Raw genomic sequence first — 72,089 nt, forward strand, 5'->3', positions numbered from 1 at the left:
GATGTGTGATATTTTCTCTAAAAATCCTCTTAAAATAAAGGTGGTTAGAGGTGGCCTTTCACCCCACATGTTGAGTAAAAGGCCAAGGGGCTATAGTGGTACATTACCATTCAAAAGTTTGGGATCACCGAGACAGTTTTGCTCTTATACTGTGTATGTGTGTGCCTTTTTTCCACCAAGGATGCATTCAATTGCTCGAAACTACTACTAAAATCATTAGCAATGTTGACAATTCAATAACATTTAAAATAGCTGTTTTATATTAGTATCCATTTGATTTATTTATTTTGCCCATGATGGCAAATCCCCATTTCCAGCAGTTACTACTCTAGTCGACTATAAGTTATAAATCCTGTCACCTTATCCTAGAAAAATCATTCATATGTGCTAATTTAGTACCCAGGAAACTTATTATTAGATCAGTTGAAAACAGTTGTGCTCTTAAATGACATTTGTACATCACAGTGTAGTATGTCACTTTTTTTATTTACTGCAAGCCACTTTGCGTACCCAGGACATTGGTTTGAAAACTGGCTAAAAAGAAACACATTATTTTTCTTTTGGAAAATGAAAGCTATTCCATTCACCACTACTTTAAAGAATAAAACAATCTGGATTAACAGAGAAATGGACAAACCAGATGCACACCAACTAGTAGACAAGTCCATCAGACTCTCTAGATGACTCCGCACAAATCCTAGACCTGTACATGCAAATACCAGTTTTATTCTGCAACATTTAAAAGAGAAGACTCTGGGATGTTGGAATTTTAGGTAGACTTTAAAGAAAAGAGGGCCTGACACTGGCAAATAGAAAAAGATAGAACATGCAATTTAAATAATTAACTGATAAATGATTCATCCATTCAAATATGTCTATTCTATACAAAGTTTGAGATGTTGAGCTGTTTGACGATAAGGTCAGTGGTGTTCACTTGACGAATAAATTGACTGCTAGAATGCCTGAGGTGTCATTGCTGCAAGTGTAGGATTCTTGAACACAGCATTAATTTAAATTAAATGTCATTTTTAACATTATAAATGAATTTATTGCATTTCTTGATCAATTTAAAGCATCTTTGATGAATAAAAGTATACATTTCTTACAAAAACATACAAAGTTCATAGTGATCCCAAACTTTTGAATAGTAGTTTGTGTATACTTGTATCTAGTAATATGTAAGTATACACATGTATCTATACTTAAACAGTATACTTATATCTAGTGATATTGCACAATTGGTCACTGTACTCAAGTACTTATAAAAAAATTAATAATTTATTAAAATAAAATGTATTACTTTATTTTTTCCCGCATTAAATATTCAAAATAACCACTCCAGCAAAGGGTGCAACATTTCCTGTTAATTTCCACATCTGAAGTATTCTATTAAAACTCTTAATAATTTCTGCTTTTTGTAACAACACATTGTACATCTTTAATCTAAAATGTTGCCACAGGCATTTCACAAATGATTTGAACATTGATTATGATTTGAACAGTCAATATGACTGTTGCACACCATTCAGAATTACCTCTTAGTTATGAAAAGCAATTAATTGCCAATCAGGCAGTCTGCACCTTCTCCTCTGCCAACAGTTTTGGTGACTTTTAGCTCCTGCAACAAGGGGACTTTTTACCCCCAATACTATCCTTTCCCATATTCAATGTTTATTGAAATACTTTTGATTTAATCACCTTCAACAAAACGGAAGATCTAGAAGTCTTTTGTCTCACAATACATAGAATAATATCAAGTATTCTTATTTTCTACATCAATTTGCAGCATTTTGTAAACATTATATTTATTGATTTTTTACACATTTTCACTAAATTAAATTAGCTACATTACAAAAATAAAAAAAAAAAATTACAAAAATATATATATAAAATAACCCAGCCAAGTATAACAACAGGAACAACAGGGAAATAAACTATTAAATAAGAATTGTGCTTAAAGTTAAGGTTCTCCTTGTAATATAAATAGGGTTGGCCCATGGTAGTTGTTTTCTTTCTTTCTTTTTTTGGAAGTAAAAGTTAATATGCTGAATCATTTCCTTTTGTCAGATGTCTGTTATGGGTCTGGAAGGCACAGAACTAATGACACTGGGTCTAACTGTAGTTAGATATCAAGTTTCTTTTCTGTTCACACAAGCATTTTAAACCAGTGTTTTTGTAACTTATAACATGACCACACACAATGTGTTTTAGCTACATTGGTGAAAATGAAGGATTACAATAATGACTACAACAGTGTGATATACTAACAAATGGATGAATTTCTAATTGCTGTTGCTGGTATACACAATACATATTTTTATGGCAGGGTTTCAAATGTCCTCAAATGTCTCAATATCAACTACAGTCACTCCTCTACAGATTTAATCCTCTATGTGATATTAAACACAGCACCATAAAATAAACTAATAGTCATCCGTCCTGGTGTTGAAAACAACATGTTCTAGTTAATAACGGTTGTATGCTGTATAGTAAAGTGCCTTTGATAGGAAACAAAAAAGACATAATTTGGCTGCTGGTTATTCTGCATCATCAAATTATTTTAATTTATTACTTAGGACTACATTTCCCAGCTTAATCACATTACTTTGTCACATGAAAAGCAGCATCTACACTCCCTTGCAATAAATAAATAAATAAAAATAAATAAATAAAATCTAGTTTTAAGGATTAGGGAAGAAATCAATTGAGATTTGTTTTCAAGACAGTAAATTGATCTCCATGTCTTTTAATATAATTATAGTGTATATATATAATAAAGTGTCAATGAAAAATATAATAAAGTGTTGTGCTGTTCATTGCTCATCACTGTACTGCTCTCATTGAGGCGGGGGAGGGGTGCGGTGCTACCGCGCTGCTGAAAGTTACCAAAATAATCAAAATGGTGAAAACAATGTTTAAAAAGATCACTAATAAAATCAAGCGATTTTGAATTTTAACACGTCCTTTATATGCATATTTTCATTGAATAAATCCAGGTGCATACACATACTTTTAAAAACATTAATACATTTAAATATTTGTCCCCCTCTCTGGGAAGACAATGATTGCTTTGCAAAAACCTGCCTTTATATGCCGATCACCTTCCCTATTTCAAATAGTTTTTATTCACATATCCTTAATAAACTAATATCTAAATTACAGTACTATCCAATTGACCGTGCTGCATCGTTCGTGCCGCCTGTATATTTATATTGTAAAATGTATATCTTATTGTATAATACTTACTGTTATATTTACACAATTGTAAATGTTACTTTTTACTTTTTACAAAAAAAAAAAAAACAACTTAAAATTGTTCACGCCGCCTCCGTCTCGGTAACTCTCGGTAAGCGGGGGAGGGGACAGCGCCGGTAGTGAAGCGACAGAAAAGGTTCGGGATTAGAAAAACATTTTGGACATAAGATTTTAAATCTCCCAGTGCTTAACCCCAATCACTATTTTTATTCACACATTAATTATTGACAATTTAATATAAAATATAATGTGATTTATCCTCATATTCTTTCATGTAAATAAGATCTCTCCTTCCGCCATCTTTAAGGATGATGTGATTGGCTTCTGATTGGTTGGACAGACAAGGTATTAAGTAAGTGTAGTTTCCATAAGGGCCACTGAGGGCGCTGTGTCGAAAAATTCTTCCTGGCGTCTGATTGGTCAGATTCCCCAAAAAGTGTGTATCAAATCAGAAGTGCAGTTCTCCTAGGGGGCGCTGTGTTATACACAAATTGTGGGGGAGGCATACACACTTCAGGTATACAAATCACTTAAAAGTGTTTTTTTGGGACAAGTGAGATTTTAATGCTGGAGACCATTTTAAAGCATGCTGAATACGATTATATGGTCAAACAAATGAGGACATACACAAAGTCCTAAATTGTCAAGGTGGTCCTCAGTTTACTGGTGTGTACTCTGGTGAATGTACCCAAAAGTGACATAAGCGCGCACACACACACACTTACTTACTTATCAAAATCTGGAACACCCCCACGCCGGTTATCCCTAAATTTGTGTCTTTTAATCCATCCTTTATTTTTGAGTACTTGAAATAAAAGAGGCCCTAAGCGACTGCTTTTACCTAGAAATGGCCCTGTACCCTGCTGTATCCTGTGTCAGCACAGTCTTTCATCTTTTACTTTGATCAGCACCTGCTTCAGCTCAAAAGATCAGTGTGTTTTTTTGTCACCTGTAATCAGAATAATTACAGCCATTCATACATCAGCAGCTGCAGAGCTCAGATCTTTGTAGATAAGATGGTGAACGGGAACAGATCTAGAAAATAATTTATGACATGAGTACTATGAGGGGTAAGCATCTTTAGTTCTTCTACATCAAGATACCAAGTTTCATTGCAACAAGTACGGTACTATTTTATAAATTATATATATACAGGTGCATCTCAATAAATTAGAATGTCGTGGAAAAGTTCATTTATTTCAGTAATTCAACTCAAATTGTGAAACTCGTGTATTAAATAAATTCAATGCACACAGACTGAAGTAGTTTAAGTCTTTGGTTCTTTTAATTGTGATGATTTTGGCTCACATTTAACAAAAACCCACCAATTCACTATCTCAACAAATTAGAATACATCATAAGACCAATAAAAAAAACATTTTTAGTGAATTGTTGGCCTTCTGGAAAGTATGTTCATTTACTGTATATGTACTCAATACTTGGTAGTGGGTCCTTTTGCTTTAATTACTGCCTCAATTCGGCGTGGCATGGAGGTGATCAGTTTGTGGCAGTGCTGAGGTGGTATGGAAGCCCAGGTTTCTTTGACAGTGGCCTTCAGCTCATCTGCATTTTTTGGTCTCTTGTTTCTCATTTTCCTCTTGACAATACCCCATAGATTCTCTATGGGGTTCAGGTCTGGGGAGTTTGCTGGCCAGTCAAGCACACCAACACCATGGTCATTTAACCAACTTTTGGTGCTTTTGGCAGTGTGGGCAGGTGCCAAATCCTGCTGGAAAATGAAATCAGCATCTTTAAAAAGCTGGTCAGCAGAAGGAAGCATGAAGTGCTCCAAAATTTCTTGGTAAACGGGTGCAGTGACTTTGGTTTTCAAAAAACACAATGGACCAACACCAGCAGATGACATTGCACCTCAAATCATCACAGACTGTGGAAACTTAACACTGGACTTCAAGCAACTTGGGCTATGAGCTTCTCCACCCTTCCTCCAGACTCTAGGACCTTGGTTTCCAAATGAAGTACAAAACTTGCTCTCATCTGAAAAGAGGACTTTGGACCACTGGGCAACAGCCCAGGTAAGATGCATCTGACGTTGTCTGTGGTTCAGGAGTGGCTTAAAAAGAGGAATACGACAACTGTAGCCAAATTCCTTGACATGTCTGTGTGTGGTGGCTCTTGATGCCTTGACCCCAGCCTCAGTCCATTCCTTGTGAAGTTCACCCAAATTCTTGAATCGATTTTGCTTGACAATCATAAGGCTGCGGTTCTCTCGGTTGGTTGTGCATCTTTTTCTTCCACACTTTTTCCTTCCACTCAACTTTCTGTTAACATGTTTGGATACAGCACTCTGTGAACAGCCAGCTTCTTTGGCAATGAATGTTTGTGGCTTACCCTCCTTATGAAGGGTGTCAATGATTGTCTTCTGGACAACTGTCAGATCAGCAGTCTTCCCCATGATTGTGTAGCCTAGTGAACCAAACTGAGAGACCATTTTGAAGGCTCAGGAAACCTTTGCAGGTGTTTTGAGTTGATTAGCTGATTGACATGTCACCATATTCTAATTTTTTGAGATAGTGAATTGGTGGGTTTTTGTTAAATGTGAGCCAAAATCATCACAATTAAAAGAACCAAAGACTTAAACTACTTCAGTCTGTGTGCATTGAATTTATTTAATACACGAGTTTCACAATTTGAGTTGAATTACTGAAATAAATGAACTTTTCCACGACATTCTAATTTATTGATATGCACCTGTATACACACACACACACATATATATATATATATATATATATATATATATATATATATACATATACATATACATATATATATATATATATATATATATATATATATATATATACATATATATATATATATACATATATATATACATATATATATATATATACATATATATATATATATACATATATATATACATATATATATATATATATATATATATATATATATATATATATATACACGCGCACACACACACACACACACACACACCCGTTCAGAAGTTTGGGGTCACTTGCCTGAAATGTTTCTCATGATCTTAAAAACATTATTTACACTAATTTTTTTTTTATAGAAATTAACTTTGTAGACAAAAATATAATTGTGCCAACATATTAAATTACAAAACTAAAATTATTTAAAAATAAAATATCAATCTCAAGAACACCAAGACATTATCTATTAAACATCATCAGTTCCCAAATGTTTCTCATCCTGTGCTAGTTGTCACATTTATTTCAGTTAATATTTTTCAAAAGGTTTATAGGTTAAAGGTTTATATTTTAGAGTTATGCATCTGTATAGCCACATACACTTAAGTCTTGGCTACAAAAAAGCAATTAATTACTACTGAATTCTCAAAAAATATATTGTAATTTAAGAGGGTTTTGAACTAGATAGTGGGAAAAACCCTCTGGTATGATGAATCCAGGCTTGACATTGCTCTGCAGTTGTGCGATATGCTCATGGGGATGGTGATCATACACCTTCCACCTCCATGTAGAGAAGAATTCCTCAATTGAATTGAGGAGAGGGGAGTATGGTGGGAGATACAGGGTCATGAACCAAGGATGAGCATGAAACCATTCCCAAACCAGCTCTGCTTGGTGGAAACTGACATTGAACACCTGATAGCTTTTGTAAATGAACTTGAGCAGGCCTCTCAAGGTGAAGATATCAGCCATGTTATTGTGTGGGACAGTGTTGTATGAACCAAGAACTGGTCTATGGCCTACCACACCATCTTCACATACAGCCGCATACATTGAGATGTTTCCCCCACGTTGTTCAGGCACTTGGATGGTTGCCCGCTGGTCAATAGGTTACGTCCACAGCATCTGGTTTTTGCCAGATTGAAACCCGCCTCGTTAACAAAAATATACTTGTGATGATTCACAGCAGCATCCAGCTCCATCACCCTCTAAAAAGATAATTTGGTTAGCTCTTTTACAAAGAGTAGTTGACATTGTTAGCCTGTAGTACAGTGCTGTAAATAGCATGAGTATCACAAACATAAAAACTGAACATACAGTACACCACATGGCGCTGTACCTGGACATATTCTGCATGCAGTCATTTCACCCTGGCATGGTTTCTCTCAAAAGGCACCAGGTAAATTAGTTTCATAGAAACCATGTGCTTCTTCAAAAGGCGGGTAATTTTGGAAGGCTGATTGATGCTTGCCACATTGGCAAAGGTGTTATTGATCTCCTCGATAAGCTGCTTTATTTCAGACAGCCGTATGTCATTCCTTGCCCTGACCATTTCCACCACAGCCAACTCCTAATGGTCAGTCAGTACACATGTGCAACCACCACCAGGTTGTCCCCTGTCAGTTATGAGTGTAAGACAGAGTATGCTGTCAATATTTTACAGAACTACTGTATATGACAAAAAAAGTGACAATTACATTTTGTTCACTAAAGTAATGCCATTTACTGTACTGTTAAAGTGAATAAATAGCAGAGTTACCAATTTTCTTGCTGAAATATTCTGATGATGGAGCTGACGGTTGACCTTTGTAGGTTAGGGTGAACTAATCTGGCAGCCTCTGATATGGTAAGGCCTCTGTTAAAAAAAATAAAAGTAGATGTCCACACTCTGAAATTAAAGCTCCAAACTTTTACTATAAAAATAAAGCAATGTTTCAACCAGTTAGGTCTTCATCAGGCAAAATCCTTATGTTGAATGAGGCACAGCTTTTATAAACACTGGTGTTGACAATCTCGACTGATTAGCTGCCCACAGGAGATCATGTGACAAACAACATTTTAAAAGAATCAATGCATTAAAAAAATTATCAACATATTCAACACACAAAACACCTGTAAAGGCATATCCATATTCCAGACACATTTGACAAATTACTAACTTCATAAACCACACATATATCTTTCAAAATGTGTGATAACAGTCAAAAATGTAATATATACACTACCGTTCAAATGTTTGGGGTCACTTGCCTGAAATGTTTCTCATGATCTTTTGATCTGAAGGCATATGCTTAAAAGTTTGAAATGAGTTTTGTACACAAAAATATAATTGTGCCAAAATGTTATTTATTTATTTTTTTTTAAATGGTTTTGAAATTGATGACTTGGACCGAATAATTAAGAAAAGCAACCACTAAGTGCACAGCATAGATGGGAACTCCTTCAATACTGTTTAAAAAGCAGAAGAGTACATTTCTGCTAAATCTAGGCAAAGTGTGGCCACTTTGAAGATGCTAAAATATAATATAGATTTGATTTATTTTAGATTTTTTTTAGTCACAACATAATTCCCATATTTCCATTTCTATTATTCCATAGTTGTGATGACTTTACTATTATTCTAAAATGTGGAAAAAAAGATTAAGAAAGAATGAGTAAGTGACCCTACACTTTTGATCGGTAGTGTGTATGTGTGTGTGTGTATATATATATATATATATATATATATATATATATATATATATATATATATATATATATTATAAGCCCACACCTACGCTCTTACAACAATAGGGGTATGTGTACAAAATGTATACACTTATTTTATTTTTTTATTTTAATTAATTAATTCATTAATTAATTACATTTCTTATGATATATATAAAAACTTCAAAGATGAAGGCATGAACATGATATACTACAAAAAAGGCTTTATTTCAAAATCCTCATTCAGCCCTAGTGGTGACATTGTGTTTAAAGTATAAATCCAATAACATTCCCTTTGCAATAATTTCCTTTCTAAATCCCCTCCCCGCCTTTCCATACCAAAACACTAACACTTCCAGAACACTAACATTGTGTCCAGCTTGTTTAAAATGTAACGCTATGGGGCTGCGCTCATCTCTGTTCCTGATATTACTATGGTGCTCACTAATGTGGGTGCATAAGGCTCTAGATGTTTTTCCTACATATGCAAGACCACACGGGCAACGGATGAGATAAACCATGTAAGTAGAAGAACAAGTAATAGTGCCCCATATGGGAATATAACAACCCGTATGTGGGTGGCAAGAAGATTTACATTTGTGCGTAAAAGCGCTTTGAGCACAGTTACCACATCGGTAATTTCTCGCAGGAAGAGTCAGAATATTTCGCGATATATGGTGGGAAGGAATTTCGGATTTTACCATCATGGTTTGATGCCTAAAAACAAGATTAGGACATTCTTTAAAAACACGATCTAATTTGGAGTCACTGGAAATTATATGCCAATGTCTATTTATAACCTTATGAAATTCAGCACCTAATACAGAGTATTTAACACTACATAGCTGGGTATCATTAAATAGTTTTTTATTGGTCTGAGTTTTTAAACACTGTGTCTGGGATATACCATCAAATGTATTCCTAGCAGTTACAATCTATTCACTGCGGTAACCCCTGCTCAAGAATCTGTGTGTTAAATCAGTAGCTTGCCTAGTGTAAGCCTCTTCTGTGCTACAAAGTCTATGCACTCTCTTGCATTGGCTAATAGGCAAAATTTTTACAAGAGGTCTGGGGTGGAAACTATCTCCTCTTAATATGATATTCCTATCTGTAGGTTTTCTGTACAAATCGGTGTGCAATTTCCCATCCTGTATGTGTACCTTAACATCAAGGAAATTAATGCACACATTGTCATATTCCATTGTAAATTTCAAATGCTCAGTCCTTGAATTAATAAAGATTAGAAACTTGGACATTTCAACAGGTGTAGACTTAGCTATAATGAATATTTCATCAATATAGCATTTGTAAAGTAATATCTTAGAGAAAAAAGTTTGTTTGACATATTCAAAACATACTCATTTTCAAAACAACCCATGTACAGACAAGCAACATTCGGTGCCATTTCACATGCCGTACTGGGCTTAGAGCCAACTTAACGTAGTTTCAAAAACTGTTCTAAGCCATCAGTATGGGTAAGGTTAGTATACAAGCTCTGGACATCAGAAGTAGCAAGCAAGACATCATCATTGGAAAACTCTACACTATGTAAAACTTCAATAAAATCCATGGAATCTCTTACATAAGATGGTAAGGTTGACACAAACATTTTTATAAAAAAGTCCACATAAGAGGAAATATTCTCAGTGAGGTTCCCAATACCACTCACTATAGGTCTGCATTTTAGTGGAGTATCAAGACCTTTATGAACTTCTGGCAAAGTATATATAATAGGAGTGATAGGGAAGTCAACTTTGAGAAATTCATACTCAAGTCGCATGGCGCCATGCAAGGGTCGGACGTGTGAATGGCGAGCTCTGCACACTTTGCTAGTTTTGAATACTTTTTGTCATTAACTTGTGAGATACGATATACCCTGTTCCATAACTGTTCTATGAAGACAATATTTCAAAGAATTCAAAATCCTCAGGCTCTGGAGACATTAAAAGACATTTACATGCTCAGGCGGATACCCCTGACAGGGGCGCAGACCGGGGACTCAGTTTGGACGGTGTAGTGGGAGAGATTCAGCATCAACTGTTGAGCATGTTGGCAATGCTGGCGAAGGTCGTTGCTGACTTGGAGAATCTTGCTGTAATATGCTGATCGATCATTGCCATGGAGACGAAGTTCTCTGAGTTTATTTACAAGAGTGGGGGACGTCAAGAAATGGATTGATTATCTGGAGTAATTGGATAGGGAATTAGCTGCTAACATGCTAGCGACCAAGATGGACTTGAAGCACATTTGGGAAAAGTTGGAAGACTTAGAGAATTGTAACCAGCGAAACAACGTCCGACCTGTTGGAATTCCTGAGAACGAAGAAGGCCGAGATATGGTGAAATTCCCAAGCCTCCTCGATATAACAGGCCATATGCTGGAAATCAAGCGAGCTCACAGAGTTCCAACTCAGAGAATTGATCAATTCTGTCCAAATTTCTGAGATCATTTGATAAAGATCGTGTGTTACGCAAGGCGAGGAGTAAAGGAAGGCTATCTTGGAAGAACCACAGCATTTTCTTTTTCCCAGACTTTGCAAATTCGACAAGAGAGAAACATGATCGATTCAAGGAATGCAAGAAACTCTTATATCAATGGAAGGTCGCTTTTGCAATGATGTTCCTGGCCAAATTGAGAATAGATACTAAGGATGGCTGCAAAATATTTACATGCCCACAGCAAGCGATGTCCTTCATAAAGTCAATGGAATCATTAAGTCATTGTGGGATGCTCTTGATGCAACCGAGTGGGCCTGACTCACTGAACATTCACTTGACAGTCCGAGGAAACTGGGCACCTCTGTTTCTTTTTGTGTTGGTTCTGCCTAGCAGCTGGAGTTTGTTTTATGGAATAACACTCCTTCGGGACAGTACGTGGATGAATTTGCATGTTCTTTGTGCTTATGCCTCCTATTGGATGGAGTTTGTTTTGTGTAATATTTCTTGCAAATCATTAGAGTGATTAGGGCATGTGTTACACTCATGTAACAGCCAAATTGGCCGGCTCACTGAACATTCGTTTGACTGCCCAAGAAAACTGAACGGCTTTTTATTTGTGCTGGTTCTGCTAGTGGCTGGAGCTTGTTTTATGGAACACCTTCAGGACAGTTATGTGGATGGATCTACATGCTCTTTGTGCTTATGCCTCATATTGGCTGGAGTTTGTTTTATAGATTATTTTCTGTTTTGTAATTCTGTCTCACAAAATTTGTATAGAAACACTGGACTTGAGCAATCCAATGGCAAAAGTGTCGTGGGGGCTCTCGTAGGTGTACATGGACTGTTTGAGTTTATTTTTGTTCTGGGGGAAGTTCGGGGTTTGTTTGTTACAAACATATTAAAACAGGGCCTTAATTACCTCGTCAAGTTCCTCCAAGGTTATCTCAGAATTAAAATATTTTTTTTGCTCAGTCATGAATTTAAGGAGTTCTAATGATTCCACAAAGTTTCTAGTATCTTCATCAGTAGACGAAGACATGGGACTATAAAGATCAAGATAGAAATCTTTAAAAGCATTATTAATATCAATGGTTGAGGTAAATATTTCACCATCAACAGATTTCACTGAGGGAATGGTAGAAAAAGACTCTCTCTGCTTTATATATCTAGCCAAAAGTTTTCCTACTTTGTCCCCCGACTTAAAGTATGACTGTCTTGCCCTGAATAACCAAAACTCCACCTTCCATGACAAAATAGTATTACATCTGTATTTCAATCAAGTCAATTCTCTGAGGCCATTAGACGACATTCTGCACTTCAGCTCTGCTTCGGTACTTTTAATATTCACCAAAAAATCCAAAGCATGAGAACTCGTGGAGTTGGAAAGGAATGAGACATACTCTATGATCCGGCCCCTAAGAACTGCCTTAAGTGCCTCAAAAGCCATGCCCACAGAAGATACTGAGGACCAGTTCGTCTCCATATAAACACTGATTTCAGCCTTTAACATTTGTTGGAAATCAGGATTTTGCAAAAGGGATACATTAAAGCACCAACTATATGATTTATTTTTCTCCATATGTGGCAACACCTCTAAACTCACCAGGGCATGATCTGAGACTGAGCAATAAACAACCGATGAAATGGGGGACTTAGATATAAAAAAAATCTATTCTAGAATAAATCTTATGGACTGATGAAAAAAATGTATAGTCCCTACCAGATGGGTTCAAAAGTCTCCAAATATTTGTTAGACCAAGACTTTTACACATCCTGTGAAGTTTCAATGTTGCTCTAGGGGTGGGGGGTCACGTGACACCATGTGAGCAGCAGACGTGTGAGCGATGAGCTCTGTGCACTTCGCTAGTTTTTTAATTATTTTCATGTTATAATCCGGTGTGATTCGATACACCCAGTTACATATTTGTTTTTTGAGGTAAACATGGCAAATAAGTCAAAATTCTCAGGCTCTGGAGACATTAAAAGACACTTACTTGCTCAAGATGAAAGCTCTGATGGGCCTGCTGACCAGGGACTCGATTTAGATGGCATGGCGGGAGAAGAAATCCAGCGTCAACTGTCCAACATGTTTGTGATGCTGACGAAGGATGTTGCCCGACTTGGAGGATCTTGCTGTAATACATCGATCGATTACGGTGATGGAAACAAAAATTCTCTAAGTTGGTTACAAGAGTGCCAGATGTTGAGAAAAGGATTGATTATCTGGAGTCATCGTAAAGGGAATTATTTGCTAATCCGTTCGCGAACAAAATAGACCTGGGAAACATTTTGGAAAAACTGGAACATCTTGAAAATAGGAGCCGAAGAAATAACATATGGATTGTTGGAATTCCTGAGCATGAAGAAGGCAGAGATATGGTGAAATTCCTAGACGAGCTCTTCCCGAGTCTGCTCGACATTACAGGCCATAAGCTGGAAATCGAGTGAGCTCACAGAGTTCCAGCTTACAGATCTGCTGAGGGAGACAGGTCCTGATCAATTCTGGCCAAATTTCTGAGATCATCTGTTAAAGATCTTGTGTTGCGCGAGGCAAGGAGCAAAAAAAAGCTTTCTTGGAAGAATCACAATATTTTCTTGTTCCCAGATTTGCGAATTTGACAAGAGAGAAACGCGATCAATTCAAGGAGTGTAAGAAACTCTTGCATCAATGGAAGATCGCTTTTGCACTGATGTTTCCAGCCAAACTGAGAATAGAAATGAAGGATTGCCACAAAGTATTTACGTGTCCCAAACAAGCACTGTTCTTCATTGGAGTGAGTAAGCCATTTGGTGTTTCTTATGTGAGTGGATTGGGTCACTGAACATACACTCGATTGTCTGAGTGTTGTCTGTTTTTGTTTCTGTTTGTGTTGGTTCCGCCTAGTGGCTGGAGTTTGTTTTGTGTAATATCACTTCTCCTTCAAGAAACTTTTGCATTGACAGAGGATCACTTTTGCACTGGGGTTCCCAGCCAGATTGAGAGTGGATGCTGGGGATGGCCACAAAATATCTACATGCCCACACAAAGGTTGTCTGGAAAGTTGATGGACTTTTATGCGGCCTCTGAGTGAATTTGATTTTTGACCATCCGAGGAACCGGGATGTCTGTTTTGTTTCTTTTTGTGCTGGTTCTGCCTAGCGGCTGGAATTTGATTTGTGGAATAACAATGCTTTGTGATAGTTCTGGATGAATCTGTTCATTCCTTGTGCTTATGCCTCCAGTTGGCTGGAGTATTCTGCGGGACATTGGAATGATTACATCATCTGCTGCATTCGTAAACAGCTGGCTCACTGAACACTTGTTTGTCTGTCCGAGGAAACTGAATGGCTTTATATCGGTTGGAATTTGGGCATTGCTTCACTATGCTCAAAGACTGAATACATCAAAGGATTAAAATCTCCTCCCAATATTATATATCATGAGGGGTGCCAGTGGTTTTCTACATCCCTTCAAAATCTATAAAAAAGCCCTGATCATCAGCGTTAGGTGTGTAAATATTAGCCAAAATCAACCTTTGCCCCTGAATTTCTCCTAAAACAATAATGACTCTAATTTATCTTTAATCTGTTTGTGACATTTGAATTGTAGATGTTTACTCATAAATTTAATGACTACCCTGCTCTTACTTGAGTCAGCACTAAAGAAAACATGTCCAACCCATATCTTCTGTGATGAGGCAGGCGAGGAATGATGATCTAAATCAGCTTTAATGGAATAAAAAATAAACAAAGTACTCAGAATAAAACAAAAACAGACCAAGGAGACCAGAGCAGATCAGGCGGATGGCCAGTAGACCAAGGAGACCAGAGCAGATCAGGCAGATGGCCAGGAGACCAAGGAGACCAGAGCAGATCAGGCGGATGGCCAGTAGACCAAGGAGACCAGAGCAGATCAGGCAGATGGCCAGGAGACCAAGGAGACCAGAGCAGATCAGGCAGATGGCCAGGAGACCAAGGAGACCAGAGCAGATCAGGCAGATGGCCAGGAGACCAAGGAGATGACCTCAAGGTGGGGACTGGGTCAGGAGTCCTGGTAGGCGGTCGCAGGGCCGAGACAGGGTCAGGAGGCCTGGGAGGCGGCCAGAGGACAGGGGCTGGGTCAGGCGGTGGAGCTGCTGTAAGAGGAGTTTCTGGTATGGCAGAAGGAACCACTGGAGGAGGAGTCTCTGGGGGAGCGGGCAGAGCCGTTGGAGGAATAGTCTCTGGGGAAGCGGGCGGAGCCGCAGGAGGAATAGTCTCTGGGGAAGCGGGCAGAGCCGTGGAAGACTCTGTGGGGGCGGAGCTGTGGAAGACTCTGTGGGCGGAGCTGGGAGAGGCTAGACAAAGGCAGGCAGAGCCAGGAGAGGCTCGAGGGGTGGAGCCATGGAAGGCAGAGCCATGGGAGGCTCGAGGGGCGAAGCCGTGGAAGGTGGAGCCGTGGGAGGCTCGAGACAAAGAGTCCTGGATGACTGGGAAACAACCTCCATGGTCGCGAACATAGGAAGAGACTCAGGAATGACCTCTGTGGTCGTGGGCACAGGCAGTGACTCGAGAACGACATCTGTGGTCATGAACACTGGCAGAGACTTGGGAAAAACCTCCTTGGTCGTGGACACAGGCAGAGACTTGGGAACAACCTCTGTGGTCGTGAACACTGGCAGAGTCTCGGGAACAACCTCTGTGGTCGTAAACACTGGCGGAGACTCGGGAATGACCTCTGTGGTCGTGGGCATGGGCAGAGACTCTGGAACGACCTCTGTGGTTGTGAACATAGCAAGAGACATGGAAATGACCTCTGTGGTCGTGAACATGGGAAGAGACTTAGGAACAGAAGCCTGTCTTCTCCTCCTCCTCCGGATGGCCAAAGTTGGCAACGCTGGCTCTGGGACAGACGAGGCTGGCAATTATGGCTCTGGGATGGACGACTCTGGTAACGCTGGCTCTGGGACGGACGAGGCTTCTAGCTCATTGGCGTGGCAGGCGTGGCTGAACATGACAACACATGTGCAGACTGACAAAATAACTAGGGGAAACAAGGGCTTAAATACACAAGGGAATAGAAGGAACACCTGGGGAAACAATCAGGGTGAACCAATCAAGAAATAAAAGGCTCATGCTACTCTCCGCGATCCACGCACAACTTACCACATGCCCCATTGAGAGCGAGAACCACTAATCACGAACACAAGAAGGTTACCCCATGTGAATCTACCCACACTAGCAACCGGGCCAATTTGGTTGCTTGGGAGACCTGGCTGGAGTCACTCAGCACACCCTGGATTTGAACTCATGACTCCAAGGGTGGTAGTCAGAGTCAATACTTGCTGAGCTACCCAGGCCCCCCATGTATGTGTCTTTTAATTTTGGATTTTGAATTATTTGACATATTTTCCTCCTAGAACAGTTATGGAACAGAGTGTATCGAATCTCACTGGTTTATGTAATTAAAAGTATTAAAACTAGCAAAGTGCACAGAGCTTGCCTTTCACATGTCCGATCTTCGCATGGCCTCACGTGACTCCAAAAAAGTGAATTTTTGATTATCTGTTGTAAGATTTGTGCTGTGATTTTTAAAAATGTCCACTTGCTTGTGAAAATAGTACCAAAGCAACAAAAAAACAAACAAACAAAAAAATTTTTTCAACTTCAGACTTTGTCAAGACAACATGATTTAAATCATCAATCAAACCAGTCTGATCATTTGTTTTGACAAGTATTTGAAGTAAGTGGGAGCATAATACAGGATTATAAGACACTGAAATTTCAAAACACCTTGAGAAACATAATGATGGGTTACAAAATATAGCAGAAGAAGATACGCATCATAAATGAAGCAATGAAAGTCGTCATTTTTATTTGTATAGCGCCTTTCACAACACACATCGTTTCAAAGCAGCTTTACAGAAGATCAGGCATTAATAGAAGATAAAACTTTAATATTTATAATGTCTTAGAGTCATCATTGTGTAGTCTGATAAAATACGATTATGAATTGTGTTTAAAAAATAAGTAATTAAATAATAATTGTATTTATAACCCCAGTGAGCAAGTCGAAGGTGACTGTGGCAAGGAACACAAAACTCCATAAGATGTTGGTTAATGGAGAAAAATAACCTTGGGAGAAACCAGACTCACTGTGGGGGCCATTTTCCCTCTGGCTAACATCATGAATATAATGCTAATATTACTTATGTATAGTGCAAGTCATGGTTTAAAATTATTAAATTAAGCAAGTGTTAAGGGTCAGTGTTTAAAACAAAGATTTTGTATGAACTGTAAGATTAATGACTAATGTCTTTGAAGACCATCCTGGATTAACTGCAGAAGTTCACATTGATGCATTGTCCTTTGTTAGTTGGCTGATGAAGGGTTTTGTTGGCAATTAATTGATAGTCTATGTATTCCATTTCAAGAGTGTAGTCCATCATTAGACTGAGGTGATGCAGGCAGAGATCAGTTAGATGCATCACAGTTCAACATGGCCGGTAATTTCAGTGAGGTCTATCCTAAATCCAAGGTTCAGGCAATGGTGTATGAAGTATCTCATGTCTTATGGTTGGAGTTGGCATCAGTTCATTCTCTGAAGTCCATCGTAAAAGACTGAAGTTATGTTTGGCTGGAACCGGCTGCTATTAGTCATCATCACACAGCAACACGTAGCAATGGAGTCCAACACGAAGCAGGAATGGAGTTGGATCCAGCTGGTTCTGGTGACCTCAGGATAGGAGTCCCGAGGTTGAGGCAGGGAAATAAATAAAATAATATCAGCATAGATGCCATTCAATTTATTGCAGAGTTATAGATCATGATCACTGTTTCTGGTTCTGGCAGACCTAACTAAAGCAGCCTAATTGTGAGTTGAAGGATAAATTAGGTGTATGCCTGGCTAAATAGATGAGGCTTTAGTCTAGACTTAAACTAGAGAGTGAGTGTGTCTGCATCTCGAACAGTGTTAGGGAGACTATTCCATAGTTTAGGAGCCAAATATGAAAAGGATCTACCTCCTTTTGTGGATTTTGATATTCTAGGAACTATTAACAGGCCAGAATATTGCAATCGTAATGAACGTGATTGAATATAGCGTGGTAGAAGGTTGCTTAAGTACTGCGGAGCTAGACCATTCAAAGCTTTGTACCTAGTTAACAGAATTAATATGAAATTTAACAGGTAGTCAATGTAACGATGATAAAATGTTCTTGGTTCTCATCAGCACTCTGGCTGCTGCATTTTGAACCAATTGAAGTTTATTTATTGATCTTGCTGGACATCCTCCCAGTAACGCATTACAATAATCTAATCTTGAGGTCATGAACACATGAATTAGTTTTCCGGCATCAGCAACAGAGAGCGTGTGTCGTAATTTAGCAATATTTTTTAGGAGAAAGAATGCTGTTCTACAAACATTGGTAATTTGATTTTCAAAGGACAGATTGGTATCACATATCAAATCAAATCAATTTATTGTCACACAGCCATATACACAAGTGCAATGGTGTGTGAAATTCTTGGGTGCAGTTCCGATCAACATAGCAGTCGTGACAGTGATGAGACATATACCAATTTACAATAACATCAAATTAACACACAATTTAAACATCTGTTATACACATATTTAAACTCAACAGTATACAAATAATAACATACACTGTACAGTATACAATACACACTATATAGAAACACATTATTCAATAAAAATAAAAAATACAAATATATAAAAAAGTATATATATATATAGAATGTACAGTATTGTACTGTATTGACATTCAGGCTGTCAGATGATAGTCAGTTGTTAAGAGAGAACATAATATAATAATAATAATATAATTTATGACAGTCCGGTGTGAGATATAAGAGTAAGGGTAATAAAGTGCAGTGCTGATGTATTTTGATCGTGGGAGATCAAGAGTTCAAAAGTCTGATTGCTTGGGGGAAGAAGCTATCATGGAGTCGGCTGGTGCGGATCCTGATGCTGCGATACCACCTACCTGATGGCAGCAGTGAGAACAGCCCACGGCTCGGGTGGCTGGAATCTCTGATGATCCTCCGAGCTTTTTTCACACACCGCCTTGTATATATTTCCTGGAGGGAGGGAAGCTCACCTCCGATGATGTGTCTGGCAGTTCGCACGACCCTTTGCAGTGCTTTGCGGTTGTGGGCGGTGCTATTGCCGTACCAGTCGGAGATGCAGCCAGTCAGGATGCTCTCTACAGTGCAGGTGTAGAACCATGTGAGGATGTGGCGGTTCATTCCAAACTTCCTCAGCCGTCTCAGTAAGAAGAGGCGCTGATGAGCCTTCTTCACAACGACTTCAGTGTGGACGGACCATGTGAGTTCCTCAGTGATGTGGACACCCAGGAACTTGAAGCTGCTGACTCTCTCCACTGGTGCTCCATTGATGGTGATGGGACTGTGTTCTCTGTCTTTTCTTCTGAAGTCCACCACAAGCTCCTTTGTCTTACTGACGTTGAGGGAGAGGTTGTGCTCCTGACACCAGTGTGTCAGAGTGTGTACCTCCTCTCTGTAGGCTGTTTCATCATTGTCAGTGATCAGACCTACCACTGTCGTGTCATCAGCAAACTTAATGATGGCACTGGAGCTATGTGTTGCCACACAGTCATGTGTGTACAAGGAATACAGTAGTGGGCTGAGAACACAGCCCTGCGGGGCTCCAGTGTTGAGGGTCAGTGATGAGGAGATGTTGCTGCCTATTCTAACCACCTGGTGTCTGCTTGACAGGAAGTCCAGGATCCAGCTGCACAGCGAGCTGTTTAAGCCCAGAGCCCGGAGTTTCTCATCTAGCTTGGAGGGTACTATGGTGTTGAATGCTGAGCTGTAGTCTACAAACAGCATTCTCACATAAGTGTTCCTTTTTTCCAGGTGGGAGAGAGCAGTGTGTATTGTAGATGCAATGGCATCATCAGTGGTGCGGTTGTTGCGGTAAGCAAACTGCAGTGGGTCAAGAGAGAGTGGCAATACAGAGCAGATGTAATCTCTGATTAGTCTCTCAAAACATTTGCTGATGATGGGGGTCAGAGCAACAGGACGCCAGTCATTTAAATAAGTTATTTTTGATTGTTTTGGAACAGGCACAATGGTGGATGTTTTAAAGCATGTGGGGACTACAGACAAAGAGAGGGAAAGGTTGAAAATGTCCGTAAAAACACCAGCCAGCTGGTTCGCACACGCTCTGATGACGCGGCCCGGAATGCCGTCTGGGCCAGTGGCTTTGCGGATATTCACCCGTCGGAAGGATCGGGTTACATCCAATACAGAGACGGAGAGTGAACTAACCTCTGTAGCTTCAGCCGCGAGAGCTCTCTCCGCGAGGGTGGTGTTATTTACCTCGAAACAAGCATAAAAAGTATTTAGCTCATCCGGTAGAGAGGCAGCGGTGTTCATGGTGGAGTTTTTATTCCCTTTAAAGTCCGTGATGATGTTAATTCCCTGCCTCTGCTTTTACCTGAGAGGTCTTTCGCTCTGTCCGCTCGGTGCACGGAGAACCCCGCGGGTTCAATGGCTGAGTCTGGAATCTCTGCAGACATCCAAGTTTCTGTTAGGCAGATAATGCAGCAGTCCCTTGTATCTCGTTGGAAAGAGATCCGCGCTTTCAGCTCGCAGAGCTTGTTATCCAGAGACTGAACATTTGCCAGTAGAATAGTGGTAGCGGGGGTCGATTTGCGCGGCGTCTTACTCTGATGAGAACGCCGGCTCTGTTTCCCCTTTTCCTCCTGCGTTTCCGCGGCCGTGCTGCCCAGACAAAGGGCTCCGCTTGCATGTTTGTAAACAGCGGGTCGGCATTGAGGAATGTGAAGTCCGGTTTATGGTGTGAGATTGCTGAACCAATGTCCAAAAGTGTTTGTCTGTCGTAGACAATAAGGCAGACAACATCCAAGACAAAAAACATAAGAATTGTGAACAAAACAAACAAAACATTACTATGTTGTGTTGGAGCTCGCAACGCAGCAGCCATACGCAGCGCCATCTTGAGTCCAAACTGCACCATCTTGAGTCCACCTAACACCTAAGTTCTTCACTGTTGAAGATGATGTAACAGTACATCGATCGAAAGTCAAATGATATTTTAGCGGCATATTTTTAGAGGTTTTTGGTCCAATAATTAGTACCTCTGTTTTGTCGGAATTGAGTAGAATGACATTTCTGGCCATCCAACCTTTATTTCATTGATACACTCTGCGACACAATGCACAATGCAGTAAGTGTTTGTTATCTCTCAAAATATTATTCTGAAATCCATCTTATTCTTTTTTCAAATAGTTACTATAATGCTTCTGTACTATCCTAATAAGTCTGCTCATGTCAGAATGTAATTACAGTAAGGACCTCCTCTCTCTCTCTCTCTCTCTCTATCTCTCTCTCTCTCTCTCTCAGCAGTTGTAACACAAACACACACACACACACACACACACACAGTTCTGCTTATTCTCCAGTGAAGATGCTCCGCACAGTGCGAGATCAGGTTAGGAAACATCCCGGAGTAGGTATCTATTTTCTACTTCCTTTTTTAAACTCTTTCTTAAGAGTTTTATGTTAAGGGTTGATTAAATAACAAACATTTATGTTAAAATATTTAACTATTACCAGCTTATTTTGTAGTGTAATAAATGTGTAAATCAGTGAAAAGCATTTATCCAGCTCTGACAAACAGTGTAGTGTTGTAATTCACTGAATAAAATCACTTTCTTACTGGGTATTTTTGTCCTGTTTTCCTGTAAAAATATCTAAATATCTTTAAAACAAGAAAAGTTATTTGACAAGCAGAATAACATAAGATGTTAAGTCTTGTTTTCAGAGAAATCGAACAAAATATGGTGGGGTTTATGCTTAAAACAAGTTTAGATATTTTTACTGAAAAACAAGATAAAAATACTAGATTTTTTGCCTATATACTAGACATATCTGAACATTTCAAAAGACATGACATTAGGATTGTTGGATTTGTGTGGCCAGTAATCCAGTTTGTCCTGATCTCAAATATTCTCATCAAATACTTTTGATGACGCATCTTACCCTTAATATCACAACACTTGAAAAAAAAAAAAAGCTAATCATAAACCATGATGTCTTTGCAGCTCGTCCCACAGTTTTTCTTTATCTGTCTGGGAATGAGTGGAGCATTCCTGTATTTGTTTCGTCTCGCAAGAGGACCTCATGTCACGTAAGAACATGATTTCCACTCTATAGATCATCATTATGTTATACTGATACTATAACATGCATTTCCGGCTATTGAGTATATAAACAGTTCTTTATCTGGCTGCCGTCTTCTTCTAAACCTGCAGCTGGAACAAGAGCGGTAACCCTGAACCCTGGAATCAGCTCAGTCCAAACTACCAGTACAAGGTACAGAGTCAAACATTAGCGTGTTAATATCCATAAAAAATATAACAGATTCAAAACTGGGTTAATAATAAGCCACTTTAGGCTGTACCTTACTGTGATTTTACAAATTTATACATATTATTATGAATACATATTTATTATAAATAATAATCAGAATAAAATGTTTTAAAAGTTTGTGGTTGTCTATGTAGCAATCTGCCGCATTTATATCTGGGTTGCAATGGAAGTGAATGGGGCAATCCATAAATTTAAAAATACTCATTGCTTCAAACAATATTTGTTAACATGATTTTAGTGTGATAAATCACTTAGCCTACAAATGTTTTCTATGTAAAGATATATCCAATTCTACAACTTTGTTGCCATAATGTAACACCATAAACCCTAAAAATACCATAAAAAGACAATTTAAACAACTTTACAGCACAAATAATACAGTAAAAAAATTATGTAATTGTTTTTATAAGATTATAAGCTTCACATTTCTGCCTTTAAACCATCCAAAAACTGCTCCCATTCACTTATATTATAACTGCCTCACTATAACCTCCATTTTTGCTTTTTTTAAAGAAAACACAGGAAGAATCAATTTTGGTTGTAATCAACATTATGCCACAAATGCTGTCAATTGAGCTTAACTTGTAGTGATCCCAGAATATTCCTTAAAAAGCAAAGTAACTAGTAATGAGGACTTCACTGTAAAGTAACCAAAGTAAAGAAGTCTGATAAAAAATTTTAGACAAGTAATTAATCTGTTGTGTATTACTCTTTTTGAGTAAATAACCCAGAACAGTAAAACTGTTCGTTGCTATCTGTTTTAAAGTAGTCCATCTTCTTTTAGATGTTTCACTACTGAAGTGGTTTCATCAGTGTAGATTGGGGAGATTTACAATTTCCTGTTTCCTCCCTGATGGTTTGAATTTGGGCGAAACCAGGACTACAGGAGGATTACATTTTAGTCAGTGTGGAGTGTGTTCATACCAAAGTTCTTCTGAAATACCAGTGCAGGTAGTTTGTACACTCGTACTTGCTGAGATTCGATAAGATAAAATGGTCCACGAGCAGCTCACTTGTGTCTCTTTTAGTGCTCAGTGACTCAGTGATCTAAAATGGATGGTTGTATTTGTTCCCAAAGTTCACATTCCCACAACAATGAGACCTTCAGACTGACTTTATAATTACAATATTTATTAACAGATGCTTTCTTACCAAAGCAATTTAAAATAAACAACACAAATCATGTCACTGGAAAATACAAACAGCCCATTCTTCATACATACACTTTAAAACATTTCCATTTACTGTTAAATTTACAGTAAAGAACTGACAGCTGTGGTTGCCAGAACTTTACTGCAAAAAATACAGTGACTTAATATCAGGCTTTACAGGATGTCATGTTTTTTTAATTTATTTTTTAATAAATAATTTTTTTTCCCAATTTGGAATGCCCAATTCCCACTACTTAGTAGGTCCTCGTGGTGGCGCGGTTACTCACCTCAATCAGTTGCCTCCGCCTCTGAGACAGTCAATCCGCGCATCTTATCATGTGACTCGCTGTGCATGACACCGCGGAGAATCCCAGCATGTGTAGGCTCATGCTACTCTCTGTGATCCACGCGCCCCATTGAGAGCGAGAACCCCTTATCGTGACCACGAGGAGGTTACCCCATGTGACTCTACCCTCCCTAGCAACTGGGCCAATTTGGTTGCTTAGGAGACCTGGCTGGTGTCACTCAGCACACCCTGGATTTGAACTCACAACTCCAGGGTGGTAGTCAGTGTCAGTACTCACTGAGCTACCCAGGCCCTAGAATGTGATGTTGGTGCCTATATGTTTTACAGTTCAGAACCATATACGTATATTATTGCAATATTGACAAACCAACCAATTGGAAATCTGTTTTGAAGGCTACTTTTAATTGTACTGATAACCACCACAGTAACACAGGTGGTAAAACAGAAGGCCACACAATGACTTAAATGTAATTAAGCATGACCCTCCCTGTATGCCTATAGACCATGCAGTGTCATTCAATGCAAATAATGACATAAACATTAGCTAAACAACATAAAATGCAACATAAACACCCCAATGTACACACAGTACCTAATATAAAAATAAGACGAAAATACAATTAAATTGTTGTTCACTGTAATTTTAACAATAGTTTAAATTACAAGTACATGTATTGTATTAAACATAATATTTTAAACAATATTTTAGAGTACACTTACATGTATTACCATGTTAAATATCATTTCAAATATGGTATGGTATGGTAACTACAAATTAATTAATTCACAGTTCCCTTTCAAGTCAGCCATTTCAACGTTGCCATTACACTCACAGCAACTGGTTTATTTTAAGGCCTGTTGTTCCTCATCGGTATTGTATCCTTTGGAATTATTGTAGCATGTACATAAAAGCTACTGCTTTTGATGTGTTTGTGTGTATTTGTACAGCATAATGTGTACAATTATAAAAGAGCAGTTTACTGAAAGACATGTTTTTCAAGATGGCATTTCATAATGTATCCCTCTGTGTGATCCGTTTATCCCCTTATCTGATGGGCATGACTGCTGTGTTCTCTGTCTGGGTCAAGCCCCTGCAGAGGCGGCGCTTGGTGGGTCAGACTGCATTCACTGCAGTGGTGAAAAGAGTACAGATTTTTTTTTACTTAAGTAAAATTATTGCTACTGAAGAAATTATTCACTTGAGTACAGGTAGAAGTACTGAGAAATATTATGACTCAAGTAAGAGTAAATAAGTAGTTTGCTGAAAAACAATTCAAGTAATTATGTTACAAGTTACTTTATAAAAATTCTGTTATATATAGTATACATGCTTCCATTTTTAGAACACAAAGACATTTTTGTTCTTGAAAGAAATTGATGCTTCCTTTCACCAAGAATGCATTCAGTTGATCCAAAATTCTGCAAAAGCCTTATTACGGTTTGAAATAATAGTTTTAAGTGGTATTTATTCCATTTTTTTTACCTGTGGAGGAAAACTAATACTGTGTCACCTATCCCTTACAAAAGCATTCTAAATTGCTAATTTGGTACTCAAGAAAATGTTCTTATTATTAGAACAATTGAAAATGGTTGTGCTACCATGCAGAAATCACAATACAATGGGGTTTTCCCCATTTTACAGTGGTTGTTTTCCCACAATACAGTTATTGAGTTATTACAAGTTGCTTTACACTTGCAAGTCAAATTGTGGGTTAAAAATAGGCAAAAATATTTTTTTTTTTTTACATTTAATTACATTTCTCCTGAAATTCTTCTTCTAAAGTCTATTGTTTTAGAGAGATAAAGGCTATTCCATGCACTACTGTTTTAAAAAAAATAATCTCTAACCAGGATAGAGAGGGAAGTGGACAGCCCAGATGCACAACAAAAAGACAAGTAAATTACAGTCTCTAGTTTGAGAAACCTCCTCACAGGTCCTAAACTAGCAGCTTCTAAATGCCAAAGACCTGCATTGCTGCAAGAGGATTCTTGGACAAACAGAACATTTTAAGAATACAACATTTATTTAATAGAAATAGCCATTTGCAACATTATAAATGTCTCTAAATCATCTCTAAACTACATAATGTGCATTGTGACTGAAACACATTCCTATTTCAGGTTTATTCTCATTCACGGATGTCCAAGTATGTTGGCTATTAAGTTAACATACTGTACAAAACTAATTTAATGCAATATCATAGAGGAAATGTATCTTCTATGATATTGCAGCAATTATCCAGATATGGAATGAGATGATTAAGCAAACTGTTAGCAACTCCTACATGCCAGCTGAATAAAATAAGGCAAAAATAAACATTTCACACAATGTTTCGTGAGAGATATGGTTTGATTTAAACGCTAAAAGTGGTTGTTCTGAATACAAATTATTGTATTACAGTTGTAATAATAAAGTCTTGATTAACATTATGGTTATTTAACATATTGAGATATTATTATTAAGTAAATTGTAGCATTTGGTTACATTATGTTTTGTGATTTCTCATACCTTTTTTATATAACATCCATCCCTTGTGCACTTTTGGCCTCTACCGGGTGAGGCTTTTCAGACAGATAAACAGCAGCACAGGACAGGAAAGTACAGTACAGCACTGTGAGCGACAGTGTTACCCACTAGGACAGTTTATTTTGAACAAGAGGAGCGAACGGTTACAGAATTTAACACGGGAGTACAATACCGAACTAATGTGGATTGATATAAGTGGATAGCCCATCTGTGCGCACGATGGTGCGAGGAACTGGATGGCAGGAAAAAAATTATGTTCAGTGAAAAGTCAAAAGAAGATCACAATGTATGTAATTGTAACTATATCAGATATTATTAATAAAACACTGGAACTCGTCGTATGGGCATTTTTTCCCTCCATATTTTGAATTTCGGGGATATTTTTGTCAATTTTGGTGGCATTTTTGTCAGTTTCGGTGGCATTTTTAAGCTAAGTCCCCATTAATTTTTTTGTACTTTGTAATTGTGGTGAAAAATAACTGTAGCAAAGGTGAATTAGCCCAATCACCAGGAGAGGGATAAAGAGGAGCCAGGGATGCTAGCCGGGGACAAGAGAGAAATTGGTAGTTGTGACGGCCGCTGTGTGTGTGTGCGTCTATGTGTTTTATGTTGTTTTAAATTGAGTTTATGTCATTAAAGTTTATGTTCTGCCAGTTCCCACCTCCTGCTTGCCCATCCTTTACCCGTTACATCAAGTAAAAGTACTATTATTTATTTATACTTAAAAAGTTACGAGAGTAGTTGTAATTCGTTTCTTTCCACCTCTAGTTCACTGTAAGCACATGAGACTCAAAATACTTCACTCTCCGCTCCCCTTCTTTCTGAAGGGTGAGGCTGGTCCCCTCCCCTCCCACCATGCTCCTTCTGTGGCTCACAGGGGAGACATGCGAGGGTGGGATGATGAGCTGGATGATAAGGATAAGGACGAAATGGTGTCTGAAGAAGATGCTTGGACACGGAGTCATGTGACGCCATGCGAGGATCGGATGTGTGAACGGCAAGCTCTGCGCACTTTACTAGTTTTAATACTTTTTATAAAATAAACCGGTGAGATTTGATACACTCTGTTCCATAACTGTTCCATTAGCAACAGTTTTCTTTCTGAAACTCGTCAAAAAATTAACTGAAACTGTGAATACTTATCAGACAAACATGAAACATATGTCTAAAGAAAGCTTAAAATGTCTACTTTTAAATAAAAAAATTCAAATTTAAAACAAATATTCTCCTGCAATGTAATCTGTATGAAACAAATAAGATGTACAGTTTCTCCTGGCTCAGCTAATTATCGCTAATGTGATCACACCCACCAGCAGAGTGCGCTATTCATACGGTAATGTGCTGAGGCGATCAATGAAAATGGTAAACGCCCCCAACACTGCCTTAAAAAGCATCAAGTTCATTCACTTTTCTGCGCGTTTGGAAGATGGCATGCTACACAGGTGAGGAAGCTCCTGGATAGTGATGAAGAGTTCACATTTTCCTCAGAAGAAGAGCGGGACTCCAACGAGTAACGCTTGCATTTTGAAGAGTGACTTGATCCAGCCGAGGATACAATTTCGGATGAGTAAGTCTTTACTTACATTAGTTGACATGCTATTTTATATAAACGTACATATTTTACTAGTTGGACTATTTCCAGACTTGCCAGCCAGTATTCAAAGTATTGAAATTTGAAATATGTATAGGCAAGTTTTAGTTACATTTAAATGTTGTTTCGGCTAAAGCTGGTATTTAAATTTTATGCTGTGTGATATAAATATGATATGTAATATGATATAAAAATAATATGAATGTTTAGATTATATTTTAACTAGTGTTTATGCTGCCTCATTATCATCAACGAAGCTTGTGCTTGCAAATACCTGTTCGGGTGTAAATGTGTAAAATGTGCTGTAAATATGCCCATATTAGAAAATCAGCATATTAGAATGATTTCTGAAGGATCATGTGACACTGAAGACTGAAGTAATGATGCTGAAAATTCAGGTTTGATCACAGGAATAAATTGCATTTTACAATATATTCAAATAGAAAAGTTATTCTAAATTGTAAAAACATTTCACAATATCACTGTTTTTGCTGTATTTTGGATCAAATAAATGCAGCCTTGGTGAGCAGAAGAGACTTCTTTTAAAAACATTAAAAAATCTTACCGATCTAAAACTTTTAAATGGAAGTGTAGGTCTAAAGTTTTTAAGTAAAGTCTTTATGTAAAGAAAAGGTATAGTCAGATTACTTATTTTAACTTAAACTTGATTTTGTGAATAAGCTACAAACAATACATTCAATCATTAAGTCTCCTCACATTCATTCTCTCTCAGGGGAGGTGTCTTTGTCTCCTCAGGTGTGAATCACATCAATATTCATGATCATCCACGCCTCCTCGCATATGGCCTTTCTAACACTAAAAGTGTCTTACAAAAGTTAAAAGACTATATTGTTTTGTATGAATGAGTGATCAAGATGGATTTCACACCATTTTGTAGCAAAAACTCTAGGCTACAAGATCCAGTTCTCAAAAGTCTCTTGAACAAATGTTTAGTATGTGTTATATGGCCTTATTTCAGTGACTTAAAATTTGTTTTTGTTTTTTTCAAAAAACACGCATAAACGTTATTTTATCAGAAATACAAACATGTACATATATGTTGCTCACATTTTATTGTAGCCCAGTTTGTGCTGAATACAGTGTTATCAGACTTTAGCCATTAATATTTTTTTAAGCAACTGAAAAAAGCACAAATGTCAAGGCATGTCAAAACTTCTCCACGGCCCAAAACACCCTCAGACCCCAGAGGGTTAATCTATTGATGGACTCAGTCCTTGATCATACTGAAGCCCCCTAGAGCAACACTGACGCTTCACAGGATGTGTAAAAATCTTGGCCTTACAGATATTTGGAGACTTTTGATGCCATCTGGTAGGGACTATTCATATTTTTCATCAGTCCATAAGATTTATTCTAGAATAGATTTATATATAAATATATATAAATCCCTCATTTAATCTGTTGTTGATTGCTCAACTGGAAACATCTTAGTCTCAGATCATGCCTTGGTGTGTTTAGAGGTGTTGCCACATACAAAGAAAGAGAAATCATATAGTTGGCACATTAATGTATCCCTTTTGCAAAATCCTGAATTCCAACAAATGTTAAAGGCTGAAATCAGTGTTTATATTGTATCCTCTGTGGGTGTGGCTTGGGAGGCACTTAAGGTGGTTCTTAGGGGTCAGATCATAGAATATGCCTCATTCACCAAAATATCCAAAGCACGAGAACTTGTGGAGTTGGAAGGGAATATTAAAAGTGCAGAGGCAGAGCTGAAGTGCCGAATGTCATCTGATGGCTTCGGAGAATTGACCCATTGAAATACAGATATAATCCTATTTTGTCACGCAAGGTGGAGTTTTGGCTATTCAGGGCAAGACAGTCATACTTTGAGTTGGGGGATAAAGCAGGGAAGCTTTTGGCTAGATATATAAAGCAGAGTCTTTTTCTACCATTCCCCCAGTGAAATCTGCTGGTGGTGAAATATTTACCTCAGCCATTGATATTAATAATGCTTTTAAAGAATTTTATCTTGATTTCTATAGTTCCACGTCTTCGTCTACTGATGAAGATATTAGAAACTTTGTGAAACAATTAGAGCACCCTAATCTGACAACTGAGCAAAAAAATTCTCTTGATTCTGAAATAACCTTGGAGGAGCTTGGCGAGGTAATTAAGGCGTTGCCTATAGGCAAGGCTCCGGGCCAGACGGATTTGAATTTTTTAAATCTATGCTACAGAACTGGCTCCACTTTTGTTAGAGGTTTACACAGAATCATTAATGAATGGAAAGCTTTCACCAACCATGACACAAGTCCGGATCAGTCTGAATCTTAAAAAGGACAAAGATCCAAGTGAGTGTAAGAGTTACCGTCCAATTTCCTTGATCCAGATAGACGTAAAAATATTGTCAAAAATTTATGACATCTGTTATACATATAGATCAGGTGGGGTTTATTCGTGGCCCACCTTTATAACATTAGGCATTTCATCAATATCATGTGGTCAGTGGCGAATGATCAGACTCCAGTCGCTGCCATCTCACTTCACGCCGAAAAGGAATTTGATATGGAACAATGGGATTATCTTTTTAAGATTTTGGAAATATACGGTATGGGGATATTTTTATTGGATGGATTAAGTTACTATATAGACACCCAGTAGCGGTGGTACAAACAAATGGATTAATTTCACATTATTTTACTCTGGATAGGGGCACCCGGCAGGGTTGCCCTCTTTCCCCATTATTGTTCTGTCTTGCCCTGGAACCATTAGCAGCCACAATAAGAAAGGAAGATGATTTTCCAGGGGTGGTGGTGGGAGGTATGTGTCATGTGACCAGAGGTCCACGACATGGCCGCCGCCGAGCCAGAGTTCCACGACATGGCCGCCACCGAGCCAGAGTTCCACGACATGGCCGCCGCCGAGCCAGAGTGCCACGTCACAGCAACGCCTCAGCCTGCTCCATACCATGTCACAGCAACTCCTCAGCCTGCTCCATGCCACGTCACAGCAACGCCTCAGCCTGCTCCATGCTACGTCACAGCAACGCCTCAGCCTGCTCCATGCCACAGGCTGTGCCTCGTCCCTCCGATCTGTCAGCTCCACCAGGGACCTCCTTCCCTATGGCTCCACCTTGGTCCTCAGTCCCACCAGCTCCACCTCAGTCTTCCAATCCCCCAGCTCCGCCTTGCTCCTCCGAGCCTCTAGCACTGCCTTGGTCCTCCCTGCCATCGGCTCCACCCTGGCCTTTCGAGTCTTTGGCTACTCTCCGGGCACCAAGTTCCATGGCTCCACCCCTCGAGCCTCTCACGGCTCCGCCTTCCATGGCTCCGCCCCTCGAGCCTCTCATGGCTCCACCCTCCATGGACTCTGCATCGCCCCACGCCTCAAGACACCCCCCCCGCTCCCTACAGAACTTTGAATTTATGTCATGTTTTACGTGTTTTTTTTATGTGTTGGGGTGCTGGGAGCCACCCCTTAGTGGGGGGGATATGTCATGTGTATTTTGTTGATTCATGTCTTTTATTTTGAAATGTTTAGTTCCTGTTTCCCTTGTCATGTGATTTCTGTTTTCCCTCCATGTTCATGTGTCATGTTTTCATTGGTTTATTGTTTAATTAGCTTGTTATGAGTTCTGTTTGTTCATTGGTTTATGTTCTCCCATGTCTTGTATTTAAGCCCTCATGTTTGCATTGTCTAGTTGTCAACTATTGAATGTATGTGGATGTGTTTCTTTCTAGCCAAATCAAGCCATGTTATGCTTATGTCAAGTTTTAAGTCTAGTCAAGTTCATGTTTCACATTTATAGTTAGGGTTTTGGATTCACTTTTGTAAATAAACTGCACTTGGGTTCTCATCTTCATCATCGTCTTCGTCTTCATCATTGCCAGCAGCCAGCACACGTTACAGTATGGCACATAAAGCTTTTGCTTTACGCAGATGATATTTTATTATTCGTCTCCCACCCTATTAGATCTATGCCTTGCCTCCACAGAATTGTTAATTCCTTTTCTAAGTTCTCGGGATCCAGAGTTAACTGGTCTAAATCTGAAGCTTTGGCTCTGATAGTGTACTGCCCGGTAACGGCTTTTCAGCCTGGCTCCTTCCAGTGGCCAAAACAGGGCATTAAGTATTTGGGTATTTTATTCCCAGCAAATTTGTGTGATTTAGTTAGTTAATTTTAACCCTTTAATAAAAAGGTTTTTGAGCGATGTGGGCAGGTGGGCTTCATTACATTTATCTATGATTGGGAAGGTTAATGTTATTAAAATTAATTGTATTCCAAAATTCAACTACCTGCTACAGTCTCTTCCTACAGATGTCCCCCTCTCTTATTTCAAGCAATTTGATAGCATAGCGAAGTCCTTCATTTGGAATGGTAAACATCCTAGATTACATTTCAGTAAGCTGCATAGGCCGATTGACAAAGGTGGGCTAGGCCTACCCAAGATTTTGTTTTATTATGCATTCGGTCTTAGACATTTGGCTCATTGGTTGCTTCCACCTGAGAGAGCCCCTCCCTGGTTTTGTATTGAACAGGAAGTTCTTGCCCATCTTTCACCATTGTAAAGCCTTTCTATCAAACTAACCGGAGAAGTTAAGTTACACCCCATTATCTCACATTTGCACTCGGTATGGACAAAAGCGTCCAGAGTGTTTAATTCGGACATTTATTTAAATGTTGTCTCGAGCATATGGCTGAACCCAAAATTATGTATTAATAAGTTCCCTTTCTGCTGGTCAGACTGGATTGTGAGTGGAGTTACTACACTCGGTGACCTATCTCAGAGTGGAGTTTTGAGATCCTTATAAAATTTGGTTCAACATTTTGGGATTCACAGATCTCGGTATTTTAGGTATTTACAGGTGCGCCACCTGCTTTGTACTATTTTGGGGAGTAGCACACACCCTCCTAAAGCGGCAGATACTCTGGAAGTGGTGATTACTGCTTTTGGAAAAGGTCATGAGGCATCAGTGTATTACTCCCTGCTAATTCAGAGTCTGGGGGATGGAGCTTCAACTTCTCTCAAGAGATTATGGGAGAAAGATTTAAACTTGGTATTGGAGGAGGAGTGTGGGCTAGGATTCTAAAAAACATCAAGTCTACATCTAGAGATGCAAGGGTGCACCTTATGCAATTTAAGATTTTACATCGATTCTATTGGACCTCCCTCTAGATTGTATAGGCTTGGTCTTAAAGACACACCCACCTGCTGGCGATGCCAATCAGAAGATTGGGACACAACCCATGTTTTTTGGTGGTGTGTTAAAATCCAAGAATTTTGGTTGAGGGTTCAGAGTTTTATGTGTGACGTATTGGGCACTCAAATTTCATTTTCAGGTGATGGGGCAGTCATTAATATAGGGGATAATCACACAAAAAAATTGGGTCCTATCCGATGTTATGATTGGCAGACAGGTCATCCTTAAGGGATGGAAGTCGGCTGGAGTGCCCTCATTTCAGGATGGGCAGGGTGGCAGCATTTGAGAAGGTGTCGCATAGAAGGCTAGGCAACCGGGAGTTGTTTGAAAAAAAGCTGGGCAGTTACTTGGTATTTTTGGAGGGGCAGTGGAGAGGGACTTATAGTTTTAAATGTGTATATATATATATATATATATATATATATATATTATATATATTTGTATTTTATTTTTATCTGTGTGTGTACTCGGGCTTGGCCACAGGGGTGTTTGAAAGGGGTTGGGGATTGGGAGGGGGAAGGGAAATAATGGGGTTTAAGGGGGATAATGGATGTCTCTGAACATTAGTGTTTTGTTGCATTTTGTTTATAACGTGTCATGCTGGAGGAGCAACCAATAAAATGTTAATCTGAAAAAAAAAAGATGTCTGGACACAATGGAAGGATGAGCTCACCGGCACTGCTCTCAGAGAAGAGGAAGACTGAGCTGCAGTCTCTAAAACCAAACTGTTTAAGGTGCTCTCTCATCCGGTTGAGGACCTCAAGGTGGAATGGCCTACTCCCAGTACGCCTGAGCGTTCTCAGCTAGATGACACACCATGGCAGTGTTGTAAGCCTACTAGGCTGACCTGATCAGGAAAATGGATGCGAGCGAGCCACATACCGAGTCCTTGCACTGTATCACTGAAATGGCTTGACGGGCTACAAAGATCACCACCCAAGCCATCGGCAGATCAATAGGTAGCCTGGTGTCTGCCGAGCACCATCTCTGGCTTAATTTATTAAAGATGCATGAGAGGGACAAAACCATGCTGTTAGATGCCCTGGTGTCTCAACAGGGCCTGTTTGTTGACCCCATAAGTGCTCTCTACAGCACCTAAGACTCACTCACGGTCTTCCTCTTGACAACGGCAATGCAAACTCAGTGCGCATGCTACACCACCATCAAGGAAAACGGACACAGAGCCCCCAAGGAGGTCCCAACCCCCTTATCCCAAGCATAAGATTGCGGTCCCAAGGTGCCCTCGTACAGGCAGAAGGCCCCCCGCCAACCCGAAGCAGCATTCCTGAGATTGCCGGCACAAAGTGGGGACCAGAGCCCACTGATGTGTTCGCTCTCTTCACCCAAGAGAACATGGGTCATCCCTTCCGAGTACCCGCAAACTATCTTTTCCTATTCATACCTCAACACAAAGCGACCACTCCCCGAGGGCGAGTGGTGCTCAGCCATCCATAGAGGCGCCCCTGTGTCATCTGGCTCATCTTCCAGACATCTCCAGCTGGATGCTGAGGATGATCATGCAAGACTATGAGTTACACTTATCAAGGCACCATCTTGTTTCAATGGTATTATTTCCTCCACCGTAACAGTGCAGGATGCATCAGTTCTCCATTCAGAGACATTGAATCTCCTCACAAAAGATGTGATATAGACGATATCGATGGACGATGATTACATTTACAGCCGCTACTTTCTAGACACCAAAAAGTATGGCTGATTACATCCCATTTTGGATTTGAGGCACTTGAACTGGACACTCGGGATGATTCTGTTCAAAATTATTACTCAGAAGCAAATTCTGTCTCATGTTCAACCTATGGACTGTTTGTGTCAATTGACCTGAAAGACACTTACTTACATGTGCACATAGCCCCTCATCACAGGCCATTTTTGAGATTCACCTTCGAGGGGACTGCTAACCTTTTCAAAGTCCCACCCTCTGGATTCAGCTCCTCGCACATTCACAAAATGTGTTTATGGGGTGCTCGCTCTGCTGAGGCAGAGTGGCATTTATGTTATGAATTAACTTGATGACTGGTTGCATTTAGGACAGTCAGAAGAACAAGCCTGCAAAAATAGAAACCTGTTGCTTGCACATTTGGAGCGTTTGGGACTTCAAGTCAACTGGTTGAAGAACTTGTTTAGGCCCAGTCGCCAGATCTCATTCCTGGGAATGAATCTTGACTCGGACATTCATGGCACGTTATTCTCCATACAATTCTTATTTAATCGCGACAAAATATAGCTACTTCATTAGAAAGGCTTAATCTCCAGCTTTGATATTTCACCACTGTTTTATGAAAGAAATGTTACAGTGAGATTAACTTCTTAATTTATATCATGAGTACACATCTGTCATGCAAAATCAAAATGAGAGTTATGGACATAAACATGTAATAAAGGCACACATGACCATTAAAGTGAGCACTCTTTTTGTCATTGCGAGGCTTTAGCAAGCAATGCCCATTAGTGCATTTAGAAAAATTTTTATGGATTCTCATGTTTACTTTAAATTTCTTTAGAAAAGATTGCAATGTCATTCAGGGGCAGATTCACTAAGAATGAATTGCTCCCAGTAAAAGCGCCATTTTTTGCACGCACTCTGTGCTGGTTTAGCGCCTGATTTACGAAATAAATTAAGCAGATTAGGCAATGGCACAAACATCCTCACAAAATCGCTGCTGAATGCAATTTGCATGAGCGAAAGGATGCCACAGACAACCGTATTTGACACACCCTGCCAGAACTGCCAGAACAGCATCACTGTGACAGACACCTGTATCATCTCTTAAACATGCAGAACGTGCACTTGACTACACCGTGCATCTAGAATTGCCTCTGGGTATCACACTGCTGTCTAGCTGCGTTAACCATTTGGAAAACGGCCACATTCTACCAGGCGGGCATGGCACTCTGTCAAGTGTCCAGACGCAAAGTGGTCATGACAGATGCTTCAAACACGGGTTCTGGAGCCCTGCGCAACGGATCTCCAGCACATGGGCAGATTCACAAACAACCTGGCAAGTAAGTTGCCTGGAACTACATGCATTTATAGCACTGATCACTTTTCCTGCCAGGTTTTCATGTACTGATCTGATATGCATTCCCTCCCATCCACTTGCTTCACCAAGTATTGTGCAAAATTTGGGAGGACGAGGAAACTATACTGCTAGTTGTTCCAGAATGGCCCTATTGCCCATTGTTTCCAGAGTTAATAGAGCTCTTGGTTACACTAACCCTTTCTACGCTTAAAGTGTATGTTGCTGCCATAGTAATTGGACGCGTCACATTATCCAGTCTGTCAGTAGGCAGACATCCTTTTATTGCGAAATTCTTACATGGCATGAGGCGGTTGAGATCGTCTTGCTAGAGGTCTTCACAGGTCCAAACATTTGTGCCCGAACACAAAGAGACCCAGAAATATACTACCCGGACCCGAACCAGACCCATCTATTATTTGAAAGCTTGGACCCGTATCCATGCAAAACAGAGAAATGCCGGAACCTTCTATTATTTGAAAGCTGGGAACCAGACCCGGCTGGGAGACACATGCCCGATCGACACTGATTTCACAGCTGATTGATATTAACAAGTTAATTTACAAGTTATGAAAACAAAACTTTGTGTCTTACCTAATGTAACGTTACTAGTCTTCTCCCCTGTGGCTGTCACTGTGATGGATAAAGTGACTTGTTTAGAATCAGCTTTGCAGTTTTTTGTATCTCGCATAAGATTACATCGACTGTTTGCCCTTTTGAACTATAATAATGATTGCTCGTTCATTGCCACAGCTGCTAACTTTAGCATTGCTAATCTGCTAACATGTGCTTTATTCCACTCTTCCTCTGACATTACTCAGCTTGTTGTGGCTCCACTCCATTTTTCACCTTATTTCCCAGCCCGCATTTTCTCATCCTAATTTTACAATGTTGCAAGTTACAACACACACAGCACCATCATCATCAGCGCTGTCTGGTCATGGCCGGGTCTTCTCGGATTGACTCGGGTATTACAAATAATGTTAAACAGAACCGGGACCCGTAGCAATAGAATGGGACCCGACCCTGACCTGGCTGACCATATAAAATGTGGATCCGAATCCGTATGGGTCCTGGGTCGGGTCTCAGGTCCTCGGGTTAGGGTGGACCCATGAAGACCTCTACATCTCGCCCCATTACTGTTCCGGTTTGGGACTTAGCACTTGTTATAAGCACTCGCAGGCCCACCGTTTGAGCCACTGGATACAGTTAGTTTATGCATACTTTCATTAAAGACTGTGCTGATTCTTGCTTTGGCAAGAAGCAAGAATCAGAAGCAAGTGTTGATGGTCAACAACTGTTATCAAACCCAAAAAAGGCTACGTGTCAAAAATTTTGAACAATCCATTCAGGGACAGGTTATTACCCTGATACTGTTGTAGAGCCGAGGAGGGCGGGGCTGGGCTGGAATGAGACACACCCGGTCCCCAATCAGCCTGATGGGGCGCGCGAGGGATAAAGGCAGCCGGGGACGGCAGTTGGAGAGAGAGAGAATTACAGGCAGCTGTACTGTGTGTTTTTGGTTGTGTGTTTTGTTTAAATTGTTTATTCAAATATTATTTAAGTTGTCAAGCCGGTTCTCGCCTCCTCCTTTCCACTGAACCCCCTTACAACTGTCAAATCAGATCATATTCTGCGTCACAGCTCGCATTAAAGGATTTTGTCATTTCCAAAAAAAGGCTCTCACATTGGATCGTAGATGCCATTGCGCTCACATATGACTCACAAGGCATACAGTGACCTATTGAAGTTAAAGCTCCCTCCACTAGAGGCATGGTCACTTCATGGGCATGGATTAATGGTGTTTCCTTAGAAGACATTTGCCTAGCTGCTGGTTGGGCTTTCCTTAGCATTTTTGCTAGGTTTTATAACCTTGTTGTTACCTCTCTCTCTCTCCCCAAGTGCTTACTGTTAAGGAGAGTTAATCTTTGTATTACACTGCTAAATACCAGCTTATTTATACATGGTCATCCCATAAGCCACAGTACAGTGGTCTCTTTATATAAATTTTCACTACCCATCTGGCTAGTGCCTTATATCCTTATTCACACACGTTAGTGATTTAAAACATCCTGTGATGTGTTTCCCAAACCGGTTAGCGTCATTGCCATGTATACTCATTTATTAATTAATTTGTTCCTACAGTCTTATGGCTAGTAGCCATCATTGTGCATGTGAATCAGTAGCACGGTATGATGGTATACATTCCCCTAGTGTCAGCTATGACACAGTGTTGAAATGACCAACTTGAAAGGCAACGATAAGGTTGTCACTGTATCCCTGGTTCCCTGAAAGGAGCAGGGGCACCTAAAGGTAACCAAAGGCCCCTAGGCAATAGTATGCCCATTCAGTCAATACATAGACATTTTAATCTGAACTCATGTACGAGTAAATTAAAATTGCCTACCTGAAGAAACTTTTCTTCCTTGTTTTTCTTGCTGAGAAGTCCGTGATAACATCAGTAAAATCTTATTTTTGGAGAAAGTCACTCTTAATAGACATTAGATTTAGATGGCAGAGACGCTCCTGGCCCATGGCTGATCGGAGCCTGTTTTTTTTTACCAAGGCCTGAGCAATTTTTTTTAGTATATTTCTCTAAAAGAGCGGCACACACGGAACGTCTTTTTAAAGACGCATCTTTCTAAAGATGCTTTTCCGATTGTGTGTTATTCCTGGTTGCACTCGTTATCTCTCACCTTCTGATGGTCACGATCACCGTCTTTCATGTCTGGGCACTGCTCACGCGGAGACAGCGTTCGTGGATGGTCATGTTCTCATTGTGAGGACATTTCCATGGCAACAATGTGGTCGCGGCTCACCTTCGTAAGAAAGCAAGCCACCCCAGAGGCTTCCCGCATCGGTCCTTTTACCCACGGGTATGAGGCCAGCGCGGCTAGCACTGGGGGCTATTTGGGGAGCCCAATGGGACCGCCTCCTCCGGGTATCCCCCCGCGAACCTCCCATTCCCCAGCACGCTCGTCTGCCCCGATCGGGCTTCCGGATGAGTCCGCCGGCTCATCTCACGGGGAGTTCGACCTCTTATTCGGAGCCCACGAAAGTGATGAGCTCTCGAGCGCAGCATCGGAGAGCGGACTTGTCCAGTCGGAAGCCTCAGCTGGGCTCCTCCCTTCGGGGACAATTGCCCAGTCACAGGCTGACGCGGAGATGACAATATGCTTTCCCGGGCAGCCGCTCAAAGCCACGCCCCGCCCCCATTCCTTTCTTCCCAGACCAGTTCAGGAATAGATGTGACAGGCACGAAAGTGAGCACCTTAATGGAGCCCGTGACGTAGCTCCCTAGGGTGTGATTGTATAAGTCAAGTCATTTTATTTGCATAGCGCTTTTCACAACACACATCGTTTCAAAGCAGCTTTACAGGAAATTATGCATTAACAAAAACAAAAACAAAATGAAACCGTAATATCTATAATGTCTTACAGTAGTTTGATTAATTATGATTGTAAAATGTGTATAGAAATTAAATAATTATATAATAATTATATTTAGAGCCCCTGTGAGCTAGCTGAAGGTGTGGCAAGGAACACAAAATTCCTTAAGATGCTAGTTAATGGAGAAAAATAACCTTGGGAGAAACCAGACTCACTGTGGGGGCCAGTTTCCCTCTGGCTAAACAACATGAATATAATGCCAATATTAGTTCTTTGTGTGCAGTGCAAGTCATGGTTTTAAATTTGTAAATTAATCATTAAGGTCCAGTGTTTTAAAAATAAAAATAAAATATCTTTTTTATGAACTTTAAGATTAATGACTAATGTCTTTGAAGTCCATCCTGGATTAACTGCAGAAGTTCACATATATGCATTGTCCTTTGTTAGTTGGCTGATGAAGGCCTTTGTTGGCAATTAAATGATAGTCTATGTATTCCATTACAAGAGTGTAGTCCATCAATAGTCAAAGGTGATGCAGGCAGAGGTAAATTATATGGTGCATCGCAGTTCAACCTGCAGGTCATTTTGGTGAGGTTCGGTGGGGTCCATCCTAAATCCAAGGTTCAGGCAGTGGCATATAAAGTATCCGATGTCTTACAGTTGGAGTTGGCATCAGTTCATCCTCTGAAGTCAAAAAAGTGAAGTGATGTCTGGCTAGCACTGGCTGTAGTTTGTCGTCATCTCTCAGTGATACGTAGCAGTGGAGTCTGACACCAAGCAGGAACGGAGCTGGATCTGGCAGGCTCTGGTATCCTTGGGATATAAATCCCGAGGTTGAGACATGGAAACAAATAGAATAATATTAGTGTAGATGCCATTAAATTTTATGCAGAGTTATAGATCATGATGGATGTTTCTGGTTCCGGCAGACCTAACTAAAGCAGCCTACTTATGAGTTGATGGATAAATTAGGTGTATGCCTGGCTAAATAGATGAGTCTTTAGTCTAGACTTAAACTGAGTGAGTGTGTCTGCATCCCAAACACTGTTAGGGAGACTATTCCATAGTTTAGGAGCCAAATATGAAAAGGATCTACCTCCTTTTGTGGATTTTGATATTCTTGGAATTATTTACAAGCCAGAATTTTGGAATATAGCATGTCAGAAGGTCACTTAATTACTGTGGAGCTAGACCATTCAAAGCTTTGTATGTAGTTAACAGAATTTTAAAATTAATATGAAATGTAACAGGTAGCCAGTTTAATGATGATAACTAGTGTTCTAGTCAGCACTCTGGCAGCTGCATTTTGAACCAATTGAAGTTTATTTATTGAACTTTCTGGACATCATCCCAGTAATACATTACAATAATCTAGCCTTGAGGTCATGAAAGCATGAATAACTTTTTTGGCATCAGCAACAGAGAGCATGTGTTGTAATTTAGCAATATTTCTCAGGTGGAAGAATGCAGGAAATTTGGTACAATGTTGTTTTATCCCAGACAGATTGGTATAAAATATAACACCTAAGTTCTTTGCAGAAGAAAACAATGTAACAGTACATCCATCGAGAGTCAAATTGTATTTTAGCTGCTTATTTTTAGAGGTTTTTGGTCCAATCATTAGTACCTCTATTTTGTCGGAATTGAGTTGAAGGAAATTTCTGGCTATCCAATCTTTGATTTCATCGATACACTCTGCTAATTTGGAGAATTGTGTATTTTTGTTGGGTTTAGAAGAAATATAAAGTTGGGTATTGTTGGCATAACAGTGGAAACTTATTCCATGATTCCTGATAATATATCCCAGGGGAAGCATTTATAAGGAGAAAAGCAGAGGTCCTAAAACTGATCCCTGTGGCACTCCATACTTTTGTTTGATTTGACAAATCCTCGTTTACACATACAAAGTGGTAGCGGTCTGATAAATAGGACCTAAACCATGCTAATGCAAGTCCACTAATGCCAACATAATTCTCCAGCCTATTCAAGAGAATGTTGTGATCAATTGTGTAGAAGGCAGCACTAAGATCTAAAAGCACTAGAAGAGAAATGCAGCCTTGATCAGATGATAAGAGCAAGTCATTTGTAACTCTGATAAGTGCAGTCTCTGTACTGTGATGAGGCATAAATCCTGACTGAAATTGTTCATATATTCCATTTCTATGTAGAAATTAACATAGTTGGGAGGACACTACCTTTTCTAGTATTTTCGACATAAATGGTAGATTTGAAATCGGTCTATAATTAGCCAGTTTTCCAGGATCAAGTTGTGGCTTCTTAATAAGCGGTTTGATAACTGCCATTTTAAAGTTTCTTGGGACATGTCCTAAGGATAGCGTGGAGTTAATAATATTAAGAAGAGGTTCTGAGATTACTTGGAATACCTCTTTTAAGGGTTTAGTTGGTACTGGATCTAACATCCATGTTGTGGCTTTTGATTTCTTGATAAGTTTTGTTAGCTCTTCATGACCTATGACAGCAAAGGATTGAAGTTGCTCGTGAACAAAATTATGAGACACTTTTTTTCTGAGGTGCTGTGACAGTTGATTGCATAGTTCCAATTTTATTTCTGATTATTTCAATTTTATCAGTAAAGAAATTCATGAAGTCATTACTATTGTGCTGCGACAGAATATCTAGTTTAGCCACAGTAATGAATAAAGACCTAGGATTGTTGTGGTTATTTTCTATGAGTTTGCTCAAATATGCTGACCTGGCAGCTTTTAGTGCCTGTCTGTAGCTACAGACACTATCCTTCCGTGCACCACGAAATACCTCTAATTTTGTATTCTTCCACTTGCGCTCCATTTTCCGAGCTGCTCTCTTGAGAGCACGAGTGTGATCATTGTACCATGGTGCGAGGCATTTTTCTTAAATTTTCTTTAATCGAAGGGGGGGTGACACTATCAAGAGTGCCAGAGAAGACTGTATTTATATTTTCTGTTATTTCATCAAGTTCTTCTAGACTTTTTGGCTTACTGAGTATGTGAGACAATTCTGGAAGATTATTAGTGAAGCTCTCTTTAGTGGTTGAAAGAATAGTTCTACCTGAATGACAGCATGGTGTAGATTGAGTGACATTAGCTGATCACAACAAACAAGAGACGAGGTAATGATCTGAGATGTCATCACTCTGTGGTAGAATTTCTATAGAATCAGCATCAACTCCATATGACAGAATTAAATCTAGCGTATGATCATGGCGATGAGTTGGTCCTGTCACATTTTGTCTGACTCCAAGAGAGTTGAGAATATCAATAAATGCAAATCCCAATGTGTCATTTTCATTATCTGTGTGAATGTTGTTGGGCCTCATGTATTCAGATAGAAGACAAACCCTAACCCCTAACACAGTCGTAAAACCTAACTCAGCCCCCACATACCAAGTTGTAAATCCTACTGATAAAAACCACGCCAAAATCAAACAAAGGGAGTCCAAAACAGACTACAAATCCCATGAAGCCTTGCTCACTAAAGGATCGAACTCTCAACTCCTATTGGATGAGGCACATGACAGAACGCACCTCAACCATGACATCATCAGGAGTAGAAATACCTCTGAAATGCTTCCGGGATTTGCTTCCAGTAACTTTGCTCGCCGTGGGTAGACACAGCTCATCGCTGCTCTCAGGTGCAGTCTCGTGGCACAAGGAAGTAATGTCCGACTTGAAACTCTGGCCATACAATCTCCATCTCGCTGGATGAGTTGAGATTACTCTGTGTTCAACCGAACACTCTAACGGATCCGAAGGAGACCGCCGAGCAATACGCATCTTCATCCATTTGCCTGCAGAAGTGAAGAGATTAAAGATTTCTTTTCCATCTTCAATCAAGTCAACATTTCTGATTTCTCCGCCAGCCCGCCGAGAATCAGCAGCTGTACCGCCCGCCGACAGAGCGAGGAAACGGCCTCCCGTCATCACCCGAGCCTTGAGGAACCGAGTCTGAGTTAAAGGATGGATGAACACACATTCTGCATCCTCATGCGATTCAAGTAAGAGGTTTACGTCTGGGCAGAGATAGAATATTATAGTGTGTTATTCTTGTGTTTCAAGGTTTTTGCTTGTACAGTTTACGGACCGCCATGTCCGCTCATTATTAATACTCAGGGTATTAATTATCACAAATTTGATTTGCTGTATTGTGGTCCAACCAAATTAGACTGTTGTGCATTTTCGCCATCACAGGTGAGACCAGCAAACTGAGTTTATCCATTAAAGAATCAAAGAACGCGGGACTGTTTATGAGCCGTCCACCGTGTCTCTGAGTGATAAACTAACATGTGCTTTCTCTCCCACGATCGCAAAATCGGCTTTGGGGCCATCACTTAATTCTCTCTCTCTCTCTCTCTCTCGTACTAACCACACACACACACACACACACACAACCCCTCACAAACATTCTGGCACACATTTTTTGGCTCATAGATAGCTTTGTGATAAAGCTCAGCTTTGTCCCTAAGCTATCGTACAAGCGGATACACGCGGTAACTGGTAGACGCCATTGACTAGTTTCTCTCCGCCCACATTCACGGCCATATTCCCTGGCCGGTAGTCTCGCGTGACATACTCTCCACGAGAGTCACGTCCGCCATTTTGTGCACTTCCCTCCTTACACACACACACTCGCTCTCTCATGCACACACACACCCTCATGTGTTATAGGATTATTTTGATTTCCATATCTAATCATATCACTGTTTAGTTTGTAGTTGTAAGTCGGAAGTTTATTGACTGCATTGTATTAATTATTAATTGATATTACTGCATAAATAAACTTTGTTTATATTACAAAGAGAAGTGTTTTGGTTTGTTTTGCATACGCCTGTGTCATACTGACAGGATGTCAGTGCTCGGATTCAAGCCTTCATTCATTGTTTTTTCCCCGAAAATTGATATTCTTCGGATGTCGATTTTCCTAAGAAAACAATCTAATATTGAGACTGTTATACTATCGGTTATTAGTCCCTGATTCCAGGGTGGTGCCCCGTCAATGTTAATCCTTATTAATATTCTGTTGATTTTTGATAATTGATAGTTATCTTTGATGATTGTTGAATTTGAATGATCAGTAAGCTAGTGTTAATTTTAATGTTTCATCAATGTTAACAATTAACGATTATCTTTGAATAAATAAAGTTGATTTTAAAGGATTAAAAAAAGCTAACATTGATTCTCATCAATGTTCTATTGATTTTAATAATTAATAATTATTTTTGATAATTATTAATTATTGCTAATAACAAAACCCGCTCCTAAACGTAGCACACTACATTTACTGGAGCCCCATATGAGGTTTTAATGAGTTAGATTCAATTAATTAATTTAAATATTAATTAATAACTAAAGAAATAATTACCAATTATTTCTGATAGTAACACTGATCTAAACAACCAGTAAAGCCCTACAATGTTGAAGTCACTAACAATTCAAGCTCTATCTACATTAACTTCTAAATTGACCAAGGAAACCAGAATAAGGCCCAGGTGATCTATATACTGTAGCAAGGGCAAAAGACAACAGAGATTTTTTTTATTTATATGTGATGGTGTCATATTTTGCATTATTAGTTCAAAAGACTTAAGCTTATATCCTGTCCTCTGAGTAAGGGTTAGTACAGAGGTTAGTTCACTCTCCGTCTCTGTAGCGGATGTAACCCAATCCTTCCGACGGGTGAATATCTCAAAGCCGCGGGTCTAGAATGCAATTCCAGGCCGCGTCATCAGAGCGTGTGTGAACCAACTGGCTGGTGTTTTTAACGGACATTTTTAACATTTCCCTCTCTTTGTCTGTAGTCCCCACATGCTTTAAAATGTCCACCATTGTGCCTGTTCCAAAGCAATTCAAAATCACTAGCTTAAATGACTGGCGTCCTGTTGCTCTGACCCCCATCATCAGCAAATGCTTTGAGAGACTAATCAGAGATTATATATGCTCTGTGCTGCCTCCATCACTGGACCCATTGCAGTTTGCTTACCGCAACAACCGCTCCACTGATGATGCCACTGCATCTACAATACACACTGCTACAAAAGAACACTTATGTGAGAATGTTGTTTGTAGACTACAGCTCAGCATTCAACACCATAGTGCCCTCCAAGCTTGATGAGAAACTCTTGGCTTAAACAGCTCACTGTGCAGCTGGATCCTGGACTTCCTGTCAAGCAGACACCAGATGGTTAGAATGGGCAGCAACATCTCCTCATCACTGACCCTCAACACTGGAGCCCCACAGGGCTGTGTTCTCAGCCCACTCCTGTATTCCCTGTACACACATGACTGTGTGACAACACACAGCTCCAATGCCATCATTAAGTTTGCTGATGATTGACGGTGGTAGGTCTGATCACTGACAATGATGAAACAGCCTACAGAGAGGAGGTGCACACTCTGACACACTGGTGTCAGGAGCACAACCTCTCCCTCAATGTCAGTAAGACAAAGGAGCTTGTGGTGGACTTCAGGAGAAGAGAAAGAGAACACTGCCCCATCACCATTAATGGAGCACCAGTGGAGAGAGTCAGCAGCTTCAAGTTCCTGGGTGTCCACATCACTGAGGAACTCACATGGTTGGTCCACACTGAGGCCATTGTGAAGAAGGCTCATCAGTGCCTCTTCTTCCTGAGACGGCTGAGGAAGTTTGGAATGAACCACCACATCCTCACACGATTCTACACCAGCACTTTAGAGAGCATCCTGACTGGCTGCATCTCCGCCTAGTATGGCAGTAGCATCGCCCACAACTGCAAAGCCCTGCAAAGGGTGGTGCGAACTGACACATCATCGGAGGTGAGCTTCCCTCCCTCCAGGACATCTATACCAGGCGGTGTGTGAAAAAAGCTCAGAGGATCATCAGAGACTCCAGCCACCCGAGCCATGGGCTGTTCTCACTGCTACCATCAGGCAGGCGGTATTGCAGCATCAGGACCCGCACCAGCCGACTACATGACAGCTTCTTCTCCCAAGCGATCAGACTTTTGAACTCTTGATCTCTCACGATCAAAATACATCAGCACTGCACTTTATTACTCTTATATCTCACACTGGACTGTCATAAATTATATTCTCTCTTAACAACATACTGGCAACTGACTATCAACCGACAGCCTGAATGTCAATACAGTACAATACAACCTACTGTATATTTTATATATACTATATATACTATTTATATTGTATAATGTGTATTCTATATTGTGTGTATTGTATACTGTATATTGTATGTTACTATTTGTATATTGTGTTGTGTGTAATTATGTGTATATTAGATTTTAAATTGTGTTGTGTATATCTGATGTTTATTGTAAATTGGTATATGTCTCATCACTGTCACGACTACTATGTTGCTCGGAACTGCACCCAAGAATTTCACACACTATTGCACTTGTGTATATGGTTGTGTGATAATAAAAGTGATTTTATTTGATTTGATTTGATTTTTTTGATCCATAACACTCTTTTCCAATTATCTGTTGTCCAATGTCTGTGTTTCTTTGCTCACTCTAACCATTTCTTTTTGTTTTTCTGTTTCAAAAGTGGCCTGCACCTTCCAATAAGGCCTGCACCTTCTCTTTACCGTTGTACATGAAACTGTTGTTGAGCGGGTAGAATTCAATGAAGCTGTCAGCTTAGGAAATGTGAGGTGTCTATTTCTCAAACTAGAGACTCTGATGTACTTATCCTCTTATTTAGTTGTACATCTGGCCTTCCACATCTCTTTCTGTCCTTGTTCTGTGGATGGAAATGCCTTATTGATGAGAAAGGTCAACAGAGAATGGCCAGACTGGTTCGAACTGACAAAGTCTATGGTGATTCAGATAACCACTCTGTACAAGTGTGGTGAGAAGAATAGCATCTCAGAATGCTATTCTGAGATGTGGGTTGGTGCTGTTTTGGTGGCACGAGGGGGACCTACACAATATTATGCAGGTGGTTTTAATGTGGCTTATTTGATTTATTATGTAATTAATTTTTATATAGAATTATTTTAATTTAATTAATTTAATCTTAATTAATTGCGATTCATTTGATTAATTATCACCATGAAATGAACTAAATTAAAATGTTAATCAACTGGCAACTCTTCCATCACAGTAACACAAAATCATGACGTTAATGAAGAACATGATGGAAGGTAAGAGGCACTTGTCGGCTGCCCAAAGACAACTTAAAAAAAGCATGGATGAAGAGGTGAAAAGGTAAAAAAAAAAATCCCTTACAAATTGGATCATTCAAAATCTGACTAAAAATTTTGGTAATATGGACGGCATCAGTGAAGATAATAGCAACAATTGGCAGCAACGAAACAGGAAGACAGAACAGAAGGTGGCATGTGACAGCACCAGCGATTACAAATACAGGCTAGTGAGAGGGAGGCCACAGTCTTTGGCATGAAGGGGCTAGTATGCAAGGTATACCCGGTGTCGATGAGACTGAGGCAGGACAGCCCGTCGATAGACCAAGCACGCCAACCAGTATCAGTGATGATAATGAGGAACATCAAAGAGGAAGAGAGCATGAATATCAAGGAAAGGGTTGCCTGATCATGACCTAGATCCCATAAACTGGCTTTGCCCAGGTAAAGTCACCAATTTGTGTACACTAACTTAAATATGGAGGGAAAAATATCTGTTGATATTTCTTGTACGTGTTGAGACATGACAGTGTCATAAATGTTTGGTTAATGCAATTAAGTTTCCATTTCTTTTCCAATCTGGGAATTTTTACCTCATAATGGTCCATTTCTTTCTGTAAGAAACAAAATGCAGCACATAACATTAAAACCCCTCAGTGATGCGAGATGGGAGGCAAAATTGGACTACGTGAAAGCTCTGTAGTATCAGCTCAGTGGTGTACTTTATGCTTTGGGAAAGCTTGAGCATGAATCTATCATTTCTTCAGAGGCACGTGCACTGTTATTTGGAATGATATGCTGACAGAAATTACACATTAGCATCACCATGCAGTCTGCTGAAATTTCGCTGGACACTGCTGTTTTGTTGATTGACAATCTGAAAAAGTTCTTCTCCCAGTACAGAGAGGATGGATTTGAAAAAACTGTCAATTGCTCATCTGCTAGCTATATAATTTGTTGCTTCTAAAGAGTTCATTCATAAATGCAACAGAAAGCACAAAAAATTTCACGATGAATTGAGCACAGGTAAACCTAATCATCCAGTGGACCAGGATGGCCAACTCCATTTCAAACAGTATTTTGTGTAATAGTTGACACCATAAGCAGTGAATTTAAAACCAGTTTTGACAATCTGAGGCAGATATTTGAGAGATTTTGTTTCATTGTGCAAGTGAATGAAATGTCAATGGAGGATTAAGAAAAGTCTGCAAGGCGCTACACTATGCTGAATATGTCTGAAGATAAAAATGAGGAAGTCTGTAGTTCGAGCCATCTTTTGTGAGTGCAAAACAGCCATTAAAAAATTTGACTTTTTACTTAAAGGGATAGTTCAGCCAAAAATAAAAATTCAGTCATTGTTTTCTCACCCCGATATAACTTTCTTTTTTTCTTTACCCAAAGGGAGAAATTGTGAAACAAATTTGTGCTCAGTGATCTCATACAATGGCAGTTTATGGTGACCACCTCTTCAAGCTTCAAAAGGACACAAAAGTATAATTTATAAGTCTAATAAATTATTGTATGTGACTCATGTCTTGTTCTGAAGGAATATGATAAGGTTTGTTGAGAAACGTGTATTAATATAATAAATAATAATAATAATAAGTTGTACAGTTATACAGCGCTTTTCACAAGCTCAAAGCTCTTTACAAGCAGCAACAAACATAAATACATCAAAATAAAACAATACAGTACACACAAAGCAAGGCAAGATTACAAGCACAACACACTGAACAAGGAGTCAAATGTATAGTATGGAGTGAAAATGTGGCTTTGCACATGTCCAACAAACAGTTAAAACTAAATGAGCTGCTGGATAAAAAAATTACATGACCATAGTAGTCCCTCTTTGAGTGGGGGCACCAAGCAACCTGTGCTTACCCACTGCATCTCCCATGCCACAAAGCCAAAATGAGCACAAACTCCAGGACACCAAGGGCTGAAAGGGAACACAAGATGACAACAGGCATGAAACCCCTCCATCAGAGAACACAGTCACATCATCCACAGCAATCACACCACCCGGCAGGCAGGAATCAGATAGGCCGGGTGAGACACCGCAGCAGGCCAGGAGTCAGGTAAGCCGGGTGAGACACCGCAGCAGGCCAGTGGAATTGGGTAGGCCGGGCGAGACACTGCAGCATGCTGGTGGAATTGGATAGGCCAGGTGAGACACCACAGCAGGCCGGTGTAGCGAAGCAGCCCGCTCCCGCGCACCAGTGGGAAACCACGAAAACAGGCAAAAAACCATTGGAATGAAATCTAATCATCTCCATTTTATGGGTGTGTGAAACGAAAAGAATTGTACAGTTAAAAAACTACAACAACAAGACGGAACAAAACAAAAGACAAACAAACAGCTCAGCAGCAGCCAAACGCACAGCATACTCACACCGGAAGTTGGAAATACGTACTACATTACAATATTTCATCAAAAGACCCCATATTGATCCACAGAGGTCTGGGCTAATCCTGAATATCCACTGACCCTAAAATTGCAGCTGTTTAAGGTCATTTTAATGCTTCACTGTGCAGTGAATGAGAGAAACGGTTGTTCCTGTTTAAGTATGGCAAAATGTTTCACTCAATCACCAAGGATTTTGAGAGTAAAGACAGTATCTGCTACAAAGTAACCATGAAAAATGTTAAAATACTTAATTATGTTTTCCTCTCCCATCTCATTTAGTTTGTGGCCATTAACACAGACTACAAAAACCTGAAGAAGGAGGGACCAGACTTCTGAATGATTCACAGCTGTCCGCTCAACTTTCTCATACAGAGACTGAAACTTCATCATGCCTCTAGAACCATCAAGAATATAAAAAATAAAAGTTTTAAAAACAATGAGTGTAATAAAACAACTGTATGATGTTAAAATGTTTGCAATAATGACTCTTTATTACTTTGTCATTTAAGAACAATTTCAAGAAATAGCATGTCTACATAAAACATACACTCATAGAAGTGGTCATTAGCATCAGGAAAAGAGTGTTAACCCCCCCCCCCCAATTATGTAGATCCCCATGTGAAGTATAAAAAGTATAAAAACCCATTTAAACTGTGTAAAAAAGTAAGTATGAAATTAAGAAGACAACATGTTGTTACATCCAATTATTAGCTAAATAAAAATAATTAGCTTTCAAATTTATCTAATTGTTTTAAACTCTTTTATTTGTTTATTTTAACCCTATAAAGCCTGAAATAACAATAATAAATATAGCTGCAAGCATCAATGACAGACCCAAGCACTGCGGTTCCATTGCCACCTGGTGGCTCTAGGAAAACAAAGCATGGTGGGTGCATGCATTTGATAAGGTAAATATAAGAGACCTATTTCAAAGTCATACAAAGTGTCACATTTCTTGTCAGCTGGTGGCGCAATGACCGTGACCCACAATAGCCACATCAATACGATTAGCTGACATGACCACATACATCTCAAGTCAGATCTAAATCTGTCAATGCACACAGAAGATATGAGACACTTTCTATTTCCCTTTTTACACCATACATTTATTGCCTTGCCATGGCTACACCATTCGATCTGTTCACAGTTTAGCATCTACAATGTCTTGGCATCATGTTGACCAAATTTGGTGAGGATTGTATGAATTCTCTAGGAGGAGTATTTAAAAGTTTAGGGCCTACAATTTTCAAAAAATGCACGTTCAGTCCAAAATAGCCAACTTCCTTTTGGGCAGAACTAATGACTGTAATTTTGAAATTTGTCTGGTTTGATGAGATCAATATATGTAGCAAGTTTGGTGACCATAGAAGAAACTGACCCCACCACTTTTGTCAAAAGGTGGCACTACAGAGCTCCCCAGCCACGGCCAGGTGTTAACTTTTGCCCAGGCCTAATGGCTGACAACTCTTATGTGTGTGCAAAATATCATGTAAATTCAAGCATGCCAAGTATCTCAAAAACGTGAATGTACATAAAAATATACAAAATAAACTGCAGATGAATAATCATTTATCTTTTTAGTAGGTATTGTTTCAAATCAAACTAAATTCAGGGATGCAAACTACTAACTTTCTGGTTACAGTCAACTGTTTTGAAGCTAATTTGTCCAAAGTTTTGAGTAAAAGGTTCTACATTTTATCTAAAGCAACCAATAACTAAATCAAATGCATATCTGAACTGCTAACCTGGGAAGTCATTATTACAGATTGTTAGGTTTTTTTTTTTTTTTTTTTTTTTTTGGTTTTTTTACTAAATTCAATTTCATAAGTCTTAAAATAATAAATTAAAAGTAATATTTGGCAGCATGGCATACAATTAAATGGCAGTAGAGCAGTGAGAAGTAGCTAGAAGTAGTTAATAAGTCAAAATGTAACTGACTGTATATTAGTGTTAATAATATTAGTAATACACCTTAATACTATAATACTGTAATACCATGGTATTTTTTGTGATGGTTATCATACCATGAAAATCTCATACAGTTACACACCTTGTGTATACATATGATACATATTATTATTATTAAAATACACATTAGCCACAAATCCTATCCAGTCCAATTCAGACAGAGTAGATGTCATGTAACACTAAAAGGGCAATGCTAATAAAATATCAAATATACACTGATTATTGTGGACCAGGAGTGTTTGGAAAATATTCTAAACGATTTTGAAGCAATTCAGGTAAATATAAGAGGATGTTTTTAAAATCTGTGGTAAAATAACTTGTAAACACTTCCTGTAGTAAATACATGAAAATAATTAATCATGACAATTCTTATGATTTTAAAATATATTTTATTGTCACACTACATGTATTTATCATGATACAAATAACTGCAACACAATGAACTGTAAGCTGTTAAGAGAAAATGTAACATCGTTTGTCTTCTATGCAGAGCCTAGTAGCAGTCACATGACAAATGAACGAAAGACAATTATCTGAAGACTGATGAGTCGGGAGGTGAACTAATCAATTTTGTTTCCTGTAGAGTTTATGTGGCTGTCACGTGACTAATGAGCGAAATTACTTGAATAAAGGTTTGTTCATTTTGCTGAACTAGATTCAAAGATCAAAGTCAGTAAAACGTTTTGATATTTCCATCACTACTACTTTCAAGGGAAGGCATTTGACATCTCAAACGAGCCTAACATGAGGGTCCACTGATGAAAATGGACTCCACCATTTTATCCAAAACATCGAAAATAGGGGGTAAATGTGGAAAACACCCGACTGATCCTCTATTTTTATGTCATTATGTAATAAAAAATGACTAATTTCTATAAAAAATTGATACTAATGAATTGTTATGCTATCAAAATCAATCTCTCCTATTTTGTGGACTTTTCCGTGTATTTTGAGCCCACCCACACCTTGATCTGTGATTCACATCCAGTGCTCTCATTCAACACAGATCAGACACACCGTGGCAATAGGCTCATTTGAGATGGGCAAGTTCTGCGCAGAATCGATCACCGGTGATCACCGACGGGCATGCTGTTTATAAATCTGTCTGACTTGCTGTGATGTCATGACAACATATGTCAAAAATACTCCCGCGAAGCGAGGCAGCTACAGTTGCTTTTTGACCCACAATAGCTGCATAAATGTGATCAGCCCCCATTACAAAACATGCAGCTGAATTTTCATCAAAATCATACAGTGCACACAGAAGTTATAAGGAACTTCCTGTTTCATATTTTTGCCCTTAATTTATTGACTCGCCATGGCAACACTGTTCAAAATATCAAAAATCCATTCGCAATATTGCATCTTCAATGTCTTGGCATAATATTGCCTAAGTTTGGTGCCAGTCACATGAATCCTCTAGGAGGAGTATTTAAAAGTTCAGGGCCTGCAATTTTCAAAAAAATGCATATTCAATCCAAAATGGCTGACTCCCTGTTGGGTGGAGCTAATGACTGTAGTTTTGAAAGTTGTCCGGCTTGATGAAAAAAATGTAGCAAGTTTGGTGACCATAGAAGAAACTGACCCCACCTGACCTTTTGTAAAAAGGTGGTGCTACAGAGCTCCCAAGCCACACTTATGTGTTAACTTTTGCCCAGGCCTAATGGCTTTCAACTCTGCTCATGAAAATTTAAGCATGCCATGTACCTCAAAAACGTGAGTATACATAAAAAAGGAATAATGATATTTAACGTGTTGCCTATTTAAGATTTCAAGAATCCCTTCAGAATTTTAAATCTGCACTGTCTTGACATTATTCTAAAAAAATTTGAAGCAATTCAGATAAACATAAGAAGGATATTTCAAAGTCTGTTAAAAGTGTCACACTTCCGCCAGTTGGTGGCAAAACAGCCGTGACCCACAATAGCCACAACAATGTGATCAGCCCACAAGGCCAAACATTTGGCTCATTTTGATGTAAATCGCACGATGCATGCAGAAGATATAAGACACTTTTTCCCATTTTTTAAAATTATTGCGTTGCCATGGCAGCACCGTTCGATATAACAAACATCAGTACACAATTTAGCATCATCAATGTCTTGGCATGATGTCGCCCACATTTGGTACATGAAATCCCTAGGAGGAGTATTTCAAATTCCACAGCATGCATTTTTCAAACATTCCTTCTGTGAAATCTGGTGGTGGTGAAATTTTTCTTGATCTCTATAATTCCACATCTTTGTCTACTGATGAGGATATTAGAAATGTTGTGGAACCTTTAGAACTCCCTAAACTGACGACTGAGCAAAAAAATTCTCTTTATTCTGAGATAACCTTGGATGAGCTTGGCGAGGTAATTAATGCCTTGCCTACAGTCAAGGCTCCAGGGCCAGATGGCTTTGCCGCTGAGTTTCTTAGATATTATGCTACAGAACTGGCTCCACTTTTAGAAGTTTATACAGAATCATTAAAGAACAGAAAGCTTCCACCAACCATGACACAAGCCTGGATCAGTCTGATTCTTTTTGTTTTTTGTTTTTTTGTCATGGTCATTGTCAAGGTGGCAGCCTTTAAAGAAGGGTCTTTTAGAAGTCTAGGGAAATTGAATTTGTTTATGAAGAAATGGGGCAGATATCTGATGTTGCTGGACGTGTGATTATTATTACTATTATTATTATTATTATTATTATTAATTTATTAATTTATTTATTTTTTGTGTGTGTCTATAATCCTGTATATACTCATATGTGACCACAGGGATGTTTGTTGAGGGTCAGGGCGGGGTTGGGGATTGTGAGGGGATGGGTTGGTTGTGGGTTTTAAATGTTGATTCCATGTATATATGTTTTGCTCTTCTTTATTTAATGTAGGAATCAATAAAAAAATGTATTACAAAGAGTGGATTGTGAGGGGGGGTTACTTCATTCGGTGACCTATATGAGAGTGGAGTGTTGAGATCTTTTGAAAATTTGTTTCCCAGGGGATTACCAGATCTCAGTTCAGTAGGTATTTACAGCTGCACCACCTGCTCTGTACTATTTTTGGGAGTAGCGCACACCCCCCTAAAGTGGCAGATACTCTTGGAGAGGTGATAACTGCTCTTGGAAAAGGTCATGAGGCATCAGTGTATTACTCCCTGTTAATTCAGGGTCTGGGAGGCCGAGCTTTAACTTCTATCAAGAGATTATGGGAGAAAGATTTAAACTTGGTATTGTAGGAAGTGTGGGCTAGGATTCTAAAAAATTTCAAGTCTGCATCTAGAGATGCAAGGGTGCGTATTATGCAATTCAAGATTTTACATAGATTCTATTGCACCCCTTCTAGATTGTATAGGCTTGGTTTTAAATACACACCCACCTGCTGGCGATGCCAATCAGAAGATGGAGACAAAACCCATGTTTTTTGGGGGTGTGTTATGATCCAAGAATTTTGGTTGAAGGTTCAGAGTTGTATGTGTGACGTTTTGGGCACTCAAATTGTATTTTTTCCCAGACTCTGTATTTTGGGTGATGGGGCGGTCATAAATTTGGGGGATAATCACATAAGAAATTGGGTTCTGACCAGTCTCATGATTGGCAGGCAAATTATTTTAAGGGGATGGAAGTTAAATGGAGCACCCTCATTTTCAGAGTGGTGTGTGGAGATGGGTAGGTTGGCAGCTTTCGTGGAGGTGGCAAGTAGAAGGCTGGGGTTTTGGGACTTGTTTGTACAGGCTGCTCTGGAAAAAGACAGTGTGGTTGTTTCAAGGAGCACAATACGATGATACTTCAACAAAAATGACCTGCTTGGTCGAGTTGCCAGAAAGAAGCCAATGCCACAAAAAAGCCCGGATACAATATGCCTGACAACACCTTGACACGCCTCACAACTTCTGGCACACTGTAATTTGGAGTGACGAGACCAAAATAGAGCTTTATGGTCACAACCATAAGCGCTATGTTTGGAGAGGGGTCAACAAGTATTGTGCTCCTTGAAACAACCACACCGTCTTTTTCCAGAGCAGCCTGTATTTCTCCTGAGTTTACCTGTGGGTTTTTCTTTGTATCCACAATTCTTCTGGCAGCTGTGGCTGAAATCTTTCTTGGTCTACCTGACCTTGGCTTGGTATCAAGAGATCCCCGAATTTTCCACTTCTTAATAAGTGATTACAGTACTGACTGGCATTTTCAAGGCTTTGGATATCTTTTTATATCCTTTTCCATCTTTATAAAGTTCCATTACCTTGTTACGCAGGTCTTTTGACAGTTCTTTTCTGCTCCCCATGGCTCAGTATCTAGCCTGCTCAGTGCATCCACGTGAGAGCTAACAAACTCATTGACTATTTATACACAGACACTAATTTCAATTTAAAAAGCCACAGGTGTGGGAAATTAACCTTTAATTGCCATTTAAACCTGTGTGTGTCAACTTGAGTATCTGTAACAAGGCCAAACATTCAAGGGTATGTAAACATTTGATCAGGGCCATTTGGGTGATTTCTGTTATCATTATGATTTAAAAAGGAGCCAAACTACTATGTGATAATAAATGGCTTCATATGATCACTATCCTAAAATAAAAATAAACATTTTTGCATGATCAGTCATATTTTCAAAATTTCACAATTCCTGCCAGGGTATGCAAACTTTTGAGCACAGCTGTGTGTATGTATGTATATATATATATATATATATATATATATATATATATATATATATGTGTGTGTGTGTGTGTGTGTGTGTGTGTGTGTTATTATGTGTGACCACAGGGGTGTTCGTTGGGGGTTAGGGTGGGGTTGGTGAATGGGGAGGGATATTAGTGGGGGCTGAATGTTAAATGTTGATTCGTCTGTATATGTGTTGGGTTTTTCTTTGTTGTGTATGTCTGAATCAATAAAAAAAATTTAATTACAAAAAAAAAAAAAAAAACTCCAGCTTCCACAATAAGATAGCATTATATCTGTATTTCAATCGGGTCCATTCTCTGAGGCCATCAGATGACATTCGGTGCTTCAGCTCTGCCTCTGCACTTTTATTATTCCCTTCCAACTCCACGAGTTCTCGTGCTTTGGATTTTTTGGTGAATGAGGCATACAGTATGATCCGACCCCTAAGAACTGCCTTAAGTGCCTCCCAAGCCACGCCCACAAAGGATACTGAGGACCAGTTGCTCTCCATATAAACATTGATTTCAGCCTTTAACATTTGTTGGAATTCAAGATTTTGCAAAAAGGATACATTAAAGTGTCAACTATATGATTTCTTTTTCTCCATATGTGGCAACACCTCTAAACTCACCAGGGCGTGATCAGAGACTAAGATGTTTCCAATTGAACAGATGAAATGAGGGACTTAGATATAAAAAAATATCTATTCTAGAATAAATCTTATGGACTGATGAAAAAATGTATAGTCCCTACCAGATGGGTTCAAATGTATCCAAAGATGTGTAACATCAATGTTGCTCTAGGGGGCTTACACACTTTTGCTTCACTATGATCAAAGACTGAGTCCATCAATAGATTAAAGTCTCCTCCCAATATTATATCATGCAACATCCCTTCAATCCCTTTGCCCCTGAATTTCTGCTAAAACAATAATGACTCTTCCTAATTTATCTTTAATCTGTTTGAGACATTTGAATTGTAGATGCTTACTTATCAGTGTAATGACTCCCCTGCTCTTACTTGAGCCAGTACTAAAGAAAACATGTCCACCCCATATTTTTCCAAATTTTTCAGCTTCCTGCGGGGAAAGATGTGTTTATTGAAGAAACACTATCATATTTCTTAAGTTTAAGAAGATAAATAATCTTCCTTCTTTATATGGGGTGCCCCAACCTATTCACATTCCACGTAGATAGAGACAATCCACTCATATTAACATCTGACATTTTGACATATTAGAAAAAATAGATTGTGTCAAAAGTAAAATTATAAAGACCACATTCCAACATTAGGGCAACAACCAAACCCCAAACAACATTTTCAGTGTTCAAACCATGTAAATGTTATCATGGAATTCAAACAACAAATGTTATTTTGAAGCTTCTTAATGAAGTGACCAATCTTGTTCACTTCAAACAGATGCACTTCATAGTGCTCTCACTCTGAACTTGACACCTGTCACTGCTGTATCTCCGATTGTTGACACAATCTCATCCTCAAATGTATCCAAAATTACAGATGGCGGTCCACCTCCTGTCCTTCTTTGGTCCCTTGGCCTTTCTGCTGCTTTCTTTTTAACAGCTGACTTTAAATCCACCCACTTCTTTTTCACCCCATCCACATCCCTAATGGAGTTAGCCACAGCGGACATGGCCTCCGCTACCCTTTCCCATGCCTGCCTCTTACTTTCTGACATGACATAATTATCAAGCTTCCCAAGGAGAACTTTTTTTCTTGTAATAATTTCCTCAATGAGAAACTCCAGTTCCTGTCTACTGAAGTTTTTTTTTTCTCTTTTTCATCCATACCAAATCAAATGTTGTCAGATGGTTACTAGCAAAGTCAATCGTCCTAAGAGTTAAAGTCATTAAACCTCACGCACTTAAAAAAAAAAAAAAAAAAAAAAAAAAAGATCGTTAGGTTCTTGCCACTTAAAAAAGTTTCAAATAGATAGATAAATGTATTATTATGATTTATCAGTTTTCAAATATTGAATTTATTGTATTACTCATGAGCAGGCTATTATGTCAAAGCCTGTCATTTTATTCGTAAAAAAAAAAAAATTAAGATGTTCTTATGAAAGTATTTGAGGACCTAACCCTAACCCACTTAGGAACATTCTTATGAACTTATAATTTATCTTAAGAACTTTCTTACTTTTCTCTTAAGAACATTTTCATGAATCCAGCCCATGCTGGAAATTGTGTGAAGCACAACAAATGTATTTCAATCATTTGAATGTCTCATGGCATTGTTGTTGCGGATGCGGATTGCTACGGGTTGCAGGGTGAGGGCTTTGGACTTCCATCTTGGTATAGATTTGTGGACCATTGTACAGGAGACTGTGGCAGAGCTCACACTTAATTTCCCACTTTCCACACCTCATGCACATTCTCCATTTTGCCACAAAGCTAAGATAGTTTTCTTACATATCAATACACTGTTGTATTAACCAAAAATACAAAAAACAAATCATGTATGAATGTTGTACCCTTTACTATCTTCTGGAAAGAAATATCTACTACATATAGAGATTAACCAATATATGTACGTATTTGCTATTATTTTTATCTTAAAAGTGCCCTATGTATAAATTTTTGTTAATAATTAACAAAATGTGATTTTTCAACAAGTACAAGAAGAAATTGTGTTCAAAACTATGTCCTTGTTTAACCCCGATTCACTAAGTGAAGCCTACAATAAGTTTTGGGCCGTTTTTGACAAGAAATTGCTGACTGACATCATTCATTTTGTGTGTTTAAGTCATGTAGTAGTATTCCGGCAGCTGTGTGTCTGGAGGCTTGCAGGGCAAGAATACTGGCTGCCTGGCCTTGGAGAGGCACACTGTTCAGCCACTTGCAGTGCAACATGGCGGGAGAGGCCTAAAGAATCAGAATCAGCTTTATTGCAAAGTATGCTTACACATGCAAGGAATTTTTCTTGGTGATAGGAACTTCCAGTGCACAACAATACAAAACAGCAACAAGACACAGATAATAATAAAAACAAATTAAAAATTGAATAAAAACTAGTAAAAATAGAATAGAAAATAAAGTATATATAGAATACACAATAAGACAATATATATATATATATATATATATATATATATATATATATATATATATATATACATACACACATACATATATACACATATACACACACAGACACACACATACATACATACACACATACACATACATAGTGAAAACTAAATACAAATCTGTTATATACAGTGCAAGGGAATGTAATGCCAGAAGAGGTTGGGTGTGTTAGATAAATATAAAAAGACTAGATGGTGAATTGCTCATAATTATTGCTCAATGGGGCAGTTTAAACACTATCATATTTCTTAAGTTTAAGAAGATAAATAATCTTTCTTCTTTATATGGGGTGCCCCAACCCATTCACATTCCACGTAGATAGAGATAATCCACTCATATTAACATCTGACATTTTAACATATTAGAAAAAATAGATTGTGTGTCAAAAGTAAAATTATAAAGACCACATTCCAACATTAGTGCAACAATCAAACCCCAAACTTCCCCCCGAACCAAACAAACAAAGAAAAGAAAAACATGCGCATTAACCCCGCACACGACAGCCAACTGGCGTCCATCCCTCTAAACTCAAACAGTCCATGTACACCTACAAGAGCCCCTGTGACAACTTTGCCATCAGATTGCTCATGTCTGGTGTTTCTATACAAATTTTGTGAGACAGAATTACATAATAGAAGATAATCTATAAAACAAACTCCAGCCAATAGGCAGAATAAACACAAAGAACATGTAGATCCATCCACATAACTGTCCCGAAGGTGTGTTCCTCCGCAAAAAATGCTCCAGCTGCTAGCGGAACCAGCAAAAAAAAAAAAAAAAAAAAAGGCTGTTCAGTTTCCTCGGGCAGTCAAATGAATGTACAGTGAGCCAGCTCATTTGACTGCTACATGAGTGCAACAAATGACCCAATCACTCCGATGTCCCGCAAGAAATACTCCACAAAACAAACTCCAACCAATAGGAGGCATAAGCACAAAGAACATGCAGATTCATCCACAACACTGTCCCGAAGGAGGGCTACTACACAAAACAACTCCAGCCACTAGGCGGAACAGCACAAAAAGAAACAAAAAAGGTGCTCAGTTTCCTCAGACGGTCAAGTGAATGTTCAGAGTCGGTCCACTTGGCTGCAACGTGAGTACCACAAAATAAATTACTCAGTCTACTGACTTTATGAAGGACATCGCTTGCTGGGGACATGTAAATATTTTGTGGCCATCCTTAGCATCTATTCTCAATTTGGCTGGGAACATCATTGCAAAAGCGACCTTCCGTTGATGTAAGAGTTTCTTGTATTCCTTGAATCGATCATGTTTCTCTCTTGTCGAATTCGCAGTCTGGGAACAAGAATATGCTGTGGTTCTTCCAAGAAAACCTTCCTTTACTCCTCGCCTCGCGTAACACGAGATCTTTATCGAATGATCTTAGAAATTTGCCCAGAATTGATCGGGCCTGTCTCCCTCAGTGGATCGCCGAGCCAGAACCCTGTGAGCTCGCTCGATTTCCAGCTCCCATCCAGGAATTTCACCATATCCCGACCTCCTTCGTCCTCAGGAATTCCAACAATTCGGACGTTATTCTGCCAGTACAAACTTATATTTTATAGTAGATATTTGAGGTTTTCATGATATTATGACATTAAACGCACAGTTAACAAATTATCAGACACTGTCAGGGAAGGCTGTTAATTTAAACATATATATTATCATCTATAGGCCTAATTAAAGTTCGATCCAAGATGAATAATTTGCCAGAAGTGGCCAAGAGCAGTCTGATCAGGGGCCGGATTCACGAAAAGTTCTTAAGAAAATTCTTCTTAACTGCCATTTTCATCTTAATTTCTAACTTTAGAAAAAATGTATGAATACTTTGTATTCCTGAAAAAAACGTAAGAAAGTTCTTGTATTTTTTCTTAAAAATCATCGTAAATAACATCAAAAAGTTAGGATAAACTCAGAGTGGCTTTAAATCCCAAAAGGTAAAATATTTAATACATTTACTGGGTTGTTTCAAATGTGACATGTTCTGTGTTGAGTTGGAAGTCGCATTGAGCTGTTTGTTTATCATTTTCAGTGTTCAAACCATGTAAATGTTATCATGGAATTCAAACAACAAATGTTATTTTGAAGCTTCTTAATGAAGTGACCAATCTTGTTCACTTCAAACAGATGCACTTCATAGTGCTCTCACTCTGAACTTGACACCTGTCACTGCTGTATCTCCGATTGTTGACACAATCTCATCCTCAAATGTATCCAAAATTACAGATGGCGGTCCACCTCCTGTCCTTCTTTGGTCCCTTGGCCTTTCTGCTGCTTTCTTTTTAACAGCTGACTTTAAATCCACCCACTTCTTTTTCACCCCATCCACATCCCTAATGGAGTTAGCCACAGCGGACATGGCCTCCGCTACCCTTTCCCATGCCTGCCTCTTACTTTCTGACATGACATAATTATCAAGCTTCCCAAGGAGAACTTTTTTTCTTGTAATAATTTCCTCAATGAGAAACTCCAGTTCCTGTCTACTGAAGTTTTTTTTTTCTCTTTTTCATCCATACCAAATCAAATGTTGTCAGATGGTTACTAGCAAAGTCAATCGTCCTAAGAGTTAAAGTCATTAAACCTCACGCACTTAAAACAAAAAAAAAAGATCGTTAGGTTCTTGCCACTTAAAAAAGTTTCAAATAGTTAGATAAATGTATTATTATGATTTATCAGTTTTCAAATATTGAATTTATTGTATTACTCATGAGCAGGCTATTATGTCAAAGCCTGTCATTTTATTTGTAAAAACAAAATGAAGAAGTTCTTATGAAAGTATTTGAGAACCTAACCCTTACCACTTAGGAACATTCTTATGAACTTAAGATAAATTATAAGAACTTTCTTACTTTTCTCTTAAGAACATTTTCATGAATCCAGCCCATGGTGGAAATTGTGTGAAGCACAACAAATGTATTTCAATCATTTGAATGTCTCATGGCATTGTTGTTGCGGATGCGGATTGCTACGGGTTGCAGGGTGAGGGCTTTGGACTTCCATCTTGGTATAGATTTGTGGACCATTGTACAGGAGACTGTGGCAGAGCTCACACTTAATTTCCCACTTTCCACACCTCATGCACATTCTCCATTTTGCCACAAAGCTAAGATAGTTTTCTTACATATCAATACACTGTTGTATTAACCAAAAATACAAAAAACAAATCATGTATGAATGTTGTACCCTTTACTATCTTCTGGAAAGAAATATCTACTACATATAGAGATTAACCAATATATGTACGTATTTGCTATTATTTTTATCTTAAAAGTGCCCTATGTATAAATTTTTGTTAATAATTAACAAAATGTGATTTTTCAACAAGTACAAGAAGAAATTGTGTTCAAAACTATGTCCTTGTTTAACCCCGATTCACTAAGTGAAGCCTACAATAAGTTTTGGGCCGTTTTTGACAAGAAATTGCTGACTGACATCATTCATTTTGTGTGTTTAAGTCATGTAGTAGTATTCCGGCAGCTGTGTGTCTGGAGGCTTGCAGGGCAAGAATACTGGCTGCCTGGCCTTGGAGAGGCACACTGTTCAGCCACTTGCAGTGCAACATGGCGGGAGAGGCCTAAAGAATCAGAATCAGCTTTATTGCAAAGTATGCTTACACATGCAAGGAATTTTTCTTGGTGATAGGAACTTCCAGTGCACAACAATACAAAACAGCAACAAGACACAGATAATAATAAAAACAAATTAAAAATTGAATAAAAACTAGTAAAAATTGTATAGAAAATGAAGTATATATAGAATACACAATAAGACATATATATATATATATATATATATATATATATATATATATATATATATATATATATATACACATACATATATACACATATACACACACACACAGACACACACATACATACATACATACACACATACACACATCCACATACATAGTGCAAAACTAAATACAAATCTGTTATATACAGTGCAAGGGAATGTAATGCCAGAAGAGGTTGGGTGTGTTGGATAAATATAAAAAGACTAGATGGTGAATTGCTCATAATTATTGCTCAATGGGGCAGTTTTAACTGTTCATGAGATGGATAGACTGAGGGAAAAAACTGTTCCTGTGCCTGACGGTTCTGGTGCTCAGAGCTCTGAAGCGTCGGACAAAAAGCAACAGTTCAAAAGGTAGTGGGCTGGTTGAGTGGGGTCCAGAGTGATTTTTCCAGCCTTTTTCCTCACTCTGGAAGTGTATTTGTACATTTTGTATTTGTAGTCTTCTGATATCCTATTTTTTAGCTGAACCAAACAAGACAATTATTGAAGTGCAGAGGACAGACTCAATGACTGCTGAGTAGAACTGTATCAGCAGCGCCTGGTTGAACTTCCGCAACTGGCGAAGGAAGTACAACCTCTGCTGGACCTTATTCACAATGGAGTCAATGTGGGTCTCCCACTTCAGGTCCTGTGAGATGGTAGTGCCCAGGAACCTGAATGACTCCACTGCTGCCACAGTGCAGTTCAGAATGGTGAGGGGGGCCAGTGTTGGGGTGTTCCTCCTAAAGTCCACAGTCATCTCCACCGTTTTGAGCGTGTTCAGCTCCAGGTTGTTTTGACTGCACCAGACAGCCAGCTGTTCAACCTCCCTTCTGTATGCAGACTCATTGTCATCTTGTATGAGGCCGATGAGAGTGGTGTCATCTGCAAACTTCAGGAGCTTAACAGAGGGGTCCTTGGCATTACAGTAATTGGTATTGAGGGAGAAGAGTAGTGGGGAGAGCACACATCCCTGGGGGGCACCAGTGCTGATTGTGTAGGTGCTGGAAGTGAATTTCCCCATCTCTCAGAAGCTGCTGCCTGTCTGTCAGAAAGCTGGTAATACACTGACAGATAGACGTGGGAACAGAGAGCTGGTGTAGTTCAGTCTGGAGTATAGCTGGGATGATGATGTTGAAAGCCAAACTGATGCCCTGGTCTGTCCAGATGTTGCAGGATATGATGCGATCCCATGTTGACTGCATCCTCCACAGACCTGTTTGCTCAATAAGAAAATTGAAGGGGATCTAGAAAGGGTCCAGTGATGTCCTTCAGGTGGGCCAACACCAGTCTCTCAAATGACTTCATGACCACAGATGTCAGGGCGACAGGTTTGTAGTCATTAAGTCCTGTGATTTTTGGTTTCTTTGGGACAGGAATAATGATTGAGTGTTTGAAGCAGCATGGGACTTCACACTGCTCCAGTGATCTATTGAAGATCTGTGTGAAGATGGGGGCCAGCTGGTTAGCACAGGATCTAAGACACACGGGTGAAACGCCATCTGTGCCCTGTGCTTTCCTTGTCTTTTCTTTACGGAAGACATGGCACACCTCCTCTTCACAGATCTTAAGTGCAGGTTGAGTAGCAGGAGGGGGGAGGAGGGGGGTTGCAGGAGGTGTTGGTGTTTGTGTGAAGTGAAGGTGAAGGAAGAAGATGAACCAGACAGTGATCAGAGAGTCCCAAAGCTGCTCTAGGGACAGAGTGATATGCATCCTTTATTGTTGTGTAGCAATGATCCATTATATTACTGCCTCTGGTGGGGCATGCAATGTGCAGTTTGTATTTGGGCAGTTCATGTGTGAGGTTTGCTTTGTTAAAATCCCCAAGAATAATAATAACTGAGTCCAAGTATTGTTGTTCCCTGTCTGTGATCTAATCAGCCAGCTGTTGCAGCGCTGCATTCACGCATGCGTTTTGCGTGATATAAACACTGCAGACAAAGAGTGGATGTTTATCGTTTCAGTTTATTTACTCGCTGTAATGTTTGGACATTGTTTACTGTGGTTGCATGGCGTCTGGATATGCAATTGCATATGGGTCCGGGATGATGGGGGGCCCCAGAAGGCGATCGTTACTGAGGGGAAAAAATGATTGTTACTGAGAAGACCCAACAACCACCCAGGGGTAGCCTGAGGGTGCTCTTTGTATACGGGCCTAAACAAACCAAGTTACACCACCGGTTTACTGGTCGGTTTGTCATGGTTCAATGAAATTAGTTTATTTACTTGCTGTAATGCTTTTTTACTTGTGGTGTCGTGATTTAATGTATTAAACATTAGGTTACTAGGGGGATAATGTGCTTACTGATCGCGATGTTTAATAGTTTTCCGGTAAAGGTACTGTAACATGTTTAATGATAGCCTATTCATGACTTGGGAGTGTTTATAACATTGCTGTAATTTCAAGTATGTTTTTGAGTGTCTGCATCTCAAATTGTGTCCGCTTATTTGTTTTTGTGTTGTCACTTTTAATTGAGCGCATATTGAACAAATTTCAACAGTTTATCTGTTTAAATGCCATTATATGTAGAGTACGTTACCAGAAGGTATTTTCTCATGATTGGTATACAAATCTTAGTGTGTATCCATTGTGCAACTCTAAAGGAAACTGATTATTACATCATCTTTATATTAAATATGTTTGCATATTATATTAATGTTTAATAAAGTATACTTAACCATATTTACTGAATCTTCTATAGTGCTTGTAGTTTTTTTGTGCAAACCTACTATTGTTGTATTACAGTTTACTTGTGTTGTTCACAATAAAGCACTTTCTGAACTCGTATTAGCCAGATCGAGTATCATATATACTGTATGTAGTTCAATACATATTAATAATTGGGATATATGTAGGAACAATACAAGCATTATTGTGTAGGGGGGAAACACTTATATTTACATATTTTAATATCACTTAGTATTATGAGTGTTATCAAATTCAAACCAAGTAATATCTCGTTTTGAAATGTTTAATCAAATCGATGAGAACATTGCACATCATACCTCCAGCTGGCTCAGCAGATCGCTGTCTCCCGAGTGTTAGCAGGTGAGTGCTATGTGCTAAGCGGCTAAAACCATGAGATTCATCTGCGCAGTGTGCAGGCCTAAACACGACTAATGTAATAATATTCCTCCGCAAGTTAATTGCATTTTTAGGTTTCAACCACAGATGTGACAAAAATCGCACAGGGCACCTTTAAGTTATATTTATATATTTGTTGTTCTTTATCATTCTTTCATCCTTCTTTTTCCACGAATCCACTAAATGGCCTTACTCCCAGAGCATATGAGGTCTTCCAAATATTAAAGATTAATTTCTAGTCAACCACTGAAAACTGTACACTGCTTTTCAGAACAAAAAAGGTTTATTCACTAAACATCAAGTAACTGGATAAATTTTTTTGGTCCATTCCTCTTTCTTAATGCAAGACGATTTTTCAGTGACCTTTCTGCATACACACGTTTTAAATGTGTTTTTTTCTTGGCCCTGGGAGCCAGTGTTTGGGCACCTGCCTCTTCTCCCGATGGTTGGGGAGCCAGTGCATCTCCTTCAACCATGGGAGCCGGTGTTTGACACCCATCTCTTCTCCCAATGGTTGGGGGGCCGGTGCATCTCCTTCAGCCATTGAAGCCGGTGTTTGGGCACCCACCACTTCTCCCGATGGTTGGGGAGCCGGTCCATCTCCTTTAGCTGTAGGAGCCGGTATATCTTCCTAATGTGAAAAATAGACAGTAGAAAAGTTTAATACATGAAGAAATGGTGAACTAGGGCTGGACAATAAAATCTACATTTATCAACAAAAAAAAACATGATATTGATGAAAGGCTAAATATCGAAAATTACTTAAAAGCTTATGTCCACATCTAGATGATCAGGTGCATGTCACTAAAACACAAGTAGTTTGGCTTTCTGAGACAGTATAAAGTTGTTTAACATTAGCTGCCAGGGGTGCCAAGCATCCCATATTTAAGGGAACAGAATCACGTTTTGTATTGAATCCATATGAGATGCAGTTTCTCCCATATTTTGGCATCTTACACCCAAATGAATAAAATGAGGAATAAATAAATTTGAAATTTTGAACAGGATTTGGGGTAGTAGCGTGAGAACTGCTCCCCACAATTTAGACAGGGAAAAACAGGTGTGTGTGAGCGTTGGATAAGAGCAATATCAGAGACATCCACGTGAAGTCCGGTGGCATTTATTATGTGTTATGTTCAATAAAGGCGAGTGATAAGTTCTCAAGGCTGCTTTGCCTGTGTCCTTCATGCTGTGACAGCAGGCTAAGAGAGAGAGAAGCCAGGGGATGTATTTTTAACTTACTGTGACACTAACCCTGAACCGATTAAGCCAAATATGACTTACTGCGGTTATCTGTTCCAGAAATTTGGTTTGGGGTTAGTTCATTCAACTAAGAGTTTATGCGCATCCATGGTGAACACTGTTACGTCTGAAGACGTATTGTTCTATTTACCCCGTGTGTACGTGTGTGTGTGTCTTTTTCTTTCTTTCTCTTTCTGGCTCTTAGGTGGCTCCGCCCTTGGATCTGCCCTAATTGAACATGCTCTGGAATGTCCTTGGGGATTCGCTGACGGGAGAGGAGCGTCCTTTAAAAAGCACTGTGGAAACAGGCGTGTGGCAGTCTATATGTGATTAGTCAATTTGGTTTGATTCAGTGAAAGACAGAGCGTTGTGTAGACAGAGTGTTGAAACTGATTGAGAGTGAGCGTTATCATTGTTAGTGGATAACAGTGGTTCCCTATCTGTCACTCATTCGACGTTGTGTCGATGTAGTGACACTAGGGGTCACACTTGGGAGCTCTTTGATAAAAGGCCAATGAAAATTGGCAAGTGGTATTCGCATAACATTCCCCGGACATACGGGTATAAAAGGAGCTGGTATGCAACCACTCATTCAGATTTTCTCTTCGGAGACGAACGGTCGATGTTTACTGAGCTGACTGTTCATTCACCTCTGCTGGATCTGATGGCGCATTTCAGTGGCTTCTCCCTCCTCTACACTGATGCACTGCAGAGAACGCCTGTGGGCGCTTCGGCAGAAATAAGAGAGTATATTCTCTAAAAGAGTATATTTCTCTAAAAGAGCGGCACACACGGAATATCTTTTTAAAAATACCTTTCCGTTTGTGTGTTATTCCTGGTTGTGGTCGTTATCTCTCAACTTCTGATGGTCACGATCGCTGTCTTTCGTGTCTAGGCGCGACCCACGCAGAGTCAGCATTCGTGGATGGATGATGTACTCATTGCAAGAACATGACCATGGCAACGTTGCGGTTGCGGCTAAGCAAGCCACCCCAGCGGCTCCCTGCCTCGGTCCTTCTACCTACGGGTATGAGGCCAGCGCGACTAGCACTGGGGGCGATTTGGGAACCCCAATGGAACCACCTCCGCCGGGTATCCCCCCACAGACCTCCCATTCCCCAGCACGCTCCTCTGCCCCGATCGGGCTTCCAGATGAGTCCGCCGGCTCGTCTCACGGCGAGTTCGACCTCTTGTTCGGAGCCCGCAAAGCTGATGAGCTCTTGAGCACAGCATCGGAGAGCAGGCTCGTCCAGTCGGACCTGGAAGCCTCAGCTGGGCTCCCACCCTCGGGTGCGGTCGCGGAAATGATGGACATGCTTTCCCGGGCATCCGCAAGCGTCGGGCTAGAGTGGATCCCCCCACTCTCCCCTGAACCCTTGCGGCTCGATGATTGGTTCCTGGGCTCGCGGCGCCGCTCACAGCCACGCCCCGCTCCAGTTCCTTTCTTTCTGGAAGTGCACGAGGAGCTGACAAGGTCATGGGAGGCACCTTTTACTGCCTGGTCCCGATCTTTCAACTCCCCCGCCCTCACTACCCTCAATGGTGGGGCGGCCAGGGGCTATTCGGCAATTCCCCCAGTAGATAAGGCGCTCACAGTGCACCTATGCCCGCAGAGTGCCCAAAGCTCCCGTCCAAGGCCTGTAGGTTTACGTCGTCCCTGACGACCAAAGCCGACAGTGCCACTGGACAAGCCACCTCCGCCCTGCACGCCATGGCTCTCCTGCAAGTCTACCAAGCCAAGGTGCTAAAGGAACTGCACGAGGGTAGTTCTGCCCCGGGATTGATGCAGGAGCTGCGCTTGGCGACCGACCTCGCTCTTCGGGTGACGAAGGTCACAGCACGGTCTCTCGGGTGGGCGATGTCCACCTTGGTGGTCCAGGAGCACCACCTTTGGCTCAACCTGGTCGAGATGGGAGAGGCCGACAAGGCACAGTTCCTTGCTGCCCCATTTCCCAGGTTGGCCTATTCGGCGACACCTTCGAGGACTTCAGCAGCTCTCGACGGTGAAGCAGCAGATGGAGGCTATCCGGCACAACCTGCCCCGGCGCGGCTCAAGATCCTGCACCCTGCCTGCTCGTCGCCAAGTGCGTCCCCCTGCGGTGACTGTGCCAGCTCCGCTGCAGCCCGCCCCTTTGTCCCAGCCCCGGCGTGGAACCCACCGCAGGAAGCAGACGCCACCCGTCTCACGGCCGACTGCCAAGAACCCGCGAAAGGCTTCGAAGCGCCCCTGAGACGGGTGACCCAGGGATGATGAAACCCACTGCTTTGGAGCTGGTAAACAGACTACTCCATCCCCTGGTGGAGGACTGGGAGGAGTATCTTTTGTTGCCTTTTCCAGTTATGCCCTCCGAAAATTTTTATTATTTTTTTTTACTCAAGATGGCACCGAGTATGGCTGCTGCATTGCAAGCTCTGACACAACATGGTAGTGTTTTGTTTGTTTTGTTCACAATTCTTATGTTTTTTGTCTTGGATGTTGTCTGCCTTATTGTCTACGACAGACAAACACTTTTGGACATTGGTTCAGCAATTTCACACCATAAACCGGACTTCAAATTCCTCAATGCCAACCCGCTGTTTACAAACACGCAAGCGGAGCCCTTTGTCTGGGCAGTCCGGACACGGAAACGCAAAAGGAAACAGAGACGCCGTTCTCATCAGAGTAAGACGTCGCGCAAATCAACCCCCGCTACCCAGTATTCTACTGGCAAATGTTCAGTCTCTGGATAACAAGCTCTGCGAGCTGAAAGCACGGGTCTCTTTCCAACGAGAGACGAGGGACTGCTGCATTATCTGCCTTACGGAAACTTGGATGTCTGCGGAGATTCCAGACTCAGCCATTGAAACCGCAGGGTTCTCCGTGCGCCGAGTGGACAGAGCGAAAGACCTCTGATGACGACATCGAGCTTTACGCTGATAGCGTAATGTGTTTCATCAAAAAGTGCGTGGAGGATGTCATTCTGATCAGAAAAATACGGATCTATCCGAACCAGAAGCCATGGATAAATAGCAATGTTCACGCGGCACTTAATGTGCGGATCTCTGCTTTCAATTCTGGGAACGCGGAGGAGCATAAACTCAGCACGGCCACAACACGCCGTGGCACCTCAGGCTCTGCCCCGCCGCGAGACCCCACCCGCCAGTACGTCCGACGAGATTGTCCCCTTGGTCCCCCTTGCCCAGAGCTTGGACGTGTGGCTTGCGCTTTCCAATCCGTCGCAATGGCTGATTCGGACCGTCCGACTTGGCTACGCGATTCAGTTCACCAGGCATCCACCTGGGTTCAGCGGTATCCACTTCACCTCGGTGAAGGGCGAGTACGCTACTACCTTGCGCGCGGAGATCGCTACCCTCCTACGGAAGGATGCAATAGAGCCTGTCCCTCCGGCCGAAATGAAGAAGGGGTTTTACACCCCTATGGACCTGCAAGTACTGAACCGTGCTTTACACAGACCCGTTCAAGATGCTGATGCAAAAACGCATTCTAGCGAGCATCCGGTATCAAGATTGGTTCGCGGCGGTAGACCTGAAGGACACATACTTCCACATCTTGATTCTACTTCGACACAGACCATTCCTGCGGTTTGCATTCGAGGGTCGGGCGTATCAGTACAAGGTCCTCCCTTTCAACCTGTCTTTGTCCCCTCGCGTCTTCACGAAGGTCGCAGAGGCAGCCCTTGCCCCACTAAGGGAAGTGGGCATTTGCATCCTCAACTATCCCAATGATTGGCTAATCCTAGCTCACTCTCAGGATGTGTTGTGTGCACACAGGGACCTGGTGCTCTCGCACCTCAGCCGACTAGGGCTTCAGGTCAACTGGGAAGAGAGCAAGCTCCTCCTGATTCAGAGCATCTCTTTTCTCGGCTTGGAGTTGGACTCAGTCTCATTGACGGCGCGCCGCACGAACGAGCGTGCACAGTCGGTGCTGACCTGTTTGAAGGTGTTCAGACAGAAGACAGAGGTTCCACTGAAACAGTTTCAGAGGCTCCTGGGACATATGGCATCCTCAGTGGTGGCCACTCCACTCAGGTTGATGCATATGAGACCGCTTC

General features: G+C 40.0%; 1 protein-coding gene across 1 annotated transcript; it reads left to right on the forward strand.

Moving 5' to 3' along the window:
- Positions 1–21,484: 21,484 nt before the first annotated feature.
- On the forward strand, positions 21,485–50,814 carry LOC127442505 (NADH dehydrogenase [ubiquinone] 1 alpha subcomplex subunit 4-like 2). The gene is made up of 4 exons (XM_051700591.1): positions 21,485–21,572; positions 22,168–22,253; positions 22,378–22,438; positions 50,485–50,814. The coding sequence occupies exons 1-4, from the start codon at positions 21,531–21,533 to the stop codon at positions 50,539–50,541; spliced, it is 246 nt and encodes an 81-aa protein (XP_051556551.1). The 5' UTR covers positions 21,485–21,530; the 3' UTR covers positions 50,542–50,814.
- The last annotated feature ends 21,275 nt before the right edge of the window (positions 50,815–72,089 follow it).

The sequence above is a fragment of the Myxocyprinus asiaticus genome, chromosome 1, assembly GCF_019703515.2.
Source record: "Myxocyprinus asiaticus isolate MX2 ecotype Aquarium Trade chromosome 1, UBuf_Myxa_2, whole genome shotgun sequence".
Classification (NCBI taxonomy): Eukaryota; Metazoa; Chordata; class Actinopteri; order Cypriniformes; family Catostomidae; genus Myxocyprinus; species Myxocyprinus asiaticus.

Coding starts and splice junctions, on each gene's coding strand:
- LOC127442505 (XM_051700591.1), top strand. CDS start 21,531: ATGCTCCGCACAGTGCGAGATCAGGTTAGGAAACATCCCGGA. Junction 21,573..22,167: donor AGGTTAGGAAACATCCCGGA/GTAGGTATCTAT, acceptor ATGTCTTTGCAG/CTCGTCCCACAGTTTTTCTT. Junction 22,439..50,484: donor GTCCAAACTACCAGTACAAG/GTACAGAGTCAA, acceptor CATCTCATTTAG/TTTGTGGCCATTAACACAGA.